At 40.6% G+C, this 72,089-nt stretch overlaps 3 protein-coding genes across 8 annotated transcripts in view; 1 reads left to right on the top strand and 2 right to left on the bottom strand.

The window, feature by feature from the left end:
* The window catches only part of LOC115456224, a 7,497-nt gene extending 1,880 nt beyond the window's left edge, over window positions 1-5,617 (bottom strand). Inside the window, exons 1-9 of one of the 2 annotated variants that reach the window (XM_030185192.2) lie at window positions 5,530-5,569; window positions 4,200-4,492; window positions 3,732-4,109; window positions 2,307-3,662; window positions 1,351-1,644; window positions 1,001-1,156; window positions 758-929; window positions 532-672; window positions 1-309 (exon numbers count right to left, since the gene is read on the bottom strand). The exon at window positions 1-309 is cut by the window's left edge and continues 149 nt beyond it. In XM_030185192.2, the coding sequence (XP_030041052.2) occupies window positions 1-309; window positions 532-672; window positions 758-929; window positions 1,001-1,156; window positions 1,351-1,644; window positions 2,307-3,662; window positions 3,732-4,109; window positions 4,200-4,386 (2,993 nt within the window). In that variant the 5' untranslated portion in view covers window positions 4,387-4,492; window positions 5,530-5,569. Of the gene's footprint in view, window positions 310-531; window positions 673-757; window positions 930-1,000; window positions 1,157-1,350; window positions 1,645-2,306; window positions 4,110-4,199; window positions 4,493-5,529 lie in introns of both variants that reach the window. The other variant, XM_037444705.1, reaches the window with a different exon arrangement.
* Window positions 5,618-5,745: 128 nt separating this feature from the next.
* On the bottom strand, window positions 5,746-10,496 carry LOC115456229 (thialysine N-epsilon-acetyltransferase). The gene is made up of 3 exons (XM_030185197.2): window positions 10,283-10,496; window positions 6,436-6,487; window positions 5,746-6,358 (listed from the first exon to the last, which is right to left on the bottom strand). Exons 1-3 carry the CDS (start codon window positions 10,376-10,378, stop codon window positions 5,964-5,966), a joined length of 543 nt encoding a protein of 180 aa, XP_030041057.1. The 5' UTR covers window positions 10,379-10,496; the 3' UTR covers window positions 5,746-5,963.
* A 3,801-nt stretch (window positions 10,497-14,297) lies between these two features.
* On the top strand, window positions 14,298-54,350 carry LOC115456246 (transcription factor BCFI). 5 transcript variants are annotated; one of them, XM_030185234.2, is made up of 9 exons: window positions 14,298-14,505; window positions 32,490-32,856; window positions 42,824-42,942; window positions 43,249-43,496; window positions 44,263-44,329; window positions 50,924-51,138; window positions 51,580-51,744; window positions 51,833-51,935; window positions 52,477-54,350. In XM_030185234.2, exons 1-9 carry the CDS (start codon window positions 14,463-14,465, stop codon window positions 52,764-52,766), a joined length of 1,617 nt encoding a protein of 538 aa, XP_030041094.1. In that variant the 5' UTR covers window positions 14,298-14,462; the 3' UTR covers window positions 52,767-54,350. The 5 variants fall into 5 exon arrangements, with proteins under 5 accessions (XP_030041094.1, XP_030041093.1, XP_030041091.1 ...); XM_030185233.2 differs by lacking the exon at window positions 14,298-14,505 and adding an exon at window positions 15,296-15,667; XM_030185231.2 differs by lacking the exon at window positions 14,298-14,505 and adding an exon at window positions 31,456-31,672 and having other exon boundaries at window positions 50,924-51,090.
* The last annotated feature ends 17,739 nt before the right edge of the window (window positions 54,351-72,089 follow it).

Genomic DNA, 72,089 nt, shown 5'->3' with positions numbered 1-72,089 from the left:
AAGCGCCCTGCCAGATGCAGTAAGTGCAGGGCCATAGTGGCCACGCTTTCAGCGTGGTCGCGCGCACGCTTCGGTAATCCGCCAACCACCATGTACGCGTCGCCGATAGTCTCCACTTTGTACACGCGGTACTGCTCGATGGCCGCGTCGAACGTCGTGTACAGGTCGTTGAGAAGGTCCACCACCTGTACGGGCGTGCTTCGGGCTGCCAGCGCCGTAAACCCCACGATATCACTGAAGTAGATGGATACTTCCTCGAACTCTTCTGGTTCTACGCGCGAGCCCAGCATGAGTCGTTCTGCTACGGATCTGTGCAATGTATACAACGTGTGCTAAATTTGTATTTTTGTATGAGGGCGGCAAACCTCTGATAGTTGTTTGTTAGATATTAGGTTGAATGGTGAGCGATGGTAATTCTATTTATACTACGGATACAAATGTATCTACCCATACTACAACTAGGTAGACATAACTACATTTGCGACTCACCAGCATAATTTGCGGCTAAATAATCACAAGCAAAAGCCGTACCTCGGAAGCATTCTATTGAGCAGCTGTTCGGTTTTTTTCTTCTCCATATCCAATTGTTCCGTACGCTCCTTAATTAATTCTTCTAAATTATTGCTATATTTCTCGAGCATTTCGAACATAGAATCTACTATATTAATTTTCCTGTAACAATAACAGAAAATTAACTTCTGTGTACATATCTACAGCGTCTAAATGTGCTGAGAATAGCATGGAACTCGCGTGGTACCTGCCCCTGTGCATGTGCCGGAAAACATCATGCAGCCGGTTGAAGTCGGGCCGCAGGTCGGGTGCCTCGCTCCAGCACTGGCGCATCACGCTCACAGCCTCGGGCGGCGCCGCGCCCATTGACACCGAGGGCCGAATCAGCGGCGGCGGCCGCGAGACCTTCTCTACTATCTCTATAATAGTCATCAATAAATGAGCGTCAAGGGTGTCACAGCATGCTATCCTAAAAAGCAAGTCAACTCACCGTCGGGAGTGAGTGCCAGCATGCAGTAGGGCTCGCCACGTACGATTACCTCCTGCATGATGATAGCGAAAGAGAACACGTCGCCAGGCTGTGTGGCACCCCACCCTCCGCCGCCGCGTCTTTCCCGAAGTAGTTCTGGAGCTGTCCACAGGAGCTCTGCAATTATAAAGGACTCATTCTACAATGCTTCAAACAACATTAAAACGAGACAATGGCGAACTGGGCTGACAAGTGACTGAACTTCAGGATTCAAGCAGGTATACAATTTCTGACAGGATAGATAATAATTAAGCCAAAAAAGACGTTGAAAGTTGAGAACCGTGTCGGTAGCGAAAGGAAATTGAACAGACCTCTTGCGGAGCGTTCCGGCTGCGGCAGGGCTTGTGCGCGGTAGAAAGCTGGTAGGCCGTAGTCAGAGACCCGCAGCACCCAGCGTGAGTCGACAACGCAGCTGCGCGATGAGAGGCGGCCATGCACGCGCAGCGGCGACGCGTGCAAGTAGCGCATGCCTTTTACCAGGTCTGTGAGCAGCGACAGGCGGAACGTCCAGTCCAGCTTGATGTCGTCTGCCGTCAGCACGTCCTCCAACGAGCCGCGCCCGCAGTAGTCGAACACCAGAGCTGGCCGGTTATCACACAGGCACCCTAGCCACGCGTACTAATTTATCATTGTAGCATTTTACCATTTGGATTAAGCAAGGATCATAATAATGACTCTATTTAAATAATTCATAGTTTAATTAGTTCTTTATCAAACTGATTGATTTTCAAGGAACAATTTGGGTTTTTAATATAACCACATTTTTGATACCTACCTGTCTCACGGTTGTAGATAGACAAGGGTCGACCGATACAAACACACCGGACTTTCGAGTGAGCACTTTAGGCGCTCGAAACATTTGAAAAATTAAGTACCCATGCTAACGGCAACCCACTAACAGGTTACAAACATCGGCTCAGGACGGCCTCTAGGAGTGGATGAGTCATTTTCAATTATGAGATGAGCCGCCTAAACAATCTATCCATTAACGTATTCGTCGGCACGCGGGCCGGAACTATTTGAATGGTTTGGGCTTATAACCACTCTGAAAATAGATAGCTCACATGAAGTCTTTTTATTACTGAAGGCATTCTACTGATATCGGAGTAAACGCAATCTAAATTTATTATCGACGGTCCAGATTCATGTGACGCGTCTTGCTACACTCGTATTCACTGCATATCACTGTACCTACATTGCCTATTTACTTCGCGTCAGCAAATACACATACATTGGAAATATTTAGAAAAAGTTAAGTTGAACATACCAATAAAAGGATTGATATTCTCATGGCGTAAACTCTGCATGACGAGCAACACGTCGATAGCCTTCCTTTTAAGTTCAAACGCACTGGCGGCCGGCAGACACTTGAGGTGTACTGCGTCGCCTCTGTAGCGTGTCCGTCGGTCAGCTATTGTACGGTTTACGCTACATGTGGAAGAGGGCACTGAGGGCACGCGCGGTGATGCGGCCGGCTGCTTCAGCAGGTCAGGACGCTCCAGCTCCGGTCCGCCAAATTCATGCAGCTGCTTTAGCCAACACGACAGCATCGTTTCCATTCCTTCTCCGACACGCCGCCGCTCGTCTGCCGGAAACGTGAAGTCTGCAGGCGCGAGCACAGCATCTCCGCGTCGCCTGCGCCGCCGCCGCCGTGCCATCAGTAGCCGCGCGCCCAGCGCCACGCCCGACGCCAACGCCGCCGCGCCCGCCGCCGCCAATAGCGTGGCGATTAAGCCCGCAAATACACTTTCACCGTCACGTCCATCATGAGTGGCGTTCCAACGCTGAAGGGCGTCGCCTTTATCGTGGAATTCTACTGAAGTAACCCAATCAACGTCCTCATCAAGTTGTCGCACCGAAGTGGCGTCGAGAGTGGCTATGAGGCGCCAAGCACTCTGTAGGTCGTTCCTTCCATATAATGGGTACATCGTTCGTAAGGATTGTAGGTGCGCGCGATCGGCAATTGCAGCCCGCTCGAGTAGCCGTAGCGCGGCGGCGTGCAAAGCATCGACGGAGCGCGCGTGCTCGTTACCAAGCCCGGCGTCGCGTAGTACCAACACGCGGTTCGGCAGTGCTTTACCAAGCCGGTCTAGGCTTGCGTCCAGCTCATCTATCACATCTGAAGCAGACTCTTTCAAGGGAACTTCTTGAACTTGCTGTTGGCCGGTTACAACATGCAAATGACTATTGTTATCCAGCGACTTTGGTTTTGTAGTTTGGTTTCGTGCTGTCGTAAGAATTTGATAAACTTTTTTGTTGTGATCATCATCCATCGACGCGACTGATGCACCGGTTATTATAGTTCCGTTCGAAGATATTTTTAAACTATCGAGCTCATGGAATGGTGAGGTAGTCCTATGTTTGAAAATATGTTTTTCACCATTTATAGGCATAGTAGAATCTAATCGTTCACCTGAAGAGGAATGTGTTGTGACGTTTGGAATCGATTTAGTATCTTTGTCGCCAGTGACATCGGTGGCCGACATATTATTAGCACCACCTGATCCTTGGTGGTTTGTAGGACGCCCCTGGACGAGGAGCAACAGCAGTGCATCCGCGCCGCTGAATGATTGCTCCGTGTCTTGGCTTCTGTTACTACCAGTGGAAGTGCAGAGTATTACCACTGTAAATAAGTCAAAAATAAGTTTCACAAAGTAAATAGGTGTGGCTCGTAAATCTCGCGTGGTCTCACCGTGTGAACGTCTTTGAAGATCGGAGGCTTCGGTCGTCATGTAGCGAATGGTGGCGCCGGTGGCCGACAGCGCCCGCGCCACCTCCAGTAGCGCGGCGTTGCATTCTGGGGCGATAAGAGCGGTGGAGTCGGCAGTCGCAGGAGGAAGTAACACACGCGACCATCGTAGCCGGCGTGCTAGCTCAGCCACCGCATGAGCCCGCGAGCCCACCCGCGCGCACTCCGCTGGCACCGGTCTGCGCAGCACGCGCGCCGCTGCTGACATCGCACCGCACACGCTCGTGCCTGGCCATCCCACGCATTCCACCAGTCCACCGGCGCCAAGGGTCGACAGCGCTGTTCGCGCCACTGATTCCCTCCAGGAAACGCCGCATGTGTCTAATGGAAGCAAGTGGGGCATGACGCATTTATTAAACAAAAAAGGTTATGTTTAAATAGAAAGAGTTGCTACTGATTATGCTGTCTCACCATGGTAGCTGAGGAGTTTCACTGGCATAAGCGTGGTTCGCTGTACGCTCGCGAATTGGCGGAAGCGCGCCGCGTCGAAGGCGTCGGAGTTGGAAGTCGATGGCACGGAGCACGCAGTGCGCAGCACGAGCAGTGCAGGGGGCCGCAGCGCAGCGGCGACGGCCAGCAGCGGCAGCAACGCGCGCATGCCGCGTCAGGTGACGTCCGCCATGGGTGGCGGTGGCGGCGGCGCGGGTGCTGCACGCCTCGCTGCACCGGATCAAACGAGTCGCCGCGGCTGGCACGCCTCTGTGCTGCGAATAGTTAATCGATACGGGCGCTGCACGCTTCGGTTAGCCCAGCCCGAGCATTCAGCCGGCTGACTGAACTTGTCACCGGGCGAAAAAGCTTTCATTAACACATGACTCCCTCACTTACATCCGAATATTTAAAATAGAATAAACGGTATGAATTGTTCTATTGGTGCGTAAAAGTATTGGCCACTTGATCAACCGGGCACTTCATATAGTCATGAGCACCTACAAAGTACAAACATATTGTAGTCAAGAAAAAACAGCAGAAGAATTCTCTCTTAGAAGTAGATTACTCAAAGACGACTTTGTCTGAAACTTTTATGAAAATTTAACATGGTAACAATAGTGTCGGCCGCGAACTATGTGGCCGGAGTCACGCACATCAGTATGGGCATTCCGTACACAATGCAGCATACGCTCAATGTGCCATAGTCGTTGTACGCGACCGCACGTCTGTTGCGCGAAGCGTGCCGGCACAATGATTGCGACTAGATACCTACTCGAACAACTCACGTTAATGTTGGATAGAAGCTCTTAAGAATACTTAGATACTAAGTTTTGTAATTGAAAATAAGATCATCATTAGGCCACCTTAGTTAATTTTTGTTAGGAATCCATACAAGTTTTTACTTTCCATTCTTTCCGATTATTCGTCTTCATCATTCATTACCACCTATATACTATTTTTCTTGATTTCCCCCTATTCTCTTGCAAATTAAGTACTCTTTCACAATGTCCCATTCATACCTTCATTTTAGACGTCCATTCCAACACATCATACTTTTCACAGTGTATTTAAAAGAGTTATATCGCAATTTGATACTACTGCTCTCCTTAGTTTAACTAGCACCCAAACATAATCAAAACGGACACGAATAATCACAATGCCTCTGAGATTTGTATCAAAAGATTATATAAAAACCTTAAGAAGGTCACCAGAACAAATAAACGAGCAGGCAAGAAGTGAGTGTAGAAGTCGCCGCGGCACCGGGCTAGGGCGCGACAGGGTTCAGGCCGCGCGGGGAGCCGCCGCTCACCTGTGTCGCGACTACGGCGGGCGGCGGGCGGCGCGGCTCGTGACCGAGTGGCCGCGACACAGCGATATGGCGCGGCGGCACGGCGGGCGTCACGCCGAGCTGCCACCGAGCCGGCGCGGCGGCCGGCGGCGGCGACCCGCGCGCCTGCGCGTCGGCCTCGCTCGTAAAACCCCAGCGACACAACATACATCAACACATACTAATGAAACACCGACACCGTCACAATAGCTTTATTTACTTAAATAGGTATAACATGGGTAGACAATAAGCTAACTTTATTTTATAGCAGACTACGTGTGAGTTTACTGTGTCTTATACTTATCGCCCCTCGTATTTTCTTTATAGCTGTCTGGTGCGTGATAAACCCTTGTGGGTTAAGTGCGCGTCTTGTACGTGTCGCGGAAATGCGGGGGTGCTGCCTAAAGTGCACGGAGTCAGCGCGGAGAGGCCAGCAGGTCGCCGGCAGCCACAGCCACGATGCGGTCTTCGTCGAGGCGCAGCGCTGCGCGTCCCTCGGAGACGTGCATGTCGCGCGCGCCCATCCGCGCGTAGAACGCGAGCGCGCTATTGTTTGACTTGAGAACGTGCCAGTCTATTCGGCCGACTCCCTCGGCCACCGCGCGCTCGCACAGCGCTCGCATCATTCGCACGCCAATACCGGCGCGTCTGTACGGCGGCAGGACGTACAAATCCTCTATGTAATAAGCGCGCCCTGTCCAGCTGGAGAAGGCACGGTTGCAGATTGCGTAGCCAACTACTTTGCCATCGGACTCTGCTACCATTCCGAAGAACCACGGTTGCGTTGTGTCGAATCCATCCCGTATCAGATCTGCACACACAAGACTTTTTTTTTAATTCAAATAAAGCTCACAAGATAGGGTCCTGAACTGTGGATTGTGTACTCACCATCGACTGTCAACTGCGGTCCTTCGGGCATGCCTTCAAACGCGGCCAGATCCTGCACAACATACAACGGAAAATTTATAATTGCCTTTTTGCTTACGTATTGTGTAATCTCACGACTAAAGTTTTACTAAAATATTGACTCAGGCAACTTAGTACGTTTTCCTTAGCAAGTACGATGAATCAGCAATAAATTGTAGATTCTAATTCAATTATGTAACGTAATACACAATATATTGGCACACACCAAATTAAGAATAATATATTGTAACTAAAGACTTATTAACAGTGGTTATAAATCTGAATTCAGGCGTTCAAGCCAAATTGCTGACCTTTATTTCTTCAATGACATTAGTAAATTTGTATTCGGTAAGCATAAAGCCCTCACTTCGAGGCAATTTAGTTTATTACGTATATTTAGCTGTAGCTGTACTTTTAAGTCGACCTACTGAAAAAAACAGGGTTAAGCCCCTTTAGTAATAGAGTAGGCCCTGTGGCGTAGCATAGGTTCTTGCCGCCCCAAAGCACCAGGCGAGAGCAAAAAAGAAACACACGTGCCACTCCTAGCCAAAAACGTAAAACAAGGATTTCTCTACATAATTTAGGCCCCTCCCCTGAAAATCTTTCTAGGGTCAGGCCGCACTCTTTGCCCCTGCGCTACGCAACCGTGAAGCCCGTTCCCAGAAGTGAATAATATAGGGTTGGTATTAAAATCTATTTTATCTGAGTCCGACTGGCAGAATAATGATGCTCAGACTACACAATTTAAGTTGTATTCAACTCTATAGAATACGTACTTGACTATGTTTGATTTTGTGCATTTCGTACCTATATGTACAGCATATAGTACAAAAAAGAAGTCCTGCTGTGAAAACGGAATTAAAATTTGGTAAGAAATGAAGCAGTAATTCATATTTCAAATATTCCTACGTACAGGAGTGGGCGCGAAGTGGGAATATCGCTCCATCTCTTTCTTTCGCACGCAACGTAATTCCCGATGACGTCACATGCAAGTATTTCATCCCTTTTCTGTTCTTTGACACTTACCTCTACTACCTAATTTGAATGGCTTGTAACTTGTATATTTTTCACAAGAGTTCAATGATTTCTTCTGTATTAGAATTTATACGACGCAAGTACATATTTCATAAAAGTTATAAACAGAAACAAGACAGATACCTCATTGAGTGTACCTCTTAGGGAGTCAGCGATAGAGGAGCTATCATTCATCAAATATCGCGTAATCTTGTTGACTGGATCGTTCCTACGACAGAGATGCTTTTTTATTGAGCATCGAACAGATTCCGATAACAGGGGTCAACTACAGTGAGATGTTAAAATATATTTTAGTAAAGATAATTCTAATCATTCATTATTCGGAAGCAGTTTGAGGTTTAATTAAATAAAACTATTATCAATATACGAGTTCCTTGGGCGCCTTTTACATTGCAATAGGGACGCGCGAATGTAGTCAGACGTCCCCCAAAGTCTTTGGGGTCCTCGCTAGGACCTGGCGCCCCGCCCTTAACCCGTTCCTGTATAAGACCAACATTCAATATCGGTGTGGCAAACATTTAAATCTATTTAGCGGTTTCTACGTTCACTTTAATTCGCACTCTTAATAAAATAATGACCCATTCCAAAATTGCCAATTTGTGGGAATCGTCAAACAACCAATTTCTGTTTGCAACCTTTAAGTTTTTCCCCCTTTTTTTCATGCTATAGGTTTAATTTTTTACCTATCTTTAATGAGCTCAATTTTATAGCAACTTCAAAAAAAGGTAGCAAACAAAAATTTGTTTTCCGACGACTGCCACAAATTAACAATTTTGAAATAAGTCATTATTTTATTAAGAGTGCGTTATTTTCTATGTTGATGGGCTCCTTTTGCCCCACTTAGCCCATACTAGGTAGCGCCGTTGAAACGGCGTTTACTTTAAACAACCACCCAACAGTGGCCGAGGGTGAATATTTCTTTAAGGGAACATATCTGCCCTGGGCCCTTATTCTGTATGATAGTGTAAACGCGTAACGCGGCCGTGTCTTGTTATCTTCGAGACATGTGTGTGGAATGGTATTCTGTAAGCCAAATTTCTATAGTAATAAACATGATGGGTTGTGTTACGTGCTTGTTACGCACTGTCAAAATAACGTGCGGGATAGAGAATAAGGCCCCTGTATTATATACTGTCCAACTGTTGGGCACGCGCCTCATCTACTACTGAGAGGGATAAGGTAAAATAGCATGTAGTTACTGATATTCATAAATGCGGTCTGCATGTCGTTTTTTTACATTTGCCATAAATTATTAATATAATTACATGGCAGCTCCGCCACTGCCATCCAATATTTGCTAATTTTCATAATTCATTTAGTATTAATATGATAGTAAGATAGGTAATCAAGTATAACACTGACGAAGGGTGAAATTTTCCAAAAGGGAACCCAATTCAACTACGAAAGGAACTCAATATAAGTATAAGGTACTAATAAGCATATATGCAGTCCACAAATCGTTCTAGTGATAATTATTAGATTTTATATAAATTACGAAAGGGAAGCCGGCACGAGTCGGATTATGACTCTTTGCCAGCCCCGGATCTATGGGGGGGCAAGCCGGGGCCCATGCCCCGGGCGGCGAATTCAGAGGGCGGCAAATCCAAACTTTGACTACTGAGACATCCATAACATAAAACGCATAAATTATTTTCCGCGGGGCGCGCAATGATGATGATGATGATGACAAAGTTAAAAATATAGGTGGTCGGGGGGGCATTATCCAGATTTTGTCCCGCCTCCAAATAATTCAAGATCCGGGATTGCTCTTTGCCACGAATTAAGTATAATCGATTTCGAATAAGAACGTGCATATTTATTTTTTATTAAATCCTAGTGTGTCCTTTGTGTTATGAACTCCAAAATGGCTATTAACAAATTACATTATTTCAAGTGGAAACTTCCTTCCAATTATGCTTTGTTAACACTCATGGATTCGTGGTTCATTTATTTAACAACAGTAGGTAATTATATTACCACTGCTTAATTAGAAATTGTTCTTGTTCGTTTATTTATTTATAAAATATTGTCTTATAGGAAATATACCTAATGCGATTATATTTACATTGCCATATAGCCAATTCAAATACAGATAGTTATGTAAAGGTATTTCATATTATAATCGATACATTATTAGAGTTAGTTTCTATGGTCGCCTTAATAATTTCCGCCAGTGTACAATTAAACATTTGTTTTAATTTATTATCTTTACGTGGAAACTTACGTGAGTTGTCTAGGATTGTATGTTTATTTCCGATATGGAGATAAGACATGACTTAGAGGGTACTTTATAGATTTGGAAACTGCGGGCTTCTCAGCTTCGGATCTTCCTATCCATGTTATGATAAGGACACCAATCAGGTTAATGTATGATAATTTGTTTATAGTCAGCTTTTGACAGTTACACCTCATGCATTTGCAAGCCTCACACATGCGCCTACGCACTCATAGCTACACACACACTCTTATACGCCAATGCACATGCATCAGAACTATACTCTTACATCTATGTATACACACTAATGCATATTGATAGCTTCCATTGATTGTTTGGTTTGGGATTATATTAAACGCGTTGAGAATGTACGTCATTGAATATCCTATCTCTGATAATATGATTAATTGGCGAGCCGGGTCGCTTCCTACCTGATCATCACTCATCATATACATTGAACCTTGAATATTCAACCAGATGGTATGTTGTTTTACACTGTGAATAGTTGCTAATTACTAACGATTTCTTTCATCAGGGTGTAAGAAGTTTCCTCAAGTAGCATCATCACAAATTCCTCACCTGTATCAATCGGAGGAAGAGCGGCATGTCTTCGCGCGTGGCGTCGCGTACGGTCACCGCGCTTGACATCGTCGGGGCTCTCTCTTCCGAAGACATGACGCCAGCACTCAAGCGAGAGATAGGACTGCGCACGTGGTATGGCGGCAAGACGCGTGCGCGGGACTTCACTGCCCAGCGAAACTGTCGACGTCTTGTATATATAGTACAATATTATTATCTGTGACCCGAGACAAATGTACTGATGATAATATTCCCCTAGATGGCGCTGTTGTGCTATTAGAGTGGGTAAAAAAATACTTCATTTAAGTGGTTAATGTTGTTATTTAGGTCGTCCGTCAACAAAAATAGGCCATTTAAATAACTGATGACATAATAAATGAAAATGTCTTTACAGCGCCAGCTGTACATTATCAGCTGAATGATTTGATGTACACTTTATCTAGCTTTTGCTACAACTAAATAGTTACAGACATTTCCGCTAGATGGTGTGATTACGTAAATACGCCACAAAACCTCGTAGTGACATTATTTTCTTGTTGAATGTACGATTCGTGTCAATGGTTTCTCGTACTTGAAATACATAAATTAAAACTAAAACTCGCATAGGTAGTGACTTTGTTACCATCACACATGATATATTTTATGGACAAAGCAAAGTGACTCCACTGTACGCGATGGTAAGTGATGTGGAATCCAGATAGAATTCTGATTGACGAGAGATATTTATCCTTTGCCAATCGAAACAATTACGTTTATCTGTTTGAATATGAATTATATACATTTATTTGATATTGAAGCGGCGATAGCCTAATTGGTTGTGGAACGGACTGCCGAGACGAATGTCCATAGGTTCGTAACCCACGGGCACACACCTCTCATATTTCTAAATATTATATGTGTATTCTTTGTGAATTATCGTTTGCTTTACCGATGAAGGAAAACATCGTGAGGAAACCTGCATACCTGAGAAATTCTCTATAGGGATTTCGAGGGTGTGTGAAGTCTATCAATCCGCACTAGGCGAGCGTGGTGGACTAAGGCCTAATTCCTCTCAGTAGTAGAGGAGGCCCGTGTCCAACTGTGGGACAGTATATATTACAGGGCTAATCTTATTATTTATTTGATATTCATCTCTCAAAGCCCAAAATACGGTTTGTTAGTGAAGCTGTCACAACTAGGTACTGCAATTCAATATCACATCAGGAATAATTTACTGGTGAAGGCTTTGTTACTAATGTATAACTTCATAACTTACTCTATAAATTCTACCATCTTAGAGATCTGTCTACCTTATAATATTATGTTAAATGATAAAACGGATATTATATGTATTTAGTAGTTGCAAATTTTGTAGTAAATGGAATATAATATAGAAGTACAAGGGAAACCAGACCCTAAAATTGCCATAATTAGCATGTCATTCTAATGTCATTGTTAACTTCCTTCATATATTCCAAAATTCTGTAAAGCACGGGGAATAAGGGTTGATAATTACCTATTTTTGTACCAACATGCTACGTGACTTAGAAAATATTGAAGAGTCTATCTAATCTGCTACCTTTATTTTGAATAATTGCGATACTTGCAAATCAAATCCAAGATAAAGTCAATCCATTGTGATTGCAATCCACTCTCCTTTGTAATTCTTCTTATATCAGAATTCTTAATTATATCAATATTTAAAAAAGAACACACACGAAGATACAAAATGTAACAATAAAACAGATATAAGCTGTATTGTATTAATAAATAGATTTGTTAAATATTCTTTCTAGGTAATGTGAAGGTAATTTAAATAATAAATTTTTAATGATATCTTTTCTTTTAAATACATATAAAATTAATTTCATTTATTGCAAAATCCATACATTTCCTAAGTCTTCTGATAAGATTCTTTAGTTGAGTTTCAGACAAAAGCAATCTTCTACTTTATTTAATACATCCACGCACACATAAATCGTATACCAATTAGAAATAAATGACTGAAAAAAAGCCTTGAACCTACCAAAAAAAATTTTGGTTTCAGTTGAAAAAACCTGTATTTTAATCTATAATTATCCCAGTGAAAAAACTGATCAGTAAGTTTCTGTTGTTTATGTTTTCAAATAAATGGCAATGACGGACGGTTTTTCTTAAGTCTAACTGTAGCAAAGTTTGTCAATGCCAGCTAACCCACGTAAAATTACCTTACTAGTTTGAACAATGTTTTACAGAAATCTTGCCTTACAGTTACCATTCTGGTAGATGGTTCGAGACTTTTCATTTTTTTTAATATAGATATAAAGATCATTTAATCAATCAGCCTCTGCCCACTGCTGAACGTAGGCCTCTCTAAGTGAGCGCTAACTATTGCGGTCTTGAGCAGTCCGCATCCATCCGCTACCTATCGACTTTTTCAAGTTCTCAGTCTATCATGAAGCAAAGCATCCTCCGCTATATCTATCTAATAGCAATCTCCAATCCAGCAATCGTCTGCTCCTTCAAATGAAGTAATCTTACGTTAAATATCGCTATAACTACAAGGAACTTGTCTTGTTTTTTCATGAGAGACAACATTTAAATGCTATGTCATCGAAGTTAGACTTTACTGGTAGAGCCCGCTACCGGCAGTATAATATATGCCTTTAGTAAATTTATTGACTACAATATGATAGTTTAATACACACACTCATGCCTGAATGTAGAGGCGCAATTGGTGCAACTAATTTCGCTGTGCGCGAGCGCGAGGCGAACCTATCGCCATATCGGACACAAATTCAAATAGTGAGTAGAAAAATCCAATATCACATTGCCCGACCCGGGAATCGAAACCGAGATCTCAGCACTGCAGTCGTACCGTAATACAACTACGCCACTGAGGCAGATAATTTAATTTAATATTATACTAGTTGACCCGACAGACGTTGTCCCGTCTTAACTATGAATTTACAACGCGCATTGTCAATCGCTGACAGTTATTTCAAACAATTGGCACTTATATAAAATTAATATTTTCGTTAAGTTTTCTTAAATTTTCTAATTTTTCGCGGAATTTTTAGATTTTTTTCTTTCATAGGAACCTTTTCTTGACAATAACAAATACAACAAAAAAAATAGTGAAATCGGTCCAGCCGTTCACGCGTGATGGCGTGACCAAGGGAAATAGGGATTCATTTTTATATATATAGATAATATGATTTGTTGTTTTTCGCTTCGCAAATATGCCGAATTCTAGCATGAATTAACTAAAATATGTTTTCCCACTACATAAACCAGCAAATATGCAGGTCAGTTAATTCAACTCAACTCCACGGATCATAAAATTAATGCTAAAACAAACCAAATGGTAAGTGTATATTTTAATCAACTTGTAGAGCAGTACACATGCATATACAGTGTTTGTAACAGTAACTAAAGTATTTCTATATTCATATGGAGGCGAAAAGAAAATCTTATCAGTCAAATCACACACAAATAATAGCCTTAAAAACAAGGGGTCGCGAAGCCTTCGTTACCCGATTCAGATTATCGTAAACGGGTGATGCAGTTTGTCTCGGCGTCGAGAAAAATGTGCTAAGAGGGATCCGGTCCTCAAGAGCCGTTATCCCACCTCGCTCGTAGCAATCGCATGTCCTACTGGTGAACAATGGAGCATGCAATCTGTTGTTAGAAGAGCTGTGACATTTTATCTACTAGATTAACATGTCGATTTGGCGGGACTAGTATTTTATGATAAAACTAGGCTCTCCATATTCTATTGTCATATTATTTCTGTGGGGGACCGAGACTTTCGAGTAGTACAAACTTCTTCTCTGCTTTATATTGTGATGTGGACGTTTGCTAAAACGGTAGAGACATGCGATGTCTCTGATGATGTGCGGGCGCGGGACGCGAGCAAGCGAGACAGCCGAGGCAGCCGCGTAGCCAGCGGCGGCCGGGAGGAGGTCCGGCGCTCGGGTCAGGCGTGTCGCTGCCACCAGCGCCGCGGTTGCGTAAGCAGGCGGCGCGGGTGTCGCGGGTGCCGCGGGTGGCGTGGTGCGCGGGCGGGACGAGGCGGCGGCTCGCGGCGGCGCGGCGGCGGCGCAGGCCCGAGGACTCACGCGCTATCGGTCGCCGCGCGCACGCGCACTGGTCACATAGTACTCACGCGCGCCGAACTGCCGGCGACTATGCGCGCGCCGCCGTGACGCGCGCCCTCGACATGGACGCACACATGCACGACAACAAGGACGACTACCCTTACGGTGAGTACTTCACACCTCTGCCTGACTACTGCACTCAGTACGATACTCTGTATTTCGCGACTTATGTACGTCTTTTAAACCTCTTCAACCGCTGAATGACACTCGATGCTAGATGGCTAGTGTAAGCTACTTTACTATTTTAGCTATTTTTATAATATATTCAAGTGTACTAGAGTATTCAGCGTCCTATATTCCGTGAGGAGCTGTTCGGGTAATTTATAAACAAGTCGTCGGGTAGTTGCTGTTGCAGAACGCGCCGCCTTTCAGTTCTGAGCATCGACGCCTTTCGTTAGAGTTGTGGCCGTATGTGAACTGTGAACTTACTGCTCTGATCACGAGAGACAAGCTGACCATCATGATGCCGCTTCAGTACCCTTTTCATACGTGCATGTTTGTTCAGTCTGAAAATGTCACCGACCGTAACAGTACAAAAGCGCATTTGTTTGTTGGCTCACGGCGCGCTGAGTAGGTTTATGGCGTTGGCGGGAGGGCGGCGGGGGCGGCGCGGAGGCACGCTGCGCTGCGCTCCACACACTAACGACCTTATGCCACTCGGAAGTCGAAGCCCTTATCGGTATACGTTGGCGCGCCATTTTCACCCAGCGCGTAGATTTGAGCCATCGACGCCGAGTTTCCACGAGCGTCCTGCGTCTCCCGGCCTGCGAGCGGCGCGGTTTTCCTTACCGATGCTGGACGAGGGCGGCGGCAGAGGCGGTGGGAGACACGCGGGAGTCTCGGCGCTTTATCAGCCTACGATTAGATAAAGCGAAATCGCTGAAAGCCGTCGAGCGGCAGTAGGGCGCCGCGCGGCCCGCTCGGCTGGCGCGCCGCGGAGAGCGCGCCGCGTCCCGCCGCTCGAGTGCTTCCTTGTTATTGTTAGCGAGTGTTGACCGCGGCCGGCGCCCGCTGACCCGCTTTCTGTCGCCGCTAGGCACACACCTGCCAGGAGCGTGGGCCGCCGCCGCGTGTCGACACTGCGCGTGTCTCATGCTGTCCGCCGCGGCTGCCGCCGGTATGCTGTGTGTATCTGCGGCCGCCCTAGCGAAGTAATGTGTGCTGGCAGACGTCCTACATCCTGTCGTGATGAACATAACGGAGTGCAATGTGTCCACATGGCGCAGCAACTTCCGCCAGCGCTGATAACAAGCTCAGTACGCTGAATGTTAGTATTCTCCACGTATGTACAAATTATATCCACAGGTGTATTGCAATATGTTAATACTCGCGCAGAATATAGTGTTGATACAAACTACCTATATGCTGTTGGTTAATATGAGTTCTTGTTGTACCTCACAACTTATTTGTAAATACATATCGCATTTACTTGGAAAATTTAACAAGCGAACACCTGTTAAATCGGTGCTTAACCTGGTTGGACACGACGTCGGTTTGGGATAATGATGTACAAACAGCTGTTGCACGGAGACGCTCACAGCAAAGGCTGTAGTTAACTGATATCTGTACAGACTACAATATACGTACGCGTCGTTTTGTCGTTAAATGCGCATACGTCACCAGTCAGCACTGGGAGAGAGCACGCAGGGTGTGTGCGGGGTATGCGCGGCGAGCGGGCGGCGAGACGCGGTGCGATAAGCGCTCGACCCCAGAGATCGGGCAGCGTCCTCGTCCTCCTGCTGGTACCCCCTCTTCTCCCCCACCTGCGTCCCTTATCCCCTGTGGCACCAGCACCAGGCCGTGCAGCACGCCCACCGCGCTCATGTAGCAGGCCTGCAGCGCAGTGTTGCACAAGCAGCGCATGTCGGTGCCGTACGTGCCTCAGGGCGCGGACGTGCCGGCGCGTGCGGCGATGTACACGTCCGTGGCGTCGCGCGTGCTCTCCACCCACTGTGCACACGCCGAGCCTGCATGTTCTTCGCTAATTCCTCGGTATTGCTGCCGCTATGACGACTGCCTACTACACAATATACGCGTAATTTTTCTAGCATACCGATAATCGTACGGTAATTTATTTTAAGGTATATAATATGACGTATAATTTGTTCTTATATTTCAATGTAGGCAGGGTTATAAGTTCTCAGCTATAATCTTATATTATCATCAGCACGTATTTGCGCATTTCCATAACCTCACATGAGTTGCTCGTAGGTTTAACCGACGCCATAAATTACAGAAACACCTCCAAGAACATCGAATTATAAGGCTTTTACAATTAACAATATTCGTCATCCAGAAAATTGTAACCCATTAAGTTGTTTTTTTTTAGGCAGTAATACCTAATGCTACCCTCAATAGATACAGCTCATGCTGCTTACAATTAAGTCTACAGCTTCCTACCAGACCATTCTAGAATGGACCACCGAATTTGGACTGGACACATGTCTCCCCATTAACATATGTTTATGTGGAGGCAGACTATCTAGTTGAGAATCGACCTACAAATTAAATTAATAAACAAAAATAATTAAACTATAATTTAATATATACATTTTTGTATGTAGGTAGCTAACACACAATAACACAAAACCACTACTACACTATACACTAATAACTAAAGATATAGCCACTTACTTAATTTGTTAGTTAGGTAAACTTTATTATTGTTATATTAATCCCTTTATGCGTGGCCACCTTATGTCATTAAGCGATTAATTTCTAGGTAAATGCTTACAGTATTGTATTTTTGTTATTTTATTATTGTCTTTATTTAGGTCAACAGCGTAATTTCTTTATTTAATGATTTTGTTATTAAGGTAAATATTTTTTTATTTATTTTCAAATTTCCAACAACTGGTGAAGCCTTCGTATCTCCCGCCATGATCTGATGAGCCTAAATCCATGGCAATTAGGAGTGTCTTACAAGTTGTAGTTAGAGTGGTTTAATTAACAAATTCTGAAAACTGGATGTTTCGTTTCTTCAAGTTAGTTGAACGTGGTACGTAGTGTTAGAGTATCGGGGCTCAAATACCCGCATCTACGTGGGTCAAAGAACTTTGTCATAAGTGAAAAACTGTTACCCGGACGAGCCCTTTTACTGAGAATGGATTCATGAATAAGTACACTTGTGAACCTCCGAAAATAGAGCTAATTTCCATCGTATAATATAGAGACGAAGAGAGAGAGAGTTATTTTTAAGTCAAAAATTTCGGATATCAATTCAAATCGTAGGTAATGAGTGTTAATAAAATTCTTCCATAAGTTTGATACACTAGTTTCCTAACTTAGAAATTTTGGCGTTGCACCAATTTGGTGGACTGCCTCGGTGGCGTAGTTGTATTGCATGTCCGGTACAATAGCGCTCTGAGGTCCTGGGTTCGAATCCCGGGTCGGGCAAAGTGATATTTGGGTTTTTTCTGCTCAGTATCAGCTCGGAGTCTGGAATTTGTGCCCGATATGGCGATAGGCTCGCCCCCTATCACATCATGGGACGGAACATACTTGGCGAAAAGTGGGTGCCCTAGTTGCGCCTCTGCATATCCCTTCGGGGATAAATTCGTGATGTTATGTTATGTACCAATTTGGTACCCTCTTTCGAGTGCCAAAGTATCAGCTTAATTTGCCTGTTCGAGGTTGGAATAAAATATTTTATCTTGCAACGAAATTATGTTTACGTCTGATTTTTACAAATTTTCCCTTGGATTCTATGCTGACTAACATTTGAATTGTACGTAGTCAGCGTCGTTTGACATGGTTCAAATACTCATGATTATGAAAATTGGGGAAAATTTTTGAAGAGTAAATGTCTTATAAGAAAATTTATGAGATGTCAGCAGAAATCTAATAAGAATGTTGTAGATGTTTTATGTTCTAGTATGAATTAATTTGCAAAAGATACAGAAGATATGATAGAGTTTTAACTAGTTTTGCAAGAAACAAAGCTTATTAAACTTATGTGAAAAATTCAATTAAACTAATTAGAACGTATACATTACTTATAAGGCTTTGTGATAGAGCGTTCATAATTTTAACCCTTTTTATGTTCTTACTATAGACCATGCATTTATATGTAATAAAGTGAATTAATTCATAAATAAAATGTTAATTTTATAATTTACGAATTTTATCAGGACATATCTACAGTGAATGTAAATAGATTAAATACTTAAGCGTCGATTTTTTAACAGTCAATTAAATGTTATCAAATTAATTATAACCCGCCTGAATATGAAAGTAATACAAATGCACAGCATCATTGATAAACATATAATTTTCTTATTTTTTGCGATTATCTCACTAAAAATTTGATTGAAAACTCAGCCCTATATTAAACATATTTTTTTTGTGATTCTCCCACGAAAAGTTTGATTTAAAAACCAGCCCTGAATTGAACATAAGTCAATATTCCCACAATACAACTTTATCTACCACAATAATGTAATAAATTCAGGGAAGGAAACAAATAAACATAAACAAATATCTATCCATGTATTATCTCTATTGTATTGGGTGTATGTAATTGTTATAATGGGTCTCATTGAGGAGAATATTCTAAATCGGGTGAAGTAAAGCATTTTACGAAAAGGAATGGCATTAGGTTCAGATAACGTAAGGCAGAATAAAAAGTAAATTTAAATTTGCGATCGATGGAGTGACTTTCGGTAAAGCGTGACTAGTAATGGAACGGTCTGCCGAGACGTCCGTAGTTTCAAAACCCAAGGCACATACCTCTAACTTCTCAATTATTTGTAAATTGAAGGAAAACACTAAAACCCTAACATACCTGAGAATTTGTCTTAAATATTTCAAAGGTATGAGAAGTCTGTTAACTCGTTTTAAGCCAACGTGGTGGTCTAAGTCCTAAAGTAGAGCTCTTGCTACGCTGTGGGCAGTATATAATTCAGGGCTGATACAATTTATAAAGTGACCAGTGACGGCTGAGTGGCGTCAAGATAGAAGATCTAGTGTAGACTATCACTAGTCGACACAATTATGCCGGCCTGATCCGGATACATGCAGGCTGACCTGCAACGCGACATAGTTATGTTGTGATCGCTAACCGAGTAGATATGTTTGCAATATCAATATCGGCACCACTATCAAGAAAATTTACGGATTTGAACCCTCAATTTATCCCCCGTAAAAGATATCCCGATATTCCTTCTTAGAATAAAAATAGGAATGTAACAGGTGTTATCTGTTTTCTAAAATTATATGTGTATTCTTTGTGAATTATCGCTTGTTTTAACGGTGAAGGAAAACATCGTGAGGAAACCTGCAACCTGAGTTCTTTATAGGAATTTTGAGGTGTGTGAACTCTACCAATCCGCACTAGGCCAGCGTGGTGGACTAAGGCCTAATCCCTCTCAGTAGTAGAGGAGGTCCGTGCTCAGCAGTGGGACAGTATATAATACAGGGCTGATATTATTATTATTATTATTATATTTATACTATTTGTTATTTTTTATTGTTCTATTAATAAAACATTAGACCTAGTAATAGGAATTTATTCTCTATATATCTATTTTTGTTTGTGACGCTATCGTAGATCAAATATCTAGTAATGTCTCTACATTTTAATACAGTGTTGAATCAAAGATTTATTTATCAGTTCATTGGAACTAATTAACTGATAGCGTATCAACATAACTGAAGAGTTATACATATTTATATCATTATCCAGTTAAATATGTGGAAGGAGTAAACGAAAGCTCCAGTAAAATGTCCATATGTTAGAAAAGCTTAAAGGGTTACTTTTCAAAGTACCGTTGTAAAATACCCCTCGCTGTAATAATAAAGTTAATCGTGAGGAAACCCGAGTTCGTAATAATTTCTTACTAATAACTACCTTGGTGGCATAATTATACTGCATGCGCAGTACGGCGGCGCTTTGAGGTCTTAGAATTCGAATCCCAGGTCGGGCAAAATGATATATGGGTTTTTCTACTCAGTATTAGACCGGAGTCTGGAATTTGAGCCTGATATGGCGATAGGCTCGCCCTATCACATCACGGGACGGAACACACTTGGTTAAAAGTGGGTGCCCTTGTTGTGCCTCTGCATATCCCTCCGTTGATAAATGCGTGCTGTGTTTAAGAAGCCGTTTTGCTGGTGGCAGTATCTTAAGAGAGTGATTAAAATTTTTATTCACTCGCATTAACACATGTTGTGTTCACATCAAGCAGGCTTACTTTGTTCATCTAAGCTGATATTATCTATGGTCATTTAAATGCTATAGCTAGTGTTGTGTAACATTAATAAAAAAATCTATGAACCCGATCAGTGTTGTGGTAAAAAGACTTTTGTTGGAATTTAATATATAAAATAAGCAGTTAGTAGAATCGTAATCTCCCTTTACACAAACAAATATAGCATTTATTTATACAGTGTTAAGAGATATTTTTAAATCTATTGTACGACACATTACTTGTCAGATAGCGATTATTGTCACTGTTTTTATTCAAAGTTCCTCATTTTTTGTGTAATATGTATTGCTTCTGTCATTCGTAAATAGAAGGGATTGAAAAAAATACAACATTGATAAAAAAATACTAGACACAACTGATAAAACAAAAAAAAACTGCTTTGAAATCAGTTCATTCGTTTGGGAGTTACGATTACAGATAAACACTTAAAACTTATAACATGCATCTTTGAGGGTTTAATATGCAATAAATATAGTTTGATGTTTCGAGTATTGAAATAAGTAAGTACTAAGTAACTCGGACGCATATAGGTACCAACCATTGACGTAATATACTGACTTGAGTTTTGACACGTGTAAGTTCTGTGTCGCTGTTTTTCGAGCTAGGATTAGGTTATGATTGCGAAGATTTTGAGTCTTTATCCTTTCTAGTAACCAAATATATTGACAAAAGATTAAAGTTTAGCTAAATCGACATAAAATTTGGTCAAATGTACTTATAAAAATGTTGGCCTGTTATTCAAACTAAGATGATCAAAAGAATCAATTTATCGTTATAATGTTATGTATATTTGGCCGCACAGCACATTTATGCTTGCTCTCGTTATTTCGCTGAACTGCCTCTGTTCATACAATAGTATTGTTCCGCGACGAGAACACATTAGTGCGCCGGCGCATGTGTGCGTACAGCGCGCGTGCGTACGTGTGCGTCTGTGTGAACTCTACCGTAACTCGCATTAGAAAACAATACTTTTACTATTAGTGAATAATGATTGGCCGGTGATGACTGCGGACCGGTTTAATGGAGTTTGTCATTAGCCGAACGAGTCGGGTATTTCGTCGCTGAAGCAAGGCCTGCACTGCCTCAACTCTAAGGCGACGGTGATGATCACTACGTGATATCGTTTTCACGTGTCTATATAGCTCTGTGTTGAAAGCAGTCGACACAGAGAGTAATGTTTGTTGTGTGTTTAGCAGCGCGACGGTTAAACGTGGCGAGGGGACGCGCGCCGACGCCGCGCGGGCGCGGGGTGTGCGCGGCGCGGCGCGGGGCGGGGGCCACTGATAACGGCTGAACCGGCGACCTCCGGCCTCCGCGCTTAAAAGTATTAATATCGTTATTTGTTTAAGTGTCGCCCCCGCCGCCCGCAGCCCGCCCGCGCTCCACCACCCCCGCAACTGCCCAATAACTGTACGATGTTTAAACAAAGATAAAACTATTTCACAAGGGCAACTCAACAACAAGCTCGTGATCAAAACAAGTGAGAGGGATGAGTGTCAAGCGCGGCACGGCTCGGCTCCGGCCGGGCACGCCGCCGACGCGTGATCACTGAAGTGTGACTGCTAGAGCAGGTCCAGCAGTCACAGGCTTCGCGACGCAGCGCGTCGACAGCTTATACGCTACTGATCGCCATATCACTGATAATGAGCAAACCGGCAATGTCACAAAATTTGATCTAATACGAATTTGATATCGTATTATTTAAAGAAAATTCAGTCTAGAAATCTCTCTACTTTGAGGGTATGAGTATTTAAGAATTACCACAAGACAATCTCGGTTACGTATTTGATAAAACGCACCAGGGATTCTGTTACCTTATTATATCGTAAGACTAAGCGACTGCCCAAGTCGATCATATCTCCATTGGCTTGAGCTAAAACTAACTGTATGGCAGCTCTACGACTGTTTTTTCGCGGGACAGATATATACGCATCAATGAGCAACATCGTCCGATGCTGACTGATGTGTGCTTTATTCTCAACACTATAAGATACCTAGTGCCTCTTTTGCGAGAGCGAAAAAAGTTCCCTGGTTGCAACTATGCTGCTGCTGTTTCAAATTATGCCGCCCCCTAGGCCGCGGCCTATACGCTCTACTAAAAATATAGGGTGTTAACAGTGGTATCTCTCATTGTTGTTTCGGTTTGAAGTGTAGTAAAAATACTTTATTAATTTGACTTCTAGTGTCTTAAAGTGACGAGTTCACGCAGAGCTTTCAGTCTCATTCAGTGTTTTGTTAATCAAAGGCGGATGCTTTAGCCATTGTTCATAAGCAGGCGAGTCGTTTAACATCAAGCGAGCTGCTTGTTCATCTTATTATTCATATAAAAACACATAAGCAAATAGTAATTGTAATAAGTGAGATCCGCGCCACGCGTAAACATATTCTGTATGTACGTACTTACTTATTAGGTAAATATATACATGTCAAGACCACATTAGACTGTGTTTCAGAATCATCATTGCCGATATAACCGATCTCTGCATGTATATAATATCTAGTTAAGTATATATGTATTCATTACTTCTTTCTTACGTGTTATCTTTAGTTTATGAATGTAAATATTATAAATTGTCGCATATCTCACCGAAAGTGGAGTGGTAAAACCTTTGATATTTAGGTACATTTTTATTACACTATACAGAATATTTTGACATACGCCTGCATGGAACCCCTTATCTTCTTGAAAAAAATATTTTATAACAAAACTCAAAACCTATTTGTAAAAATGTGTAAGTGTCGAACGAAATAAAAATGAATAAAAGAAATTTAAATTTTCACGACCTAATGCGACTACTGCTACTTTAGATTATTCGTTGTAATGACAACATGACACTTTCAATCAGAAATACATTCACGCACGCCATAATTACATAAAACTACGAAATTATAAAAAAATTGAAAATCAAAACTGGAATATTTGGCAAAAGAATAGAAGAATTCATGGACGAATTTTGGCACAATGTTAGTAAAAGTCAAGACGAGTATGTGGTTTCCTTTATTAACGCAATGTCAAAATAACAGTGTATTAATAAGTGTCTACACTACGAGTAATTTTAATTGGCTCTGATTTGCATATTGTGAAATCTTTAGTGCTCGAGATATTAGTGAGGACAAAGAATAAAAGCATATTTCACCCGCATATCTACTGCTCAGTGAGAAGGAACGTCGCGCCCTAGTTGACAAGACGTCGGACATTAGGTGCCTCATTCCCTATGACAGTGTAAACTCGTAACGCGGCCGTGTTACGTTATCTTTGTGAAATGATATTCTATTTATGCCATCGATTGTATATGTACTACGTACTAGATTTGGCGTTCCGAACATTCACTGTGTTTAACTGAATTGAACTGCAATCCATTCAAACTTTAGTATGGTCAATATTGCCAGCTTGTGGCTGTGTACGAAGTGGCGCTTATGATTTAAGAAATCGAGTCTAAGTGTAAACCTGGATATGAATAAAAAAAATAAGTCAAATAAGTAAAATTATTTGTTGGTCAAGTAAATAAATAGGTTATAACAGTGACGTTTTGGTTACCATTTTAGTTCAGATTTTGAACAAATAGTTTATATGGACGTTCATGTCTATAGAATATACGTCAATGATTTATGCCAATTTCTATTGTCTTAAACGCAACGCGGTGCGTTACGTTGTTACGCAGTGTTAAAATAACGTATGGCATAGAGAATAAGACCCAGTTGCTTCTATAGCTATGGCATACACATTATTCGTATCATGTTTTGTGCACGTAACAATGTTTTACAACAGTGGATAGGTATTAAAGGCATGTCCACCGTTTAAATAAAATTATGAATTGGATTTTATCCCCGTTATTTACAATATTATTTTCCACCGACTTTTCGAAGATTTTGCCGCCTTCATGGTCCCGAGGAGGACTCCATAATGGCTGCAAAGTCTTCGAAACGACGGGCGAAAATTACAATGCAAAAACCGCAATAAAATTCCAATAATAGTTTTGTTTCAATGTCTAACATTCGCGTAAACATAAGAAATCATCTTCATCGTTTTTCCTTTCATTAAAATGAATCATCCAGCAATCTGCTGATTTGATTACTTTCTCTGACGACGTATAAAAGGTAGTAGTAGTAGGACTAAGTACTAGCACTTGAAATTATATACAACATGGGTAAGTAAAAGAAAGCATTGGGGCAAAAGTAAAAAAAACAAATGCCAGCATCGTCACCTCTTATTCAGCTTGATGCTGCTGTACCACGTTATCCCTGGACGTAATTCTGCAAACAGTATTAGGCATTCATAAACAGTTTTAAAGTGAGAGATAGACAATCCCTGTAGAATATTGTTATCTTGTATCATCAAAAAAAAAATATATGATTAACACTATTTTATCAATTAGGAATACTTTCATCGGATGATTAAATTGTCATTTTGACTGATTCCATATTAAAAATATTAAGGATCTATTTAACAAAAAAGTAAATTTTATTTTTATAGTTACCGTGTTAAACAGCCAATGTAGATAACAGACACTTATTTTATTATCATTTATTTGAGTGTGACTTTTGTATTTGGTCGGCTTACACGTTTATGTGACACAGGCATTAATTATAATAAAATGTCGTTACAAAATATTTATCCGATATAATTTTGTTTACAATTATCCAGTATTAATTCAAAGTCAAACATTTCTACACTCACTCGTATATTACACTAGCTTTTGCTCGCGGTTTTTTTACGTGAAAAAGCTTTTCCGGGATAAGTCCCGCTTTAACTTTTCCCGGGATAAAATTTTGTAATTTCTATTAGTGAAAAAGTTTTTTTTTTAAGTTTGATTCTGATATTAGCGTGTTCAAAACCAACTAACTGTTCAGCTTTATATGCTAGTATAGTTACATTTTTCAAAAGGTAACCCGAGGCAAAAAAAATTTGCTTAGGTAACCTATCGCGGCAATTTTGACAGAAAACGAAACTAAGACAAAGTTAAATAAACCTAAAAGGGAATCTGGTAGGAATCAGCTTGTATGGACGCTTCGGCACTGATAGATAATATTGTACTTGTGACTATATATTCTAGAGTCACAAGCCGTCGGTAATGGAGACGTGAATTGGTGTTGCCGTCGGATGGCGACTGCTCATATATACTTTCATAGCATATAACCAATATAAAAAGGTGATTTAACATAGAGAATGGTATAATTGGGAAATTTGGTTGGAATATTATATTATGTTCACGGTATATAATAAGTTAAAAACATTTTAATTTTGTTCTCACAATTTTGAGGATACTGTTTCTGCACTTTTAAAATATTTTGTTTCTACACCTTTGAAAACGTATTTACTTACCTATAAATGATATCAACTTTCTAGTGACCATAATTATGCGTCTGTATCTGCCGCCTAACAATAATTTGCAATTATTTATATTATGTAATGGTTTGAAAATATTACATACATACATACATAACATCACGCATTTATCCCCGAAGGGCGCAACTAGGGCACCCACTTTTCGCCAAGTATGTTCCGTCCCATGATGTGATAGGGGGCGAGCCTATCGCCATATCGGACACTAATTCCAGACTCCGGGCTGATACTAAGCAGAAAAACCCAAATATCACTTTGCCCGACCCGGGATTCGAACCCAGGACCTCAGAGTGCTATTGTACCGGACATGCAATACAACTACGCCACCGAGGCAGTTGAAAATATTATATGTCTCCGGGAGATAAACATAGTACACTGTTTAAGGATTTCTAAACAAAATTTTGTATAATTTTACGCTATTGTTATTGAGAAGTCATACTATCAGATTAAAAACCATTCATTTAAATTAAAAAGGATTGTCTAAATTGGTCTACGCTGTAAAAAGGTATTCGTGGTCTAACATAAAAAAATATGTGTAGAATTGAGAACTTCCTCTGTTTTTTTTGGTCGATAAAAAATAAATAATGCTTATTAAATTTTATGATTAGACACTTCATTTGTTTATATTATCTTTATCGAATGTCTGACTAAAGAAAAAAAAAATATTTTTTCTGAGTATTATCTGTAGTCAATGAACAATTAACGGGTAAAAAATAAAACAGTTTAAAAATGTGCAATAACTTTAACTATATTCTAAAAAGGTTGCCTTTCTTTCCTTTATTGTTTTAAATGGCAAACGGCACGTCACTTTACAATGCGACATATTTCGGTAGTGATAAGGTTGTGGAGTAGGTGCATGCCGGGATCCTTACTCACCGCGCCGCGCTGCGCCTGCGCATTCGCTATCAGCGGAAACAGGTGCCAGCGAGTGGCCATGCTCATGCTCTTTGTACTTCCTCCTTTGAAGCGGCTGTAAGGGCGTAGGTGTGTTTAGCTAGATGGTAAATAACTGCTGCTGATTGCCAAAAAAAATGTGGTAGCGTTACGCTCTAGAACTGTTAGGTATATGTAGAATGAAAGGCCCTGTCAAGTCTGGGGTAGTACCAATGATTCACATGAAGCCAACGTCACTGACGACTTGTAAGGCCGTAAGTTCATTTCCGCACACAAAACTACTCTCTATGTCCTATATAATTATAACGTATGTTCTTCACGTATTATCTTCATGTATGATCACATTCTGCAAGTACACCCTATACTCCATCAGAGGTGAAGGCATATTTGAGATAAATAATTAAAAATAATAAGTAATATAAGTAGTTACTCAACAGGAGTATGAAAAGATTCTAGAGTAGATACTAGATACTGCACACTAAGTCTATCTGCTTGCTTCACATGTAGTTGATTGACATTGCATCTGAAAAACGGTAGGTTGCAGGTTCTGTTCTTGAACCTCGGACTGGTTGAAAATACTTCGATATTGTTCCCTGAGTCCCGCCGCAACGTTTGGCTCATAATATCACTAGGCATCTATAATATAAAAACGAACACATTTTATTTATTTACTTATTGAGGATTTTTATTTGGAGGGATAACCCTCCAATTAATACCTATATATTGTTTTTGCGTTAAAATTTAACAAACATCTCGGTATATGAACATTCACATTTGTAGTATTAACGGGATTAGAAAATAAACTAGTATTTGGATTTTAACGTAATATTTTATTTTAATTTTTTCCTAATGTTTAACGAAGACTTCGCAGCCTTCATGGTCACGGGGCGGACTGAGATGCTGATCGTTCGAAAAGTCAACGTTATAACGTTCGATATCGATCCGATCTAAGCAGAATAAGCTCACAGAGTCTTGAGGTCTGGCAGCCGGACTTTTGCGTCTTAATAAAGTTGTTACTTAACAATCAGTACCCATTAAATATCGGCTATTATGATTGTGTAGTTTTCATTAGGAATCGATCACTGAGGTAGGTAAAGATTGTGATTTTCTTTGTAAAGCGTACGTAAGAGCTAAAAAGTAATTCAGCCATAATATCGCTGGTAAAGTCTATATTTTAGATTTAGTTATTTTTGATACCCAAAACGGCGCTTACATTATGAAATCCTCGGACTAAAGTTCCTTAATTAATTAACACGTCGAGTGGTAAATTTTATTGCCTCGCTGGCATAGTTGTAATACGTTCGCGATATGGCAACGGCTACCGCGTTGAGGACCCGTGTTCGAATTCCGGGTCGGACCAAAATAATTGTGACTGCGTTTGTCCATCTTAAAAATTAATCAGTCGTAGCTCGCGGTCAGGGAGTTGTTGGTGTGATACCTCCGTGCCTCGGAAAGCATAAATCCGTTAGTCCAGCGCCTGATTTCTCTCCGGTCATGTCGGATTACCGTCTCATCGGACTATAAGAGTGAAGGAACAGAGAGTTCACCTGTGTATTGCGCCCACACTTGTACATTATAATATTTCCTGTGTACTTAGCTGACCTTTGTTAATATTAGAATGCGTGGCCGAAATTCAGCTAGTAGGAATTTCTATTAAAACTCACATCGGAAAATAGAATTGTTAATTTTCAAAGAAACAAAACATCCATTACGTTAATAATGAAAAATATTTATGGCTAAGACCTTAATGCGCGTGTGTACTTACTACAGCACAGGTGCCCATTTCCTAGAAGCTTAAGCACTAGGCACTGACTCGCTAATCCTGCTAGTATTATTACTGCGCATACGCACGCTTAGGTGTAACAATCTTATGTGAAAGTTTGCGGAGATATTTGGATATTTTTAGAAGTAATTGCAGAGATATTTGTAGGTATTTTTATGAAAGTTTGGGATATGTATATCGGATTAACCTAACATTACTATTTTCCGGAAGAAAACACAAATTTAGGTTTTTATTTCGGTAAATGTTATTCACGCGGGTCGAGCCGCGAGCAACACTTAGTTTAGGTAAATATATTTATTTTGATTATAGAACTTTCATTTGCTGTACAACCGAATAGGACGGTAAACAACGGCTTGGCTGTGCTTCTAGCATGATTTTAGTCCATGAGCAGCGGATGCTGCTTACCATCATTCAGACCGCTTGCTCGTTTACCTACTAAGGCAATAAAAAAAATAGGTTACTGCCTTCTGTATATTAACAACATCGCCGAACAATAAACAAAAAACAAACACTCATTATATCTTTGACCCGACGGGGTAGGCAGAGGTGTAAATTGCAATCAAGGCATCAGTTTTCGCTGATAAACAATAACATCACTTTAATAGCGAAAATGTACTCAAAGCTATTACTAATTTAAACGTGCGATAAAAAACAATACTTAAATTCAAATATGTAATGCACTAGTGTTAATGAATGGAGTCCTGGACCTACGTGACTTAATCGAAGAGACTATACTAGATCTAGTGCTTTATAGTGTTTCAACCTACGAATAGTCATGCGCGTAGTTTATAGTCTCTATACTTACTATGGGTACTGCTGTAATAAAGTATTTGAGTCATGTTTGTTCTTTGCCTTTATCAAATATGTAGGTACCTCATAAAGATTCTAACACAGATTGATTTAAACCTGGTAAAAACAAATCAGCAAGCCTTTTTCGGTAGAAGGGGTATGTGTCATAAAAGATAAGAGACAAAATACGCGCACGTGACGTCATTGTAAAATATTATGCGTGCGGAAGAGTAAGATGAAGCGATATCCCCATTACCCGCACACTTGAACATTATAATATGTGAAATATGAATTACTGCCTAATTTTTAACCAATTCTATGTAGTTTTCACAATAAGGCGTCTTATTTATACTTTTTCTTGTTATGTATTGAATAATGTGCAAAATTAAACATAGGAAATTCAATGAAAACATCGCTTTGGAACAAGAAATCGCTTGTTAGTATAAAGACACTTCCTGGTGCGTGACTATGACTCCGAGTAGATTTCATTGTGCCATATCTAATATATAATTATTTGTATATTGTTTGTGTTATAAACATTTCGCGCGATATCCAACCATTTATGGAGACCATAGACCCAACGTGACCTGAGCATTTGTCGACATTACGCAGATCGAGGCATAGCATTATCTATGTTATGTTATGCTCGAAAAAAATGTGAGCATTGTGTGTCATGTACAGGATGAGGCGCGGTGGCGCGGGAGGGCACGGGTACATGGTGCGGGGCGGGCGGGGTGCGACCCTTCCGCGAACTGCTCATTAGTGGCACAATAGAACGGCTATTGTAGTGACCGCTGGAATTCGGTATTAGGAGCTAATACAATTTATTGTTTCCATTCTCACATCACGCGAACACTCACCTATTTCCAAAGAAACTAAGTGCTGAAGGTCGGTGCCGGTACCAGCCGGCGACTGGTGGCTGTCCCGCAGCGCTCCCACAACGCACTCGCCGCAAACCCGACACGTGTCTCCGCCGATTGTTTACTTATTTTTTCCATGATTAAAATTTGTTGTACTCATAACAAGTTGTGGGCAAAAACAAACACGTCCCAGCGGGTGCCGTTCCGCGCGGCTGTAAATCACCGCGCGAGGACGCGCCGCGGGACGCCGTGCCGCGCCACACGCTCGCCCACGCTCCGCACGCTTGTCACAACAGTTTTTTCACTCGCTAACTGCGAGTGAATACTGGGAACGCTGAAAAACAATCGCGCCACGATTTACAGCCCTTAAAAATGCAATAAAATTTATTGGTTCCTGGAGGACGCGGGCACATGGTTCGCGAGAGACAGGTTTATAGGCGCGGGATATGCAAAAACTATAAGAGATTGGGTCGCGGAAGCCGACACCGCAGCGGCGGAGCCTGCCCGTCTGCAGCGTGCCCTAGGTCGGGAGATGTTGCGCAGATAAGGCGGGGTCGCGCGCGCACGTGCCGATAGCTTATCTTGAGCGGCGCGCACCGGCCGCGATAGCGCCGGTGCCTGTCGAGTACCACCGATCAGCTGATCCGCGCCGGTGCAGCGTCTCGGACCCGACCTGTGCTGCTGTCAACAAACTTCACCAGGCCAGCACGTCTTTCCTTCCTGAGCTAGCAAGTCGCGTCGAAGGCACATAATTTCCGAGGTTCGGTCCTGTGTCTCGAAGAGATCGCTCTTGGTTGCAATGCTACACCGGAATTGAAAACATTTCTATGTTTAGGAGTGGTGGTACGATACGCATAAACAGTGTGTAGATAGTGAGTGCACGTATGGCGATATGAGACGAGTACGCTGTGAGTAATGCACGGGCGCACACGTGCCGACTGCGCCTGCGCGTTCACCTGGCCGAGTGCTTACTGTTTATGTTTTGGTCTGGAGTCAAGGGTCTCATAAAAGGGATCTTGTATCACACGATCATGCTGCAATCAATAGGAGCGCCGCCTTGCTCCCGTGTCCTGCGCTACCGGGGGTGCAGCGCGGCCGGACCCTCCCAGCCTCAATCGGGATAGGGCACGTCGGGCAAGGGGCGGGGGCGATGGCGCGCGGCGCGGCGGGGAGGGGCGGAAGCGGCACTGGTGCTCACGGGCAGCGCCAGTGAGCGCAGCGCGTGCGCACCGTGTACACGTGTGAGGTGCATGTCCGTTGACTGCAGGAGACCGACGCGAGACAGTGACAGTGAGCAGCATCATGTTGCACGAAGCATGGCCCGCCGTCTGGCACAAGGCGGACGCGCTCGAGTTGGAAGCAATATTCGCAGAAGTCAACAATAATTGTTTGAAAGGTAACTGGTGTGTGGCTCGGAAGTGGTGAACACGGACACATCCGCGCCACGCGTGACTCATTCACGATATGTCGATGGCAGGACGCTCATTGTTTTGATTTTGAATCGTCGTGCGATCATCTCGTTTATTTACTTTTACCTTTTGGATTGTTTACTGTAGTAAGCACTAAAGGGTTGTGTGACCTTGTGACATAATACTTGCCCGCCTTTAATATATAAAATACTTTTTAATCTTTTAGATTATTTCATAATATCCTACAGAGTACAGACAACACAAATCTTTGTACATACAAACCAGTGCTATAGGTAAATGCGACATAGCGGTAACTAAACATTAATTAAGTATTAAGTCACTGTTTAATGTTCAAAAACACTGTTCTTGTTTCTGTGTTGGTAATGCGTTGTGAGACCGCTATAAAGTATTTTTAGCGTCGGTCAGCGGTCGGCGGTTAGTCTGTTTGTCACTTTATTAATTGGCAAACATCGTTAACGGTACTGTTTTCCTGTTTAATGAGGGCTCGTCTGATCACTCATTAGCTCTCTAATTGTTGTTTCGTCGAGCAACGACTCATAAGATGCCGTTACAGTGTGTTTGATGTACTAAGGTATAGGTATTATTTAATTTAATTATTGTTGCTCCCGATGCTGGTATTTGTTAATGCGGGGCATCATCGGGCGGCTGTGAATACAGTAGAAGATGCGCGCGGCACGGCGGGCGCGCGAGCGGGGACCGGCTCTCCCGGCCCGCGCCGACCCGCTGCCCCGCCGCGCGCTTATTGGCAGCGGCACCTCAGTTTACATGTGTGCGTGTGCGCAGAGGGCGAGGCGGAGTGCGGCGCGGCGGGCGGCGGCGAGGCGGAGAGCCCGCCCCCCCTGCCGTACGGCTACGCCCCCGGGGGCGGGCTGTCGCCGTCGCACCCGCGCAGCTACCAGGAGCTGCGGCCGGCGGCGCACGCGGCACACGCCCGCGACATGCAGACCTACGCGCACCTAGAGGAGTCGCTGTTCAAGTCGTCTGGTACACCGGGCACGCCGTGCGCCGCCTCCACGGACGGCGTGTACCTGCGCGGGCGCAGCCCCGAGCCCAGCCCCTCGCCGGAACGTCGCGACGACTACCGCCAGGTGCACTACGACCAGTACTCCGCGCCACCGCCCTACTCGCACGAACACCACCACGTCGACACGTGAGTACTTACCACTTACCACATAGTTTTCACCACTGTCACATCGCCTTACCACTTAACCAACCAAAAATGAGTTGTGGACCTGTGGTCTACTTTTGCGATAGGTATAAGTACCTATTGTCATTTAAGTTAATTGCTAAAAAAATAAAGTAATAAATTGGGAAATACGGAGGTTACATTGTTAGTACTTACCTACGAGACAATGTTTTTGCTTGCCTACCGCTAATGTTACATCCACACGAATATGCTCTGAGACATCACGCGACACCCGCGCCACAGACACGCGTGGCGCGCGTCATCAATACTCACTAGCAATCTGTGACGACGCGACATCGTCACAAGTTATCGAATAGAGATTAGTCTGATTTATTTCGTGGTTACTGCACCGCATATTAACATAGTGCAGTTACGACCGTTTAAATGAACAGTCATTTAAATATTCTTTTGAATTATGAGCCTTTGTTACGTACCTTGTGTAGGTATTATTGTCTTGTCCTATACATCAGGTCATTGACCAGTACAATCTTATTATTGTATGTAATGAAAAATATTCGTTGTAAAAGAAAGTCGAATATTTATTTAAACATAATTACAATTTTATTATCTTGTTGAGAATAATAATAAAGGTAATGTCACTCGCCGTAATTTCGTACATTTTATATTGGGACATTTTTTTTATTTAACGTTAATTTGGCAAAGTAACACGCTGTTGCGCAACTTCAGGAATGTCGAACGTTAAAAATTACTTCGTAAATAGAAGTCTGCAATACTGTTTTGTATTTGTGTAGAATTCATAAATCTTCGCTACTGTAGGTCTACTTCTATGGTTTGCAAAATATTTATATTCAGTACATTCTATCAACTATTTGTTTATTTTCTAATAAAATTTGGTACATATACATTTAAATATATATTTAGTTGTAACAAAAATTATTTGAAAATATATAAAACAACCAAAAATTTACGACAAAATTCAACGTCTAAAAATAGTCTTCTAAATTCACAGAGCAGTTCTAAAATTTCATAATAATTGTTTACCTTCATTATTCTAAAACGATGTCAAAGCGTATACGAAGTTCACAGGGGAGTTGATAGGCAGATATATTCTAATCATACTCTCATAACAAAAGCATATTTTGAGGGCTTCATAACAACAGGGTATACAAAGATGAAAGTTTAGAGCGACAAAAAGTAATTTCACCTATCACATTTTTTTGTACGGACGCGGAATAGTTACGCCTCTGCACCTGATGGTAAGTGGAGTGGGATCCAGTAGCATGTCGACTGACGAGATTACCCCTAGACAGTCGTTACAATTATGCCGGCCTGTTGGAACCGGATATAAACAGGCCTACTTGGGCCACTATGGTGGGTTTTAACACTTGTGTATTTCGGTCGCTATCCAGGCGGATATAAAATATATCCCACCATCAGAAAAATACATACATACGTAATCACTTTCCCTGCGAATAAGCGAAAACAAAGCGAAAATAGTAATTTTTTATTTGAACTTAATTAATTAAAAGATACATTTACAGCGTGGTTTCAACTTTTATTAGACATGTATTTGTCGATATATAAAGGAATTCAACCATATATTTACATATTAATTTACACTAGGAGTTGTTTTTCTTACTGTATATCAAACTTAGTTAATGAAAATGATAATAGTTGTGATGTGCTCTAATAGACTTGTACTCCATGGCATAGCGGATAATGAATCACTTATTAAATTATAGATTATGGGTTCGAATCTCCGAGAAAAAATCTTATCTGAAAATAAATGTGGTCTGAGTTAATGGAACAGAATCTACCTATTGTATTTCTTTAAGTTTTATTTAATGTTATACCTAAGTCATACGGACAGCATGAACCAAAAATGGATGGGAAAATCCCGGCTCTTGGCGGACAAACCTAATATTCCAAGAACTATTAAAATATGAGTAAAAATACCTATGTATATTAAATTTTATTTAAATTTTTTCAAGCTAATTTTTAATGCCTAAACCAGTTTACCTAATCCTTATCTTATGACATAATGGGTAGGTAATGGATAAATCTATGGCATTAGCTACAATCAGCCACATAAGTACATTTGTAAACGTCAAATTGCTTAAACACTTTGTTGTTCTTACTAAAAGTTTGTTATTATTCACAAAAATAGATAAAAGTTATTTACTTTGCCTCCATAATTTAAAAAGAAAACCATTCAATAAGCTTAACGAGAAGGCAATTTGAAGTTTTGCCGACTGTCAGTGCCGGTGAAATTTTCCAAATGGGAATCCGACACAATATCGCACTCTTAATAAAGTAATGACCCATTCCAAAATTGCCAATTTGTGGGAATCTTCAAACAACCAATTTCTGTTTGCGATCCTTTAGCTTCTTCCCTTTTTTTCATGCTATAGGTTTAATTTTTTACCTATCTTCAATAAGCTCAATTTTATAGCAACTTTAAAAAAAGGTAGCAAACAAAAATTAGTTTTCCGACGACTACCATAAATTATCAATTTTGAAATTGGTCATTATTTTATTAAGAGCGATATAGGTACAGCTACTAATATGCATAAATGGGGTTTGCAAATTCTTCTAATGATAATTAGATTCTACGTAAAGTGAAGCCGGTAGAAATCCGGTTATATGGTTCCTTCGCCACTGCTAACTGTACCTATATTGTCCGATAAATTGATGGTGATATCGCATCAATGGCATTGGCCGATTCTGGATTCGATGCTCTGGTTGTAAAAAAAATATCCTAGAAAATTGGCGTTTTGTTATGCGGGTAAGAGTGCCCTATATAAGGGTATTCTCGTTCGCCATGACATACAGACAGATATAAGTTCGATGAAGTGTTACACCAGTTACCAGTGGCTTAGCAACCATATCGGCTTACGATTCCTACCGGCTTCCCTTTTAGATTTATTTTTGTATTCATTTTTGTTTTCTGTTAAATTGGCCGTGATATGTCAACTACGGCATTTATTTTTGCATCAAGTTACCTTTTGAAAAAAAACATTTTTCGCCACTACTATTTACACTCTTGTTAAGCCCTGCGGAGATAAGCGCGTGATATTACGAACTTATATATTAAATATTTATTAGCGACTACTGCCGTCTTGAAGGCTCTTCCCGACAACTAAAACGGTTTATATGTGCAGTCATTTTTACATTGTGTAACTAAACGAAACTACATAAGTGCAATCATGAAAATAACACTTCTCAATAAGTTACTCGAACCGTAGATGTAACATAAAAAAGTGTAAACAATATAATAATCTAAATTAATTCTGATTTTACACGTCCTAATTCCACTAATACCTACTCGTCGAATTCGTCGCAGCAGCAACATGACACTTATAATTAAAAATACACTCACGCGAACCATATTTGCACTACAAAATTATCAATAAATTAGAATAGCAACACCAGATTTTTCGGTGAAAATATTCGTTATTCTTCAATGATTTATGGCACAGTTTTAACCGGGATGTGAAAAAGAGTATGTGTTTTCATTTATCAACGCAATGTCAAAACGACCCTATATATGAATGAAAGATTTATAAAATTGAATGAGAAGTTTTATCGATAACACCCTACATACAAACTCTACCTCATAATATTAGTATCAAAGCCGATATCTCAATCGGTCCGATAAAGGTCGAGCGACATAGCACGTGGCGATTATCGTCTGCATACACGCTGGATCTGACTCGTGTAGTAAACACTTCCGCATTTGTGGAGGTAACATTGTTGTAGATATGGACACAGCAGCGTATTCCTTTCACCATTAGGTGACTATTTGTCGGACGACAATATGGGTGGATTGTAGAGTCACATCGGTTCGTTATCGTACGACTGCGTAGTGACAGAACAGAATATATTTAATTAGGTACAATTCATTTATGTTTGGGAGAAGCCCATGTTCAGTACTGGAGATCCTACGGTTGATGATGATGAGATGCTGAATTTAAGTTTAAATATATACTAATGCAATGCGCTACAAATCTACTTACGCATTTAGTCCGCACGTACGAGCCTCTAACTTAATATATTAATAATTTCACGCTTTAGACATAATAATAAGTAAGTAAATATTATTCAAGATATCATGAGTATCAAATATATATTTTTTATAATTTGATCAACTTGCTTTCTCTGGACTCAGTCCTAATATGCTCCGGTAACCTATTAACATATCAGGTTAATTTGAAATGCTTAAGAATTTAAGAAGCAGGCAAAGTTTAAGCGCGATTCGGATTGTAGAGACATGTTTCGGACTCTATCACAAAGTGCGATGATGACTGTTTACACTTATTGGAAGACCCGTAGACAATTTGACATATCATGGCGGAAGGTTGATGGTGAGAGAAATGAGGACACTGCATATATTGTGTACCGAACTAAGTAATACAAATAACCACAGTGGCTCGTTCTGAGTTGAAGGTTCAGCTGTGGGCCAAGTTCAGATACGTGACATAAACCAGCATTATTCTGACAATAGGCATATACAACATTTTCATTAGTCGACATTGGATTCCTCAAGAAGTCCAGTATACCAGGAAAAACCAAGCGTTTTGAATTAATTCGACAGTTCGAAAAATATCGTACAGTTAATTAAAACGTGGTGTTGAACATTCGTTTGGAGGATTCATGTTGTTTCGAAATATGCATCGGCTGCGGTCGAAGGTTGTCCTCCGCCGCGCGTTATCAGCGCGCTGTGGTGTGTGTGAGTTTACGTGTTACTCAACCGCGGCAGCGCTGCGGATGTGTGCGTGTGCGCCGCGTACGTGCCCGCGAGACGTTACATCGCACGTTTGAACGCGACATATTACAATGTAAATTGAAATTCTGTAAAATAGCGCGGCGAAGTTGTACATAGAGTTGCTGTAAAGTCCTTACTCACCTAAATACCGCGCACCATTATAAATTAAGATGTTTTACCAAAATTACTAGGCGTATAGAATATTTTATAAGATAAATTATGATGAAAATTTTATAAATTATGATGACACAAGCGTTTCGGTTACGTAAAGTTGATATCCAATGTTTTAAGAGCTACGCCTCCCAAATGTATGTATTTTCTGAAACCTGTCATATAGACCGGCGCCTATCTTCAATCGTCGTACTAAGTACACGTATATTGGTAAATAAAACTTTAATTAGTTTAGTTTCGAATTACTACAATTACTAACCAGTTCTATTTAGTTTATTACAAGCTCAGCAGTGGCGAATTGTGAAATTTTCCGAAATGAACCTAACAACATAGGTATGGGTACTAATTTGCATGAGTGCAGTCTGCAAATTGTTCTAATGGTAATTAGATTCTACATAAATTGTACATAAAGGGAAGCCGGTAGGAATCGGGTTATATGGACCGTCCGCCACTCAAGCTTAGATGTTTATTTTCGCCGTAATGCCAAATGCATATGTAAATTAACAAGTAGGAATTAGTATAATGCTCTTTGTATTTCAAAAATGAAACAATTTAGAATTCAGTATAATAACTTTTATATTTAAAGCAGATTGGTAATTGACGGCTTCTACAGAATTAACTCTGGATCTTCTACCGCTCATACCATACTGCCAAAATACACAGACACTGTTAATTATTTTATATCACCGAATTACTCTAGATTAAGAATATATTGAGTAGATATCAGTTAATTATGCTTCAAAACTTGATAATCGTTCATCTAATCCATTAATCCCGAAAGGCGACATACATAACCCACTAGTGGCGTAAGGTCCAAATGATTCCTACCGGCTTCTCTTTCGTAATTTATGTAAAACTTAATTATCATTAAAATCATTTCCTGACAGTATTGATGGATATTATTAGTATCTAGAAGTAGTGTCGGGATCCCTTTCGGAGAATTTACCCTTAGCCACTGTGACCCAACAAGGTGAGGTATAAACCTTATATGTGATAGTTGCTATCCATATGGATACAAATATCACCATTACATTCGCCAATTACTTTAATTGGGTACACGCAAACACGCTATTGTTTACGTAAATGCGTTTCATAATTTCGCTTTACGTTAATCATGCGCTAACCACGCGCTAAACAATAAAACACACAGACAATACAAATAGGACCGCGATTAATATATTTACGAGGACAAAGCAAACGATCCCAAACAGTGTGAATTGGATGGGTAAATACTGAGTTAGACCCATCGGCTATTTGCACGGGCGACCATTTTTTGTGGCGCCGCGAGAGCTGTGCCGGAAGAGCGCTAACGCAACCTCAGGCTCTTAGGAATGCTAAATTGTAAGCGACTTTAAACAAAGGAAAATTGGAGAGTAAGAGTACAGTTAACGACAAAAGTAGGTGATCAAATTAAAAAATTCAAATCGCTTTTAAACTTTTGTGGTGCTATCATCAATATTTTTTATGAACTAAAATAAACTCAAAGGGTTTACTTTATTTTAGATAAATAAAAAAATATTACATTTGAAGTCAATGTGTCGAAATAGTTTGAAGTTTCGAATTTGTTCATGATACTCTCAGCCACAAAATGCTGACTGTATCATGGACACGATGCTAGATTATAATGTATTTGCGAAATGTAAGGCGAAATAAAAAGGCGGTGTTTCAGGATCTGGAAAAATTATTGACTGTGTGTCGTCATAATTTACTTTCATGTCGTTTTTAGTATATGGTGATACCATACAATTCATTAGATAGGTATATATCACTATTTTCTGCTCAGTATCAGCTCGGAGCCTGGGATTTATACTTGATATGGATCACCATATCAGGTATATGATACACATATAAGTCTATCAAGGCTTACCCTTTATTGGGCGGCACACACGCGAAAAGTGGGTACCACGGCTGCACCTCTGCCTACCCCGTCGGGGATAGGGACGTGATGTATCTGTATTTCATAAAATTTACATAATTCTCAGCAACTTGCTGATTGTCAAGACAAGCTAGTGTGACTTCATGATAGATTAATTTCTTTGTAAATTAAAATGTAGAGATCAGTGGCGAAGGGTGAAATTTTCCGAAAATGAAGCTGGCATAAAATATAGGTACTAATACTTAATATAATTAGATAAACCATTATGCCAATATGAACTACTTATTTATTAATAATATTTTTTTATAGTTGGCTTACATATATTACAAAAGGAAAGCCGACAGGAATCGGGTAATACGGATCTTTCACTATTAGTAGAGACACTACACTTACTGATCAGACTTCCCTCGAATTTTCTTGTTATTTAGATAGCCACGTAATTCGTTGTTGCCACAGATTTTAACGATATCATAACATGGCAATAATGCGATAAATTATTACGAGATATGGCATGTATAGAAGTTTGTGCAAAAAATGTGTTGTTGCCTTGTTATTGCTCAACTTCTCATACTCATGAATCTTACTGGCCAATGTGTGTGTGTGTGTGTGTGATCGTATTTTGTTAAACTGCGTCTGTTTATATAAATAAAGCGTCCTTGATTTTGTTTTGACTCAAAACTGTCCTGATTTAATGTCGCAGGAAAATCACTACCTATAACAAAAGTATATGAATGAATATATGCAGTCTGGTCGGCTTTAAAATAATGTGTTGTACTAATATGCTGTTAATTGCACGACATTGAATAAAATATGCTTATATTTTAAAATACAAATTCGTTACAATATTATATCCTGTAATATAGTTTTGCTGACAGAGTTCCACTTTGTTTACAGCTAGCTATTATTATGAGGAAAATCCCGTTAGCACGCACACATGCTCGCACAATACACACAACAGCGTGTCGCGCGGAATAATTCGTGTTTTAGTGTGTAACATGTCTGTTCTCGTGAGCCGTAGGCAGTGGTAGAATGACACAGGATTCGCTAATATTATTGCCATATACGAGTAGTTATATCATAGAATTTATCGGACACTTTCAATTTATGAGACTTATATGTCCGCAGGTTCAAATCCCAAGGGCACACACCTCTGACTTTTCTAAAAATCATGTGTGTATTATTTGTGAATTTATCGTTCGCTTTAACGGTGATGGAAAAACATCGTGAAGAAACCTGCACATCTGAGAAGTTCTCTATAGGAATATCGAAGGTGTGTGAAGTCTACCAATCCGCACTAGGCGAGCGTGGTGGACTAAGGCCTAATCCCTCTCAGTAGTAGAGGAGGCCCGTGCTCAGCAGTGGGCAAGTATATAATACAGGGCTGATATTATATATTTAAATTTATAAATATATCGCATGAATCTATGTTTGAGATTGCAGTAATTGAATTGTGAACTTTGCGAGTTCACAGAGTAAGGGTTGCCGAACTACGTTCTAGAGATGTTTTAACATAAACCAATGACTGTCAACAGTCAGAGTCACAGTGCGAGTCGCAAGTCAATGTGGCGTGTCTGTCGTGGAGTGTTTTTGTCGCGTTTGACGCACTAACGCGCCATTTTACACGTTTTGAGAGCGGGTCGTATTCGTAAACATTTTTTGTGGCACTTCGAGTGTCGGTTTAAGTGCCTCAAATGAGTTATTTGTATAGGCGTCGTGGTTCCGGTGGTCGTGCGGGCTTGCGCGGTACCGGCTCCGCACGCACGTGTGCTCGCGACTCGCGGCTGGCGCATGCGGGCCGCACTTAGTGCTGACGCGCTGACCGCTGATGGAGGCTTAACGCAAACGTCCATTTGAGATTCTTATCGGTCGAGTTCCACTAAATGCTTGGCGTTCAGTAGTCACCGTCGGTAGCCGCGCGACGTCACCGCGCTCATAATGAATGCAATCGGGTCGAGGGCGCCTCGGGCGGTTGCGGTGCGCGGCGGGAGAGGTGCCCGATAACGCGCGCCTACTTCCGAGACGTTCCGAGCCATTAGCCTCACCGCGCTCCACTTAGCGTGCGGTACCTGCGCGGGCGCAGCAACGGTGTCGCGCAACACCGCGGCAGCATGTGGCACGTAGCGCACGTCGGCGCGTGCGGCCGTTATCTCGCGGTTACTTCACACATGTTACATCAGCGGAGATAGCGCAGAGCTGTTGCTTAACGCCTGCTTTTGTGACGCGGTGTGCTGGTCTGATGTTGGGAGTTTGCCCAATGTTAATTTTGGTGTTGGATGGTGGCCACTACGGCACATTTTTTCATAGAGTTCCATCCTAATGAGTTGAGTCGTGGAAGTAGCCGACGAACGCGCTGTAAAACAGGCCGCTACGCGCAACGTATCTCCATGTGGACGATGGTTTACCATTGAGTTCAGTCAAATCATCAAGCTAGCCATAAAAAGCTCTGTTCGTGGCGCATCGCACTCTCTGAGGACATTATCCTAAGTTTTTTAGTCCACGCCGACATGGCGCCTCATTAGTTCCGTGACCTACCGACATCACATATCTGTCAATGGTGCATCTATCCGACTTAACCCTCTTCCGAACACACTATTATGTTCACGGAGCAGCTCTACAAAAAACGTACCAAATTTCTTCTTTCTATTTAATTTTAAAAGTAATTAATCTCACTAAATTTAGAAACGCATTTAACACATATTTGCCAACTATAACTATGATCGGAAACAAATTTTGCTATCTTAATTAGTTTGCATGGTTTTAATGAACACAAACGTTATTATTATTCTCATTTATTTTGTTTTAAAACGGATATTATTACATCATTTTTTTAAATATAAAAGACTGATATATGCAATGTTGAAATAAGGATGTTGGCTGATTTAATTTAATTTATTAACCAATGAAAAATAATAATGTAAATACACAAACATAAAGGCGATAGGATATGTTACTTGAGAGTGAAACCGACTGCGGAAACGAATGTAGGTTCAAACCCATGGGCACGCACCTCTGACTTATTTAAAGTTATGTGTGTATTCTGTACGCATTGTAGATACAGCAATTTTAATATTCTAAATTACTCGCTATCATTACTGTAAGTATTACTATAAAGAATAATATTGAGTTTGGATCTATAACCCTATTTAATTTTTGACCAGGACCGGCGGCGGCGGCGCAGGCGGCGGTGTTTACACCCGGTGTTCGTACACAGGTTCCTCTCCGTACTTCGGCAATGGCGCCGAGCTCACACAGCCACAGATCTGGACCTCCACACCAGGTAAATGAGGGCTAATGACCTTCGCAGTAGATAGATTAGCTGCAATATGAGAGAGATAGTGCCACTAGTTTCGTATGATCAATGTATTTGCTGGAGTTCCAGTAAAATCCCTTTCCCAACTTTATTCTCATTCCTTGTCTAAAATCGACATCGCAACCCATAATTCCACTGGCATCTTAGCTAAATGAGTAGTGGTCACTCAGCATGAGGTTGACTGTATATTTACTTCCTTACCATCTACAATACGGCAACGGTTAGAAGACGGTGGGATCATAGTGGATGGGTGAACATTATTCATTGTTGCAGGCGGGTCGCCAAGCTACGGTGGCGCTGCTAGTGGCGGCGTGGTGCTATCAGATGAGTATACGGAGGCTGGCGGTGCTGGGGGCGCGGGGTGCGCGGAGGGAGGGTGCGGGGGCTCGCCTGCGCCGGCGCCTGCAGGTGCTCTACCCGCGTTCAGCGCGCGGTTCGGTGGTGCGTTCGCGGCGGCCACCTCACGACCCTCTACCGTCTACGGTGCATCAGCACTCGCAGCCAACGCTTATACGCATCAGGTGAGCACTTAAACAGTACTGAAGTTGGGTTTTGTGCAAGTTTAATGGGATTATCTAAATCTTCCTTGCTTTTAAATGTTATCAATGCAACCGTAAACATTTGATGTAAGGAAGGTCATCAATATACAGCATATCAAGCTAAAACACGATAATACTGTCCGTAAAGAAGACATCGCGAATTTAATACTTAAATTTCATTTTAAAAAATATTTTTATGCTCCAGTTTTGGCAGTATTTGTTTATGACTAATCGTGGTGGAAAAAACGTCTACACTTCCTGGTCAGGGACAAATTATTCTTCGTCGTATTTTCCTCATGATTACATTACGACGATGCATTATCTACCTTTGGATTGTACGCATATAAGGGGTCACTGAATGGTGTTGTGTAGAATTGGAAAGGAATTCCAATCCCCAGTTAACATAGTAACTGGTGGTAGGTCTCTCATATGTGAGAGTCCGCCTGAGTAGGTACACCGCAATGTCTATTTCTGCCGCCAAGCAGCAGTGTGTAGTCACTGTTGTCCGGTTTGAAGGACATTGTAGCCAGTGTAACTACTGGACATAATGAGACTTAACATCTCATGTCTCAGAATGGCGAGCGCAGTGGAATACCAAACAATACTTTGTAATTCAGTATTGGATGTTTCTACTGTTTATAGGCCGTCGTATCGCTTACCATCAGGCGAACGGCAAGCTCTTCTCGTCATTCAATCAAAAAAATACATCTATATAGACGCAGCCACACTAACAGCGTATTATTTTCAGGACGTCTGGGGCCTGGAAGGGAACCGACGGTCGCAGCTAACGTCCGCCGCTGCCAACCTTGCCGCAAGTAAGTAATAATACACTATAGGTTCATGAGTCAGAGTACAAACTCCAGTTGGCTAATAAGTACACGGAAAGACCAGTTTGAATTGGTCATATTTTCAAGTCTAAAAGAGTACAATACCTGATAAATTTATTTAAATACCTGTTTCAATACCTGATAAATTTATTTAAGTCGGTTTGAGGTTAGTTATGGCTGACGTGGCCATTTTTATTTAAAACTGGTATATTTTCTGGGTCATATATTCAGAGACTAAATCAACCAAATTTCGTTTTAAATGTAAATTGAAAACTTACCAAAAACGAGACAGCCTTGGATAAAACTAGGCCTATAATTTTTTTTGTCATATCTTTCATATCCAAAAGATTTTTCTATTTTTTTTTAAATACAGATATCTATACCTAGATGAGTGCAGTCCAATGCCAGGTTTCAGAAATACGTTATTTCTTCAAGTTTTAGCATTGCTAGTATTTTGGGTACTCATGATGCTTGCCAAGCCAATGGCTTAGGTACTCTCTTCATTTAGTTTAGTCTGTCCTGACCAAAGGATTATTTAATATTTTACTTATTGTAAATACATTTGAATATTGCTTAACAGCATAGGAGGTACTTCCCTAATAAAAAAGCTTGAGCATAATAGTGGTATTTAGAGACAAGCAATCAGAGATCCATATGATGTACACAACCATAGACTCCATGAAACATATTGTTTAGTAAAACAAGTCCACATAGCATTAAAAAGGACTTCAACCATAAGCACAACACAAACGTACATGTAACCCATGGGGTGATAACAGCGATTCGATAGCAGATAGCAACAGCGGCTATGTTTGCGTGTTTTTGTCGGGGTCAGGCGATAGCCCGCGCATCGCGCTCACCCGAATTATTTTTTATTACAGTGTAGACAGTCGATAACGCTACAGTTCCGGCGTTATTTACGACCCCAGTCCCGCGTTTTTTTTTTCATACTCAAACCTTCGTCTATCTTCGTATAAGTGTCGTTTCAGTTTTGTGGCCCATAAAATAAATTAATATGATTTCTCGGTGTTAGGTAGTAGTCGTACCGCTCAGTTGTTTGGAACCGGTTCATTAATCGCTTGTATGTATAATATAATAATAAATAATAATAATATCAGCCCTGTATTATATACTTGCCCACTGCTGAGCACGGGCCTCCTCTACTACTGAGAGGGATGTATAATATGTATAATATGCGAATAACAAATAAATGTAGGTTTTAAAATGTAATATGCGAAAGCGAATAACAAATGAATGTAGGTAAATATCGGGCAGACCTCACACGACAGATGGCGCTGTTGCCACCCACAAATTTGTTATGTTTAGGTATCGAATGTTTCGTAATCCTTCTCGATATTAGAGTAAGCCCAGCAGTGGGACAATATATAATAAACGGCTGATATTATTATTATTAAGTATATTATTAGGTTGCCTTATGGTGTAGTGGCTACGTGCTTAGATGCTGCTGTAGAGAAGCGGATTCAATACCCGTATAGAGCAATCAAGAATATTTTTTTTTATTTGATACGCACGTGATTTAATTAGTTATTTATACTCAGTTCATCATATCATCGTGGGGCGTTAAACTTAGCGAGTATTATGCGGTAGTTATATCTCTGCTTACTCCTCTGGGGATACAAACTGAACAATTTAATGAGCGGTAAAATAACAAAATATAAAGTTTGTTTGTAGTAATACATGAGATTACTTTGTGTGCGTCACTTGCTTTTTTTTAATGATTTTCTAGCCTTATCAATTACAAAGTCCGTTTTCTTAAATTTAGTATATTTTTACATCACGCATTTATCACGCGGTAGGCAGAGACACACCCACACTTCGGCAGTAAGATTTTGTGTAATATGGTGCCTATTTGACCAATACCAAACACTGGAATGGGACTGAGCATAAATTCTAATTATTTTGCTGGACATGGGTATCAAACTTGAGACCTCGCTGTAGCTGTAGTCGTAAAATACAAGGTTACAAATTTTTCACATTACTTAAATGTAAATAAACATAGTACCGATTTTTATCCACATTTTATTAACTATTTGTCATTCAAAATATATTAAAATAAAACGAATATAAGAACTTATATTTTTTTAATAAATATTTTTTTATTTAAGTAATTAAATATTGATGGACGTTTAAATATTTGTTGTAAATATGGAATGTTAGTACGCAACACACGTTTTTGGATATTATTAGCTTATGAATTGAATTTAAGGAAAATCGTTTATCGTCGGAAAAAAATAACCATCGTGTTACTTTAACACGAAATACCTTCACACTTCAATAAAGAGACTTTCCCGCCCTCACACCCACCACTACAACTCCTGTAAGCCAGGATCAGCAGTGGCACGCATTTTATGACACCGAGCAGTGAAGCTCGGCGAGTCTCAGGGAAAACTAATTTGTCATTATCCCGCAACGAAATTAATCAAATAGAAACATAGGGAGGAGTTGCATATATTAATTATCCACTTCCCTCCTTAGCAACACTTCAGTATAGTAGGCAATACGCACACTCATAACACGTACCTATCTACGTCAATAATATAAGGCCAAACCTGAAACATTAAATACAACTTTAACACCCTAAAAGATACGTGACATAATATTTAAAATCACATTTATATTATACGCCAGAATAGAAAATCAATCCCACTGAACCGTAAACGCGAAACAATTAAAAAACATTATTTTTAAATTTTAAACTAAGGTACTTAATTAGTGTTCCAATAATTTTTAATTGGCGATTCAAATAACCTCAAAAGTGACACATCGTAGTGACGCAAATTATAAATATTATTACACACAAACAATATAACATTCGCTCTTAATTCAGCCAGCCACTTAATTATGTTTTTAAAACAATTTAAATCGTAATTCATATGTTTTTATCATATACTAGCTTGGTTCAGCGGTTCCGCGTGCGTATATTTTTACTGGAATAAATATTTTCATAGGGTAAAAAGTCTATAGCACTCAGGAGTCATTTAGCTTCCTATCAGTGAAAGAATTAAAAAAATCGGTTCCAGTTTCGAAGATTAGCTCGTACTAACCATATACTCACAAACTTTTTCTCGTATAATAATAGGTATTAATGTAGAAAAACACACTTAAACAGAGCTTTATATTCATTATATACAAAGTTTAAAATTCGTTGTACAATGACATTAACTCTTCCTCGTAGACTTATATAACGTTCTAGTAAGACCCTTAGAGTTTAATTATCTGGTTTCACTATACAAAAGCATTATGTAGAAATTTTTACGAATGGTCAAGATCCACAATGTTTGTTTACATGGTTATCAATAAAAGCAATGTCTGTTATACTCTAGTATTTAGATAAAGAGTTTATAGATATCACGGTTTTAAAGCAGGGTAGTTAAATTATAGAGAACAACTCAAGATGACCCATGAACATTGAACACGCACAAAGCTCGGGGAATTGTTATTAGAATAATTGCGGTTTGCAATATTTCTGTAAATATAATTGCTTTATTTCTGTGGTCAAAACCTGTGTTCAAAGATGTTTGAAGGGCTTATTTAGTATAATGGAGTAAGTGCAAATACAGGACGAAACATTTCGTCCCATATATAAAATACTTACCCATTTGGTACTTACAAATAGCAAATTCGTGAATTTGTCACAGGTGTGACGTTTGACGTCTCAAGATGACGAGCGCAGTGGAGATGCGGTTCTTTGTGATAGATTTGTGTAACACAACTGTTTATGAATAGCAAAGATTATAATCAATTGAGATAGACGTTTGAATCTACCGACTTCAGCCGTTTTCAATAAACGATCCCAATCTCAATCTTTTATCCCATTCCGAGAATGAACCAATCAGAATAACTCATTTGTAAGCATGTCAAAAATTCTTTGTTCTGATTGATCCATTTTTGAAATAGATCGAAAAAAGCGATTGGGATAATTTATGGAAAATTGCGGTTATTGTCTCTTCTAATATCCTGCATACTGAGACACATAGAAACAATGAAATTCAATAAATTATTGTGTAGTATTTTATATTACATTTATTGCATAGTCACACAAAATAGGAGTGTGAGTCAATCTTGTTCAGTTCGCAACAGACAATACAAACATAATACGCAGCAGATATTAATAGCACATGCCTAGAGTGAGCTCGGGCAAAAAGCAATCATAACACTTCATATTATGAGTTAATAGAATGTGGTGCAAGTGGCGGGGGCGGCGCGCGGCGCGGGCGGCGGGCGAGGCGATGATCGCTAGTGCCGTCATAAAAGTTTACAGCCGAGCGGTTGTTTGCGTAGGTCCCGACAAAAAACAAAACGTCTCCTTTTAAAATGAAGTCGTTCCCTTTTAAGCGCATTAAAATGGCATTCCGTAAATGGTATCGGATAAGGCACGTGCCGCGCGCGCAAACACCGTCGTCCGTCCATCGGTGTGTCCGTCCGGCGCGGCGCGGGCCCGGCCGGGGCGCATGCTTGTCGCGTGACATCACGCGCACATGGCCGCGGGTCCCGTTACAGCCCAAACACGCCTAATGACATGCACGTTCACTTCAGCGCGGTAATTATGCGTAATCGGAAACGCGATGTTTCAGTTGGATCTGTGAAGTGTTCTGTGCGCCTGCGCAGAGAACCGCTTGCCCGTCGCGTGTAATCCTACACCGCTAATCGCTGCGATGTGGACTTGATGGGTCGTCACTCGCCGCGGTGTGCGTTCTGTACACTACGCCAATACACTCTTTCATGCGCACATTTGAATAAACAGTGTAATACGGCGAATTTTCGTCGAATCACTCAACATTGTATTTTGTTGATTGATAATAGAGCTCATTTATATGATGTTCGAAACAACGTAGAATATCTGCTTAAATTAAAATAGGTCTGACATTCTTTGCATGCTTTTTGGAGTCTAGAGTATGTATAACTATCTTGACCAGTAGTCCGATGGTAAGCATAGTGGAGCCTATAATGGTAGGCATTAGGGCTTCATCGATTATGTGGCCTTATTACTTGATGAATAAACTGTTCGCGGCACAGCTTCTGAAATGAGATACAGAAGGTTTCCTATAACGAATAGTATGCAGTCTTGTTTCTTTTCGCACAGAATCGTCTAAACGAGCTTAGGGTAGTAGTAGCGTAGTGGAGTGATTAGTCAATGATTGATTACCAAATATTGCTGTGCGTTATGAGATTTGTAAGCTAATATCACGACTAAAGCTTTAAATATGTAGACAGAGATATTACTAGTATGCTTTTGATTTGACCAATCCATTTCAACCCCATGTAGCGATAGCCTGTCCACATATCGGATCCAAAATCAAATTCAAGCGGTATGTTTTTATAATTTACATTTTCGATTACTCGAATCGGTATCGCAATCAGCTTAGTTCTAATTAGTTTCAATAGTCAGTACCTAAATATTTTGACAACTAAATCCTTTAATAAACTCAAACGAACGGAGGCTATTAGTAACTGTATTACTATACGTCTATATGTCTTGAGAACGGTCGCGGAACATTCGCGTTCAGCTGAGCTGGCAAAACAGCATGTTCCGAGAAACGGAGCGGGTCGTCGGGTCAGCGGCGCGGGTCACTCGCATGAATGGCGTGCCACCGTGCCACCTGTGACGTCACGCAGAATCCGTTGCAAGTGCTTGCGCAGCGGACCCCCGCCTCCTGCGCCCGCGCAGATCCAGTTCATATACTAACAAATGCCTACCGTTCGTTTGTTTTATTTAATGATTTTGGGATGCTGTTCTGTTATTGAATGAATTTTTGAGGATTGGAAAGTAATTATGATGGATTCAGAATTTGTTCTATAAAGGCCACGTCATGAAGTTTGAGTCATAGGCGAGCCTTTGTTTGCGAATTGTTGCACTTAATGGACGCCACGTGACACATGCAGCCGACTCTTGTACTATGCATGTCCTAAACATTAGTAAAACTCTCTTTGTCACAAACACGTGTAGGTATTTCCGGATAATGTTTTTAATATAATACTAATATAGTAGGTATACTGAAAGGTAGTAGCAACTGCAACAAACAGAAAATTAAAAGCAAAATACTTTTTCTTGCTTATGTGATTATTAATTTATATTTATCCATTCTCAAAATGTTCACCTATCGCAGTGCAAGTGCTTTTATATTCGACGAAATGTGTATATACGTGTAATGAAAATAAAATGCTGATTGTTGTTATGTCGAGAGAAATAATTACAAATCATATATGTAAAGCTAGTAAAATATGAAGTTGAGAGAGCTCACGAGAGCAGAGCTCACGAGTTTGCTTCCTCTATATACACTGGTGAGTGCAGGCACGCGCGGCTACTGGCCGACGTTTATTTGGCTTTGTTAATGAAAACAAGTCGAGTCAGCGTCTGGCGAGGCCTCGTCCGCGCCGTGACTCACTGTCAAGGTCGCGATGTTTCCACGCCTCGAGAGCGCGAGGCGACATGTTTCCATTATGTAACGATTGTGCTGAGCCAGCGACGCGCCCGTCCCCGCGCGCCGCTGGCTCAGCGCGTTGCGGCGCTGACGCCGGCGGCGCGCGGGCGCGCGAGTGACTAACGTGTGTTGCGCGCAGTCGAGATGGCGGAGTTTTTCACTGAGGGGCGCGAGTGCGTGAACTGCGGCGCGATCCACACGCCGCTGTGGCGGCGCGACGGCACCGGGCACTACCTGTGCAACGCGTGCGGTCTCTACAACAAGATGAACGGCATGAACCGGCCGCTGAAGCAGCCGCGGCGGCTGGTACGTCAGCGGCACGCCGCGCACGCGCTCGCCGCGCCACCACACGACGTACGCAACTCATGCGTTCCGCTCGACTAACCCGCCCGCCCCCGCACTCTCCGCTCGCCCGCGAGAGATCCGCGCCCGCCGAGCGTCAGCGGCCGCGACGCGCTCAGTGACATTGTGTTGGTTGCAGTGGCCGCGGACGGGGCTTCGCCGGGCGCGGATTTCTACAAAGGCTTCCTGTATAACGGCATCGCGTCGTCGCACGCGCTGCCCGCGCCGGCCCCGCTCCCAGCCTCCACCCCCTCCGACTACAAAACGAAGAAAGGGGTACGTGAGTCCCCGCTCCCTCTCCCGCTCCTGGCTCCCCAGTCCATCTCCCTCGCATCAGCACCTTGCTTTAACACCCGCTCGCTAACACTCATACCGCTCGCTAACTGTCACGTGCAATGCATGGGTACTGGCGGCCCGGCGCGGCGGAGAGTGACGGACGTGCAATGTGTGCAGATGGGGACGAAGCGGCCCGGCATGTCGTGCACCAACTGCCACACCACCACCACGTCGCTGTGGCGGCGCAACGCGCACGGCGAGACCGTGTGCAACGCGTGCGGACTCTACTACAAGCTGCACAACATCAACCGTCCGCTTGCCATGAAGAAGGACTCCATCCAGGTAAGCCCATGCGCCTCCTAAATATCTTTAAAATAAAAAAGTCAAATTCATTGAAGTAACTTAACATACAACTCCTGTTGCGTTTCAGACGAGAAAGAGAAAACCCAAGAACAGTATAAAAACCGAGAGGGGTATCAAGACTGCGGTGCAGCGTACGGTCGCGGTCGGCGGAGTCAAACTAGAAAACCTAAGTAAGTTAAAGCCCTTGCTGGATATGCATGCTTTATATGAGTAGTACAATATCCCTAAGACATCGTTGGTGCAACCCACTAGCCTCGCAAACGTCTCACTAAAGCTAATTGATCAAGGTTCTTTTCCAATCAACGTTGGATGCCCTATGTGACGAGTTATCTTTTATAATCATTACTACCCTTAACATTTAAAAAAATTTCACCTTACCTTATATTTTCACCTTACCTACTTGACCTTATATTTTCCCTAATTCTTTACGGGCTCTTTATACATAATATAGTTTCGTTTAATCTACAACTAGCGCCATCTTGTAAAATGAATGTAACCTATACATATTAATTATATACCTTAATTATTTGGAATATGTATATGCATTCACGAAATTAATAATACAGAATTTTAAAAATCTTGTTGCATCTTGAATTTTAACTTTTAAAGAACTTTTTGATCGTAAAAACATATTTTCATTGCCTTTACAAAGGACACAATTTAAAAAGTTACAATGAGTGCGGTGCTAATGTTCTTTCCTTATAATTACAGTGGATAGTGGCGTGAGCGGGGGCGGTGGAGGCGGCGGCGGCGCTGGTGGAGGGACCGGTGGCGCGCGCTCCTCGCTTAGCATGGGCTACTTCATGCAGCACGCCATGAAGCTAGAGGAGCCGCCGCCAGCGCACGCGACGCACGCGGCGCACGCACACACGCACACGGCGCACGCGCTAGCGCACGCACACGCGCACGGGCACTCGCTGTACGACGAGGCGGACTACCGGCGCACCCCCGCCGACGCCGAGCGGCTCGACCGCCCCACCGTGGTGTCCATGGGCAGCTGAGCCGCGCGCCTACAGACCTCACCAACCGACGTCATAATAATATTTATGTTGTGTATTTAGAGGCGGCGCGTTGTCGCGTCGGAACAAATCGTGAATCTCGATACGATCGCGGGACGGTAACGTAGAATCTCAGTCGTGTAAGTCTAGATTAATATATTGTACGAGTGGAGAGCGCAGGCGAGCGAGTCCGACCAAAGAGTCGTTGCTAGTTGACCAAAAAGCAGGCGGGACTCGTCCCGTCCCGAGTAGTTTCTTTGCTACGCGGTAGATATATTTAATAATTGCTAAATACGAGTAAGTATTGCAGAGAGCTCAACGAATTTGAAACCAATGTGACAAAAATAATAATAAGCCAATAAGTGGGTGCTAGGTTAAGTTAGGACGATGTGAACGTGTCACGTGCGTGTAGTGTTACCAAACGACGAGTAATCTATGAGACTGTGCCTGAACTATACCTGCGTCATTCCTATCTAGATAATAATAGCTTTAGGTGCGACGAGAATAACTAATATCTATAATAATTATTATATAGAGGCTGTTTTCTAGAACTGATATTTTATCTGACGTTATAATATTTTTGATAAAGTTTTCGTAATAAAGAGATATTGTAAGCGCGATCGCGCGATAGAGATCTTATTTAAACTCCATGACTTGAAGAAACATTCCACGAATTTATCACTATAGTTTTAGTTAGCGTAGGAAGCGGCCGGCGCAAACAGCGGCTACTTATTAAACATTTCAGGGCCGCTGTAGGTCGTCGGGCCCTCGTTGTTATTGTTATGTATATATGGGTGGAGAGGGTCGCGTCCACGGTCTCTCGCGGGATAATGCAGACACCGCCCCGCCGTGGCGCGTCAGGTCCCTCGTAGCTTATGTTTGAGGAGGAGCGGGTTCGCTGCGCACACGCTGATAAAATCGAAGTTCTCATTACGTTTAAATGTTAATGAAATACTGGTTGTATTGTAGATGATACTAGATGTCGCTTAAAGAAAGAAAAATAAATGAAGGTTCTGCTTGTATTGTTCAAAACCAGATGTCGCTTCTATGCAATTTCATGTCTTCGATGTTTCTTTGAAACGCTTAAGTTATAAAAATAGAATATTATCGGTTTATCTATCATCTTCATATTATTGATAATTAAACGTCACCATATGTGAAGGCAAGTTGCCACCCCGATAAGTCCAGTATCTTAGATTTTTTTAAATCAAATTTCCCACTGTGTTCTTTCATTAATACGACGTAGTCAATATATCTCCAACTATCTCATTTGTAATAATAATTTGTAATGAACCATTTATTCTCGAATAAGTATAAGTAGACCAGGCGAATAATTTATAAAAAACGATTTAAAACCATTTTTAACTGATCCATGAAACAACATCGGTTTGTGTCGTATGGAACTCGTGCCTTGCTGTCGAGTGTTGTATGTTGTATTGAAATATATCACTGTTGTAGAGTATGAGTACGTATAGAACGTGCGCATGCGCACGCCTGTGCGTGGACAGCGTGCGCGCGCACACCAATATATTGTGTAAATATTATGTAAGAAATCAAAACTACACATAAAATAAATTTCATTATGTATTGCACTGTTTTATTTGGTATAAGCGAATTGCGTATTGACTGTGAGCAGTTGCTGAACCAGACTATTTAACAACTGGCAATCCCTATTTCCTTTACCACCACAAATAACACTATTAAGATTTAACTCAATAATACCCTCATAAGAACGAAATCAATTAGTAACAGAGGGCCATTACACAGAGATTGACCTAACTTCCTTTGAACTATAATAACAGAAGAATTTGTGCGTTGCAGCCAACGAAATACAGATTACGTGAGATTCAACGGAATACTGGCAACTCCACATACTTCATGGATATTATGCAGATAAAAATAAACGTCACCGATAAACAACCTCCGTGACTAGACAAAATTCAAATACAATAGAATCCGCTTATAATGACTACGAACACAAGTGACAATCATGCAAAGACTTCTAATATTATATCGAGTGGACATTGGCATGATTGTCCTACAAAACCTTTGCGCTCATGCAATGGTCATTCAAACTTCTGTGAAGTAGCACAACTAATATAAAATACTTCATATTTTATCCATATCGTGATTTGCAGTTTTATTGCGCACATTAGTATATTTTCTGTAGTTATGTCATTTTGTATTAATATCTCACGACGCTGTGAAATATTTTCACTCGGACATTTCAAATAATACAACGACTTATTCCCAATTGATAATATAATATCCGGTCTGTAACTAAGTATACTGTTTAACGTCTTTGCAACCATGTCTTATTATACGAACCTCATACAAAGAACGAAGATAGTTATTTGAACAATGGTGTCGGTCATGTATATTTTGATAACTTTTGCCCATGTCTCCGCCCACGTGCAGAAGTTTTACCTTGATAAAAAGTAGCCTACAGCCACTACTTTTATTAGTGAAAGAATTTTCAAAATCGGTTCAGTGGTTCCAGAGATTACACAACAACTAGCGAGACCGTACTATTTGCCGGCAACACATACATAAACACAACAGTCTATACAATAAACAATAAAACACAGGAAAAAAAGCCCCTACAAACAAACAAATAAACTTTTCCTATACATAATATTAGTATAATATATAGATATGCCTTGCAGTTATGGCGCTCCTACAGATAAGACCAGTGGAAAAGGTAGTATGTATTAGCAGCTATCCAACCTCATATTAGATATATGGCGGCCGCCCCACGTCGTAAATAACTTAAATGAATAACAATTACTGATTATTTACAGTCTCATCGCGTTATCAAAGCCACAAATCATAAAACAATGCGAACAGTGGTACAAAATACAGTCCTTACTCGTGCAATTGCAATGCCATACAGGGGTAACTTTACATTACTAAAATCATATCTTTATCTTTTTGAAAATAACAGTTTACAAGAAGTTTTTCAAGTCGTAGGAGTAAAATAAAAAAGTGTAAGTTTGGAACAACATAACAATTTTTTTGCCTATTTTTATTACTACTCCGAAAGAGCTAAAATATAATTTAAGGTCATAAGGATTAAAATAAAGGATCTTATCAAGAATATAATTAATTCTGCATTATCTATTGAATTGAGATAAAATTAAAACGAATTGGCACATGAATCATATGTTTATATTACAATATCCTCCAATTTCTTATACATTATATAATATATAAAAAACCGGACAAGTGCGAGTCAGACTCGCGCATCGAGGGCTCCGTACAAACCTGTAGGTAAGTATATAAGTAATAGTTCACTCATCACGATAATTGAGTCATAGTTATGGTATTTTTATTGCAAAATGAAATCCATAACATTACAATATGGAAAGCTGAAGGAGCATAAATTAAAGACAAAGGTCTAAAAAAATTAGGTTTTCGCAATTTTTCCTTTATACGTGCTATAAAACTCAGTTTCATGCCAAATTTCAAGATTCTAGGTCGATTAGAAGTAACCTTTAGGTTTTGATTCCCTTGCGAGTATTATGCGAGTATTATCTGTACTATAAGGCGTTGCTTCTTACCAAATTTTAAGATTCTGAGTTCACGGGAAGTACCTTGAAGGTTTTGATTCCATTGCGTGTTTCGAAAATTTGCGGCATAAACGGTCGTATCTCTTGATTGCGTTGGCTTAGAAGTTTGATTTTTTCGCGTAGTGTTTAGCGTTGTAAGCGAAACTCTTACGAAAATATTTAAACAATCCTGCATCTCAGTGGTAAAGGGTCCATATAATCCGATTCCTGCCGACTTCTCTTTATGTAGAATTTCTGTAGAATCTAATTATCATTACAAATATTTGTAGACTGCATTCATGCGTATTAGTACCTACATGTTCTGCGGGTTCCATTTCGAAAAATTATACCTTTCGCCACTTCTACGCCATATATAAATAGGTGAGAAGTAGTGGCGAAGGGTGAAATTTTCAAAAAAGGAAACCTTAAAACATAGAAGTACTAATAATGTGCATAAATACGGTCTGAAAATCTTTTTAATATTAATGAGATTTTAAATAAATTATGAAATGGAAGCCGGCAGAAATCGGCTTATATAGACCCTTCGCTATTGGTGAAAAGAAATACTAAACTTACAAATGTGGCTCTACGCAAAGCAAATTTAACGAAGAAGTTATGATGAACTCTACATCCAACATTTACGGCTCTACAAACAAAAACTTTAGCGAAGACGTTAGTATGAATATTGTGGCTTTAAAACAAAACAATTCTACTCATAGTAATGAAGTTATACCAAGCTATTATAGATGGAAGTAGCTACCCTGGTAATCGATATACTAGGGTATATTTACGAGCTCGCGTTGCGTAAAGTTCCGCGCCTATCCTAGATAACGTATGATGCAATATTCAACCAAAATCTCACCCGATACGCCATGAAGGCTAATAGTTTGAGGTTTATTAAATATTCGATTGTTATTGTTACTGGTGGTAGGTCATATGTGAGAGTCCGCCTGGGTACGTGCCACCGCAATGTCTATTTCTGCCGCCAAACAGCAGCGTGTAGTCACTGTTATATTCCGGTTTGAAGGACATTGTAGCCAGTTTAATAACTGGACATAGACTTAACATCTCATGTCTCACGATGGCGAGCGCAGTGGAATACCAAACAATACTTTGTAATTCAAGGTGTCGGATGATGTTACTTCTGTTTATGGGCGGTCGTATCGCTTACCGTCAGGCGAACAGCAAGCTCGTCTACGTCATTCAAATGACTAAAACAAATATATAGCTGTGAGTCAGAAAATGCGGTTCTGCTCTATAACATGGTTAATTAGATTATCTTATCGTTCTTACTGCTATTTATCTATCAAGAAAGTGCATTTCTAATTTACATAGATGTATGAATCCTAGATATGAAGAAAGTTCTTTTAATGTACATTCCAATTCAGTATAAAAAAAATGATCGCCTTTGACTTACTGCCCTCTCGATTACCACGGCAGTACGTGCGCTCTCCTGCACATAGCAATATTTTAAAGGTAGTAGTAATAAGTAAGTAGATGAATGACTGATTAATTTCTTAACCTATTGTCATAAAATTTTCGTAGAACGTTCCTTTTTCGTACTATCTTCCTTTACATATAGAATAATTTACAAAATCAAACCCACGATCGTTCTCAATTATATATTTGCTTCTTTCACAGTTATTTGCGTGTAAGCCACGTCATAGACGGATGTTCGCTGCGCATGCGCGGAAGTGTCCTTTATCGCTGATGGCATTGCGATTGTTCGCTATCTATACTAAATCTATTTACAAGGTAGTGCAGTCGATGAGTATTCGATGTTTCCAAAATGACGCATCAGCAATCAGTTAAAAACTAATAACGAGTTGCCTTCTCACTTGATTCTAAGACTTACCAAAATAAACATTATGTAGGGAGTGTGAGTTTTATATTGCATATAATTATTCTCGTCATTTCGAAGACTGCCTTCGAAAGCCTTCATGGTCATGAGGCGGACTAAGGTCATCCGAAAAGGCAAAGTTACAATATCTCTCAACATTTTACACAAAAATTCGAAAAATAGTTTTATTCCGGTGTGGAATGAATATGTAAGATTTAATTGTGATTTTTTAAGTACTTCCCTGTCCAGTTCTTTCCCTGAAAGAAAAGTTTATAGTATATCTCATATTGTCCGGCTTCACATTTCCACTGGCTACATATCTGTCTTGGCCGGACAATGCTTGACCCAGATGCGTTATAGTAGTGGTAGGTCATGGAAAGTATTCAAAGAGTTATAGGTGGTTTATACTGATATGGATTGAATAGTAAGATTAAATTTCTAAACGAAACAGTCATTCTTATTAAGTTACTCACTCTGACTCTCGCTTTCGGGGAATGAACCTGACAACACGATGAAGGACACAGGGGCTGAGGATGTGTAACGACAGTTGACAAGGAATAAAAAAGTAAACATTTAAAAATTATTATTAACTATATTATTATTAACTAACTAAATAAGTAGTTCCATTCGGTGCATATTGTGACGCCTGAAGGTAATGCCTTTAACACGTGTTTAATTTAAATGTTTTTTTAGTTATAAGTTTTATTGTAATTATCACGGGATGTCCTAATAAAATAAAATAAAATAAAAAAAATGTTTATATTTTTATGCCCTTACATCTATATAAGTGTTTTGGTATGTTTAATAAATAAATCAGTAGATGTTGGCGCCTGTGATCTTACCATGAGCTCACTATAGATACAAAATATTAATTCAAACCTTAGACTGTTTAAGGAGGAGGTTTTAATGAGAAAATGATAATTAAGCTATTGATATTCACGTTTCTATTGTGTGTGAATTATCACTTGCTATAACAGTGAAGTAAAACATGGTAAGGAAATCATCATGCGTAGAAATTCTATATAACAATATGGAAGGTATGCGAAGACAGTCAACTCGCGCCGGCCAGCGTGGTGAACTACAACCTAAACCATATCAGTTGTAGAGGAGTTCTGTGCCCGATAGTAGGGTAGTATAATTACACGAGGCAGGTATTATAAAATAAGAAATATTTGAGTGCGTATTTCTCGGATATTCACAAATGGTTCACCCTGCAACGCAATCCGTCGGAACTCGCGAGTGGAGTTTTTTCATGTGCACTTTAATTGCTATCCATCAGAGACGAAAGGTTCATATAATCTAATTCCTACCGGCTTCCCTTTATATAAAATTTATGTATCTAATTATCATTAGAACGGTTTGTAGACCGCATTTCTGCATAATAGTACCCATATGTTGTGGTTCCCTTTGGGAAAATTTCACCTTTCGCCATTGCTTTCCATACGGACACAAATTAAATATTACGCTTTTATTAGTTTTCCAAGGTAAGCAAACATTTCGAAAGATTATTTTTGGACAAAGGGGTATAACACTTGCACGCTCTTTGTGTCAATGGGAGATAGTCAAAATTTGAATGATGCAAAGCGGCCGGTTGAAAAACTGGACAACACTCTGCAACACGTATAAGTAGAGTTACGTATCTAATGCTAGACTATAGTATACTAAATCAATATTGTTAGTGAATGTAAATATATCAGCCGTGATGAAACTATTCGTTTATAGACCTAACAAGCAATGTATGTAGTTTAATACTGCAGACTGGTGTATAGCTCATCGTTTTGCACTAAGTTATATAAACTTTATATGATTTCATTATTCCATAGCATGTGTGTATGATATGACATTCTCTTTGAATACTATTGATTGTGGATTTAAGTTACTAGAGAATGTTTCTTGTAAAGGATTTCTTTCTCTAGTCATGCTCTACTTGACGCTAACATAATATACCTACTGACGCTTTGCAGTTTGTCATGTATTAGGGTTCTGACTACACAATACGTATTTTAGGGTGAAATGAGAGATGAAGGTGGAGTTCGCCTGGCGGGTGGCGTGTGGAGGGACACATAAAGATGGCGGCCACACGTCCCCTACACGTGCGCCGGTCACGTACGCCACCGCGGCCTCGACTACCTATTGTGTTTGCTACATAACACTTCACACGTTCGAGTGCATACCTAGATAAGCTGCCTGTGTGAAGAGTACATGAGCAATAGTGATGTCGCACATTTGCGGACTTGCCGTCATTCTCACACCACTGGGACACTGCTCTATATGAAGAATAATCCAATGCCGTCCACGTGATTCACTGGGCCCGTAGCACACACATACACATACAGTTGCGTTACAAGAGGCCGGTGGGAAGGGGAAACGTTATCACGATTGCTGAAACAATATGGCGGCTTATCGCGGCCATCGCGCGTCACGTGCTCCCGCCCCGCACCTCTCGCCACCACCCGTCTACTCCCCGCCTTCCCCGCACCACAGCACCCTCACCGCGCACCTTCTCTTTATTAGCTTTTCACGGAAAATATTCGTCGAAAAAAAAAAACAACTGATAAGATCGCGATGAGGCCGAGCGGCGCCCATCAATAATCCGTCGATGTGTCGGCTATCAGATCCGGCGCGGGGATTACGAGGCGCGGAGTGGCTCGGGGCTACGGCGCAACCGGGCCGCGGGGCTCCGATGCACGGCGCACTCACTGCACCACCAGCCACGGCCACGGAAGCCACTAAAGCGCGCGCGAGGGCCCTCCAGCACTGCGGGACTCACAATGCGCCTCTATCAGATATCCTCGCCGTTTAAACTATCAGGATAGATACGTTAACTTCTCCCTGATAGTTTATCTCGAGCGGCGATGCGCCGGTGCGTCCGCGCGGCGAGCTCGCTGTAATGAGTGCGCTGCAGATACCGCTTCTCTAATCAAATCTAGAGACCTTCTATCTGATAATTACTCGGTATCGGATGATATCGGCGTATCTCGGGCCGGGCAGATACCGGGCGCATCACTCGCGGCCCGGCGCGGCGGCGTGGAAGGAGCCGGCGGCGGAGGGGCGCGCTGGCGTCGTTCCCTACAAATATTTGCTAAGCGCTCGTCGCGGTGTTTGCCCTCGTTATCGCGTCACCGGCGAACACACCCAGCGCTGGCTGCAGCGACGCGGCGACACCGCGACACCTCGACACAGCGTCACCTCGGCATAGCTGCACGGATACCGGCACGCGTGCTGCACTAACAGCTGTTCAGCTAGATACTGTATCTGTTAGATACGATTATCAAAACTCTAAGATAACCGCCACCACATTAACACCTAGTTAAGATAAACGAGATAACAATTTGCATATCTAAAGAAAACTGCGATAGAGCGGTCTATCAATGAGGTCGTTGTCCTGTACTATTGTTGACAGTTTATCGCGCCCTCCTACAAGTATAATTGTTAGATAATTCATGATCTAACGTGGTAATTGTTATGATACACTTCGGGTGGGTGGTAGGAATGCTTATCGTAATCCATCTTAGGTACACGCGGATGCATTTTGGTTGTTTTTGAACCAATGCGTACTGTCAAAGAAACTATCAAGAATCACGCACATATAGTTCCGACCTTATCGGGATAAGGTCTTGTATTGTGGCTATAAAATAGATGGTGTAGCGGACTTTCAAATCTTCAATAGCCCGGAATAAAACTTTTCTGATCCGTCAATATTATCTAAGTAAGGACATCGAACCGACGAACATGTCTCTATGTTTTATAGTTTTAGCTTATATCCCATTGCACGTAGAGAAAGATAATAAGCAACCCATTTGATGGCTTGCGATCTGAAGAAATGCTCAAGCTGATTATATAGGGTCATTTTCACATTACGGTTTCGGGGACATCGGGATTTTTGGCGTAAATATTCACAATTCATGGATGATTTTTGGCACAATTTTAGCAGAGGTATGAGTATGTTGTTGAGTATGTCGTTTCATTTATTGACACATTGTAAAAACGATCCCGTATAATGGTAAAACGTGTTATTTCTTTGACAGCAAATTTTAATCAGTAGCACCTTATATTTAATCTCTTTTTAGTTAATATTCCCAGATTTGCAAAGTGAAAAGGTCATGAATAGCGATAAGTTTTAAATATTTTATTGCAGGATGAAAGCCATATGGGAAGAAAATAAAGAAGAAAATTTTGTAATGTATTACACTTAAATGCAGACATCGTTTAGCATACATCGAACTCTTGCCGCATCGTGTACCTTAATGATTTTCGTGTTGTATAAATTACGTACTAAATTATTATTTTTTAAAATGATGTGTAATAAACATTCTGTATTGACTTTTAAAAAGGCATACATAACTGTGTTATCATTTTTTTTCTATATTTTTGTATATTTGATAGTTGTTAATACGTGTAAGGCCTAGTTTAGTGAATCTAATAAAAATAAAATATATTACCGACGTGTTTGTTAAATTCATACATCATCATCAATTTCAGCGACAGGCCTATTAGGCATGCGAGTATGCGCGGCCCGGCGGCACAGAATAGCGTGTTGCAACGCGCGCCACATACTTTACTCGCACGTTAGGCAACCGTTAACGCAGTTACGCGCGCTCTCACCTACAACAAACTTCGTTTATTTGAAATAGGTTGACAGCTTGAGTTGCGTTAGACTTCTACCTCTTAAGAGTTCCACATTCGTAGGGTACGGAATGCAACTACTAAGCCCGTTGTCTATTTTCACTTAAAACCCTCTGTTTTAAAATACTATTTTTTTAGATAATAAGAAAATTAAGAAATAACGTTAAAGACAAAACTATTGTACAAAACGTTTGGCTTGTATGTTATAATCAATATTATGAGCAACGTCAATACTAACAATGTATTTGCACTTTGCACACTCGCAACTTAACGATAGCCCGTACGGGATGCATTACGTCGTAGCAGCGGCGTAGCACCCACTGCTACGCACGCCTGCTCATCGCGTTCAAACTACGAATACGTTCATAAAGTAGTAACAGTTACAAATATTTATCTTTGCATTACACTTATTATTTGTAAGATAATAAACTTTTGAATATGGCAATCGAATTTGTCCTATTTTTACTTTCCTGGTTGTCCGCCTTACACTGCAACTACTCATTACCGTAGCAGCCCCAACACATTGCTTTCCGTGCAACCAGGATATTTGGTTTTCAATAAAATATATTACCTTGATCCTCGTACATATATCATTAAGCATACGTACAGACTTAAGCCCGATCTTATAAACATTTATATCTTTAATCTCACTCGGTGAGCCGAGGTGATGTTCAGTTTAAACTTGTGATTAGATAAGGTTTATTGTTATTTTTGGCAATGTTTGTGTGTTTTGTCGAACGTTATTTGTATTACTAGAAAGTATGAAGGCGATTACAGTTACATTTGCGGAATATTCCATAGGTTTCAGTGGCGAAGCGTCCACACAACCTGATTCTTACCGGCTTCCCGTTCTGGTTCATTTATGTTTATCTTAGGTTTTGTTTTCTGTTAAATTGGCCGCGATATGTTAACTAAAGCATTTTTTTTTGCCTCGGGTTACCTTTGGAAAAATTTCACCCTTCGCCACTGATAGGTTTGTTTATAGTTTTGTGTCAATAGAAATGGAATTTAGATTGTGTAACTGTTAGGGATCTAAATCCTTGATAACTTTTTCTTCAGCCTTTAAAAGTCCGTTGTTGAACAGGGACCTCCCCTAAATACCAAATACCTCCCAATTCCCATTTTCTTAAAGGAATTAACGCACAAAGATACTCCGTGTATTGCAGTTTATGATACCAGTTAAAAACGTTGGAAAAATAATACAACTTACTTTTATTACAACTATATAAAACTGCCATTACTCACCAATAAGTGTATAATTTTTATTATAGAATTCAATACACCGTCACACTCTATATTCTTTCACTCTCATAGTCCAGTGAGACGGCAATCCGACATGACCGGAGATAGATCAGCCGAAAAACGGCTTTACGCGCTTTTCGAGCTACAGCTGCGATTGATATTAAGATGGAAAAACCCAGTCATCATTATTTTTGGCTCGACCCGGGATTCGAACCCAGAAATTCAGCGCAATAGCCCTACTCGTACCGCATGCACATTACAATTACGCCACCGGGGCAGTCAATTCAATATAAAGGGAGACATTACGGCAACACATCGAAAAATCGTGAAATCAAATTTGGCAAACTCTAGCCGGTTCCCATGAGGAGCACAGCGTGACGTGTCCCAGTTTCTGCGACAGCAATGCAGAGGTGGGGGGGGGGGAGGAAGAGGGGCTCCATATCAGCGCTGTCAATACTTTGACGGCTGATAAGCGGCTCTCGGGTCTCTGCTCTGAGGAGCCGGCCGAGGTGAGCACTCCACTTGATACATGTCAATAAGATTGACGCGCAATGCATACTCATTTTGTGTGGTATTTGGGTGACAGGTTTCTTGTGAGATCTCGGTACGTGAGCAGGTATATGTAATGAATCGTCATTAAGGACTATATATATAAAATGACCCTGATATATGACTCGTGGAAATCGAGTTACAATAGTCTGAATTCGAAGTATTTTGCTTTAAGCAACCCGTGAACCAGCCCTAATGTTTTGTTACCAAACAATAGTATTATGTGTTGGCACTGCTGTTATTTAAAGTATGCCGGTGTAACTACTAAATATTATGAAATAACTACATCCAAGGGTCAACAAACCTAAGCCGCGGCATTTACAGCGCATTTCGCGATGACAGCTTAATTCTCTGGACTACGACGTATATGGGAGGCAATAACCACGCGTAGGTAAATAATCATGATCGCAATCGGCAATGAATCATGTGGGTGACAAGTGGTCCGTACCCCCTCCCCTGCCCCCCCTACTTCCCGCTGTTATCACTAGCGCGTCAAGTGCGTCGATAACGGACGAGTAGTGTTGTCCCGTAGAGGCTCGTTGACACCAACGCCGATGTCGCCACTCCAAACTACGTCAGTTCGATTCGAAATCCTAAAGGCTTGGACTACCCTGATTTCACCTACTGCAGTGGGAGCGCTATCTAAATATACTATAATCAATGCTTATGAATAGTATAAATAAAGCAGCATTTTCCTATGGTTCTTTGGATGTATTATGAATATAATTTGTAAATTTTGAATTTAGAATCCATAGGCTAAGCATAGGCATCCATGGATGCGATTGGCTCGGGACCGAAAATGGTGGCATGATGTGAGAGAGGCCTATACCCAGCAGTGGGACTCTACAGGCTGTGGATGATGATGATGATGATGAGGCATAGATCATGAGATGTTGATATTGATATAAGATGGAAAGAAATGTACTAATGCCTACACAAAGTAAATGTAACCCAAAAATATAATTATAATGTCTATGTGCAATATGTAATGAAAGGTTTTTCAATCCATCAAATAACAGTTAAAATTATTACAACAATAATTCATGTTAATACAACTTACGTACTTCAAAACAGATATAGAGAACCAACACTGATTTACTTGCATAATTTTACGTATTATCATTATTATATTATAAATGTTTCCAGTCATCTGTAATAGAATTTATTACCTCCATAATATAAATAGGCCGAAGGAAAATTAGAACGGCGACGGTGACAACACACTGTTGATTTATCGATACAAAAAAAAACACCTTAATTTTAAAATTTAATCAGTAATTAACTAATTTGTTTTGCATCTGAGATTTGAGAGTCAAATCTCTAATTATTTTAGTTCTTTAACCAAGCTAAGGTACGAAGGTGATTAGCTAAACACTAATTAATATTATACATTAATAACGTTATTTTGTATTAACAAACAAATTAATAAATGCAATCATTTAATTAGTCATAACTTATAAATAATGATAAAAAACCTTTGTAAACAAAAGTACTTAAGAATGCAATTAATTCTGGTGAATACGGAACCGCAGCTGCAAGCATGTTGTAGTTAAATGAACTTGTTTGGTTCCCTCCCAAGGTAATTTTTGTACGTTCAGTTTTAACATAGAATACATGCCCATATCTGGTGGGAAATTTGTCGCGGCCCACTGTGCAGTGTGCATAGCTGTTGCAAAATCACATTAGAGCTTATAAGAGCCCGTAAACATTTCTACTTCTTTCCCCTCCGCTCGTCCCAGGAAATCTCCATGCTTTCCCAACTCTTCTTTTCACCAGGTCTCTATAGTCACTTAGCCGTAGGATTCCGGTAGTCCAACTATTGGCTATTCAAGTGGCTCTTTGTTGGTTGCCGTCAAAAATATAAGTTGATACTAGATCCTGTTCAGTTGTGTCATTACATCTATACTTATCCACTTGTAGAGGATTTTTTCAGTCGCGGTGAAGTGACCCTACTGAATCTGACGGTAAGCCTTACCAGTCAACACTATTACACATTATACATGGCAGTGGTGAGTGTCCATATAACCCGATTCGTGCCGGCTTCTCTTTCGTAATTTATGTAAAATCTAATTATCATTAGGACGATTTCCAGGCCGCAATTATGTATATTTTTAGTACATATCGATGGTTAAAAGGCTTATTGACTCATTTTTTGCGACACTAAGTTTCGTACGTCACGTCATACGTAGTATATTACTTACTTTATGATATTTTCTCCATACCCCATTCTATTCTTATTCGTAAGCAACGTCTACGCGACGACATCCTACTTATTTTCAAGTTTGATGCTCAATGGTGGCTAAATACATGTGAGTGATGGCGCGTATATTTAAAATCAGTACTTTTTTTGTGTTTTTAAATAGTTATAATTTTCGAAATAAATGTCGTTTAAGTCATTTAGCCTTTTAACCAACGATATAAGTTGTGTCGGATCCCTTCTCAGTATATGTCACCCTTTGCAATCATACATGGATATAATATAAAGGCTAGCTATGTCTGTAGGTATCGGCAATCAATTTGACAGATGATTCATGATTACTTACAGCGAAACATATTTTAGGAGCGTGTGTCATGAACTAACGTCATGCGTTCCGGTCTCAATAACTATCCGGAAAGGTAAAATAACACGTAAACAAATAGTAACAAGGTGCCTTTTGCTATGTCATGCTAATTGCGTCAAATAAAACAAATATTAGAAAGAGATATTTGCCTATTTTCGTATTTTCTTTAGGGCTTATATTTCAATCGTCAGATAATGTTTATCCATAAATAAATTATTACCTGACTGATTATAAAAATGACACTCATAGACAATTTGATACATACAACTGTATTTTTAATTTGTTTGTGTTGTAGTTTGTCCTACGAATCGATTTTATATGATTGTTGAAAAATCAGCCCTAATATAATTTTATAAATACAAAGAAGGCTGTGCTCTTGTTGGAATAAAGGCGGATTTCGACTGTACTTTAAGTATGCGATTGACTGCCATGACTTTTGTAACAATTGTGTTATATCAAAAAGAATGACTACAATTTTTATAGTTACTAAGAAATTAACACTAGCGCATTGGAGTACAATTTTTGTAGTTACGTAGAAATTTGCACCAGCGTATTTTAGTACCATAAAATATAATAACCGACTCCAAAAAAAGAGGTAATTATACGTACTTATATAATTCAATGTTCTGTGTATAATCATGATACTGTTTGTGTACACTGGCGCAGAGCATGCGATTTGCGCATGTCATTGTTAAATCGTATAAAATAAATCCGCGCCAAGGACTTCAGACGCTAATAGTACAATAGGTGTGAGGCAATGGAATATATTCGACATTATTTACTCCAGTAGTGTAATATTCGAGCAACCGATTAGCGATTTTATCATTAAACATCGTACCTACAGTGTCAATTGGACTATTTTTTATAAGACTTAAGATCTATTTCACAATGTTAAGTTAATATTAATAGTCGAATATAATATTTGTTATTTTGATTTTGGTATACAATTTATATCCGCCGGATAGCGACCACCGTACACAAGGTGTTAAAACCCGCCGTAGTGGCCTACGTAAGTGTGTCGTGTTCCGGGATGAGCCTGTGTTTATCTGGTTCTAACAGGCCGGCATAATTGTGCCGATTGTCGAGGGGTAACCATCTCTCGTCATCTGTCTCATCAGTCGACATTCTACCAGCCCTCAATGCACTTAGTGCAACCTAAACAACCTCCATGGCAAAGTGACACTACAGCACTTGATAGTAAATGGAGATGAATGGATGATGAGAGATGATTAATCCTCGGCAGTCGAACAATTATGCCGGCCTGTTGGAATCGGATATATACAGGCTGATCCCGGAACGCGACACATTAACGTGGGCCACTATGACTGGTTTAAACACCTCGTGTCAATAGTCGCTATCCGGGCGGACATAAAACGTATCCTACCAAAAAAATATTTTGAATATAGTATAACAAATTTAAGTTACTATTCCAAGTACGGCATCAAAAGTGTCAATAATACGCACCACGTCAAATTAAACATCTAAAAGATAATCAGAGGACTGTTAAGCAAGCGCCAGATATGATAATGGTAACAACAATTACAACATTTTTAGCGGATCAGGGAGTAAACTGCAGTGGCGAAGGGTACAAAAGGTAACCTGAGACAAAAAAATGCCTTAGTTCATTACGGCCTATTTAATAGAAAATAAAAACTAAGGCACACGCAAATAGACCTAAAAGGGAAGCCGGTAGGAATCGAGTTATATGGACGCGTCGCCAATGGTAAGCTGTGTATCATAAGCACGGCTTCAATTCGAGGATCCAAATGGCTAATCTATTAATATTTATTTCAGACTAGCTCGCGATATTGTCCGCGTGACAAAGATTTTCTGGGATAAAAGATTCGTTTTATAATTTTGTAGTATAAAATGAAGCCATGATTTTAAGTTAGATCACCAGCAATACATCAGTGAAAACTGTATTCAAATCGATGCAATAGTTTTTGCGTGATGCGTGTACAAACAAACAAACACACAGGCGGAGAGACAAAAAATATATTTTTTTAATGTTGTTTTGTCTTCTGTTGCATTTATAATATATCCCCCAATTTGTTTTTCTTTGACATTTATAACATACAGACATCGACCTGTTACAATTTTATTATGTAGATATGGGGTTTGCTAAGTAAAAACGGCTAATGGTATTTAATTGGGATTGCCTACGCTTCCACTGAGTTATTTTTCCGACCCGAGAATCAAACTTGTAACCTCAGCAATCGTACGCAACACTCCTAATGACTTTAATAACGCTATTAGGATAGGTAGAGCTCGGTGGTGCGCAAGCGCCAATCCCATGATTATCGTTATCGACCCTTGTAATTAGACCGATGATCGATGTCTCAAGTAAGCTGTTTGATAAGATAGCCGGCGCATTACCGCTATCGCGTTTTTATTGTTCATTTGCAGCCATAAAATATAATGACCATTGTCGGGTTGCGTCGCCGTCGCCTCCGTAAGCCACATGTGCATTTAGAACTATGCCTTGTATACTAATGGCGAAAGGCGAAATATTCCGAAAGGGAACACAATATACAGGGTCATTTTGACTCTGAGATGAAACCACATACTCGCCATCACCTTTGCTGACATTATGCCAAAAATCATCCATTAATAACTAATATTTTCACCAAAAATCCTGGTTTTAGTTTTCTGATTGTTTTATCGTTTTGTAGTTTAATGCGAATATGATGTGTGCGTAAGTGTATTTCTGACTGAAAGTATGATGTTGCCATAGCAACGAATTCCCTTAGAGTAGTAGTAGTATTAATATTTATTTTGTTCGAAACTTACACTTCTTTATTTTACATCTACGGCTCAAGTAATTTATTGTAGTGTTATTTCCAAATAAATAAGTCTGTGGTTTCATTTAGTAGCGTGATGTCAAATTAACCCTATATAGGCGCATGATTGCTGTCTGTAAATCTTTCTAATAATTAGATTCTACATAAACTACTGGACATAGTGAGACTTAACATCTCATGTCTCAGGATGGCGAGCGGAATGGAATACCAAACAATACTTTGTAATTCAAGGTGTTGGATGGTGTATCTTCTTTTTATGGGCGGTCGTATCGCTCACCATCAGGCAAACGGCGGGCTCGTCTCGTCATTCAAAGCAATAAGAAAGTCCTACATCAAGTGAAGCCGGTAGGAATCGGATGTGGACCCTTCGCAATGTTGTCTAGTAGGGCATTACTTTACAAAAACGTTGTAAAGTGACTTGTATGTGCTCCTGGTTGGAAATGAATCATCCTTGTAATGCCATCAAATAATTTACCCCTATTACGTATTGGGCATATTAGATTCAACAGTAAAAGCTGGTGTAAAATAGTATGACGTAGGAACCTAAACATACGTCTTTTTGCTCTACTATTTCACTTTCTATTTATGGTGTATTGCAAACGGTTATGATATTTATTCGATGTCATCCTAATAAATGAGCATGTATAAAAGGGTATTGTTATAAAAACATTGCACAAGTTAGTAAATAACTGAGTCCTAAAAAACTTTCTCCGATAGAAAAGTGGTTGTGTAGTTTTCAGGAATAAGTTACTCATATATTAAGACCAGGACGTGGTCTATGTATTTACTTTCATCCAAGTCTCTTCAGCAGTTTTCTGTGTTAATTTTAACAAACTCGATTACCTCTGTGGCGTAGTTTTGTTACGTGTGCGGTTTGAAATCGCGCTCCGGTACAAGTTCAAATCCGGGTCGATTAGTGATATAAAGTTTTCTAGTCAGTATTTACCCGGATGAATTATGTTCACTCCCTATCGCATGATGGTATGGAACACATGATGAAAAGCGGGTACTATGGTTGCATCTCTGCCTATACCCTGGTGGCGTAGTTTTGTTACGTTTGCGCTTTGACATCGCGCTCAGGTCCCGAGTTCAAATCCGGGTCGATTAGTGATATAAAGTTTTCTAGTCAGTATTTGCCCGGATGAATTAGGTTCACTCCCTATCGCATGATGGTATGGAACACATGATGAAAAGCGGGTACCATGGTTGCACTTCTGCCTCCTCCTTGGAGGATAAAGGCGCGATGCGTGTTTATTTTGGTTTTATCTTTACAAACTTTTGATTCTAATGTTATCGGATGTACACGACACACAACATATTGTTCAAAGTATAATTCTCCCATGGTAGCGTGTTCTGACGAGTCGCAATGCAGTAGTTGAGGTAAATCTAAATCAGGACGTCACAATATTAACGCCTGTTGGAAGAGGCAACGTCTCTCACTAGATTTGTTTAGGCAGAATTTTACGTAATCACAAAAGAACCCTTGTAAAACTTGCTGTTGCATTATTTACCGTAAGCTAGTTTTCCGATGGCCTTAATTACCTCATCCTCTTTTTATCCTTTCTCTTTAATAATAGCGCATCACTTCTGTTGTTTTTTGAACATTGTTTGATACCAGCCAGTAATGGCGATTCCTGCTGACTTCCCTTTCGTAATTTATGTAAAGTTTAATCATCATAAGAACTATTTGCAAACCGCATTTATGTATATTATAAGTATTAATATGTGTCGGCTTCCTTTTAGGAAAATTGCATCCTTCGCAACTACTAGCCAGCATATTTATTTAGTCTTGAAGACGTAGGTAACCTGACAGCAGTCTCTAGGCCAATGGGGCAATTAAACCAAATTACATTATCTTTAACACTAAACTGTTACCTGCATGATAATCAACAATCACCGGTACTACGCTCGTGATAAATAACATGATAAAGTATAAAAACATAACTGAGAAATCTAAAGCCCCGCGCAGACGTTAAGTATTGTGATCAGACGTTAAGTTTTATGTCAGATACACAATACGGAAAGAAGCTCTTATTGGTTTTCTAACAGTTATCATGCATGACGGCCTTTGTGTAGCACCTTAAGGCTAATTTAACTGATAATCGAATTGCCAACGATATGCAACAGCGAAGATTGTTGCTTTATCGTTTGTATTTGGT

This window comes from Manduca sexta, chromosome 28, assembly GCF_014839805.1.
Source record: "Manduca sexta isolate Smith_Timp_Sample1 chromosome 28, JHU_Msex_v1.0, whole genome shotgun sequence".
Taxonomy (NCBI): Eukaryota; Metazoa; Arthropoda; class Insecta; order Lepidoptera; family Sphingidae; genus Manduca; species Manduca sexta.
This window is presented reverse-complemented; position numbering and strand designations above follow the sequence as displayed.

What these genes read in the sequence shown, in the direction of transcription:
- LOC115456229 (XM_030185197.2), bottom strand. Translation starts at nt 10,378, where the DNA reads ATGTCTTCGGAAGAGAGAGCCCCGACGATGTCAAGCGCGGTGACCGTA. An exon ending in TCTTCCTCCGATTGATACAG is followed by an intron (nt 6,488 to 10,282) that starts GTGAGGAATTTG and finishes TATGTTGTGCAG; the next exon opens with GATCTGGCCGCGTTTGAAGG. An exon ending in ACCGCAGTTGACAGTCGATG is followed by an intron (nt 6,359 to 6,435) that starts GTGAGTACACAA and finishes TTGTGTGTGCAG; the next exon opens with ATCTGATACGGGATGGATTC.
- LOC115456246 (XM_030185230.2), top strand. Translation starts at nt 31,579, where the DNA reads ATGTTGCACGAAGCATGGCCCGCCGTCTGGCACAAGGCGGACGCGCTC. An exon ending in GAACACCACCACGTCGACAC is followed by an intron (nt 32,857 to 42,823) that starts GTGAGTACTTAC and finishes ATTTTTGACCAG; the next exon opens with GACCGGCGGCGGCGGCGCAG. An exon ending in TCGCCGCGCCACCACACGAC is followed by an intron (nt 51,139 to 51,579) that starts GTACGCAACTCA and finishes CAATGTGTGCAG; the next exon opens with ATGGGGACGAAGCGGCCCGG.